Genomic DNA, 72,089 nt, shown 5'->3' with positions numbered 1-72,089 from the left:
CACCGCGAGTCACGCGCTCACTAGCGCTCGGCATTTTCTCGCTCTTTAAGCTTAGTTTTCGCAGTTTTTTTTTTTTTTTTGACGATAGTCTTTCTTGGGCTACTTAAACGCAGAAATTTTGGTCTGTCTGTATGTCTGTATGTCTGTCCGTCTGTCTGTCTGTGACTCGATTCAGCCACCCGGCCAAAGCAAAACAATGCCTGCGCAATAGTCTTATATAGTCACAGCTAAATCTACCCGTCTTGGTTCGGTGTAATGTTCATACTCGTCAACATTGTTGAAGAAGAACAAGACATTACGCAAATATGAGACAACAAATCAATACAGAAGTGATATTTACAGTGTTCCTTTATAAAAATTCAAACATGCTTGACTTTTGCGAAATTAAATACTTCATCAACTGCAGAAAAAGAATTCACTCCGCCGTCGCCTGCTGTCACCCGCGCCACTATAGCTTCTGGCGCCATTTTAAGAAATCAACCGGCGACAGTTACGCAAGGTTCCACTAGATAGTTTCCACGTTCTGCTTGCAACGCACGTGGAGTAGGGAAACGCGGTTCCATAAACGTTGAAGTAGGGTGCCTCGATTAACGCGCGTCTTCGCCGTACGGCAGCGTTCGCATCGCGACACCCGGTTTGGAGCAGTGGAACGCGGGAAATTTTAAATGATTTAAGCAAACATTTGGCGTCTTTACCTTGGGAGGAGCGCGACGCAAGAGGAACAACGAGAGAGGTGAGCGGTAAAGCGAAGGGAGGCATTTACTTCGCAAAAGCCGATAAAGACTATCGTCTTTTGACGTCTTTTGCAACAAAAGGAGCAGATACGCGGCCAATTTTTTTTTTTTTTTTTGCTTTTTGCTAAAGCTTTTGCGTGTGCTGGGGACGCTCGGCGGTTGCCGCGAGACACGCGCTCACCAGCGCTTGGCAATTTGTTGGTAATTTAATCATTCATTGTCAATTTGTTGGTAACATATTGGCAATGTTTAACGCGTTACACGCCACACGCGTTACGCGCTACACATTACGGCCAGCTACAACAGTTCCGCTGTTAAAAAATGCCAGGTATGCAATTTATTTTATTAAATGTTTTTTTTTTTTTTTTTTTTGCAGATTTTCTCTGCGTCCCAGAGGATCATTAGCGCATAGCTATATCGCGGAGTGCCCCCCCCCCCCTTCCCCCATTTCAACCTCAGGGCAGCCCGCATCGGCTCGAAGCGTTTCAGGAATGACCTCCTGAGAAACCCGCAGGATGCGAACCAACACGGATGTACTTTAAATGTTTGCGTTCTCAAAGCCAAAAAAAGAAGAAACGCGACAGCCTCCAAAAGCTTCCCTGCCGGTGCCTCCCTGACTGCTTTTTCGATGCATAAGGCGTATTTACGCAGTCGCCCGCAAATGTGGGCAACAGAGGAAGGTCTGCAGATCACTCGTCGCTGATTTTGCTGCGCTTAAATCTGAATACAAAAGGATCGCCGAGCCGAGAAAACCCCTCACACGCTCCGTACCAAGCAATCCCGCTACCGCCATCCCCCAACATGGCGTCGCGTGCTCGTTTCGTTTTTCTGCAGGTAGATGGCGGCACTTTTGCATAAGGTCTATTGTGTAAAGTTTTTGATCACCTATTTCAGCGAAAAAAAAAAAAAAGCAAGCACGAATAGAGCAGCCCCCCCCCCCCCCCCCCCTCCCTGCCGACGGCCATAGCTACGTCTGTCATTGAAGACAATGGCATATAACCAATGCATGCTGCCGATGATTGCAGAAATATGGCGCCTTATTAAACATTTTGAAAAAAATTAGGTCAACCCAACCAGCCATTGAAATAAAGGTGATAGAGATAGGAGACGAGCGTCTTGGATCACGGAACAAACTGGGGTGGCAGACATCATAGCTGAAATTAAGTGCAAGAAGTGGACTCGGGCTGGGCACGTAATGCAGAGAATTGACAACCGGTGGACCGCCCTACAGGGCAACAGAGCGGCCACCTATCGGCTGGGGATTTATGGGGAAGGCAAAATCGGAGGCAAAGCGAGACAGGAGCGGTTGGAGGTCTATGGGAGGGGCATTCGTCCTGCAGTGGACCTGAGTAGGTGTATCATGATGATGGCGAAGTGATGATGATGATGATGAGTCACACCGTGCAGATTCGTTTTATCAATGGGTCTAACGATCACTCATGGCAAATGTCTTTATGCGATTTATTAATTACTTTTTTACTTGCTAGACTTACATTTCTACATGAATGGACGGGTCTAGCGAGTTGGGCTCTTTGTGATAGATACTGCCCCCTCGTGATGCGACAAACTAATAGCTACAATTTTATTGTCGAACGTAAAAACAAAACATAAACCGCACTTGTTAAGCTCCCCTATTTCTGAATTAGAAGTAGCCAAAATTATGATTCATTTCGCTAGTAAACAGTTTTAAACGTCCCCTCACGCGACACAGTGAATGCTGACAATTACCGAATTCACGGCCCCGAAGGCTCGTTGAACTTCTCGGCACGTTTTAAGCAATGGCGGCCAAAACTCCCTTGTTCCGGGGTAAAACCATATTACTTTGTTCGACAAAAAATATTAACCTGTGACGTAATCGCTCCTGTCAATTGTTTAAACTACGTCAGGACCTTCTAGCCAATTAAAGAGCGTGGCTTTAAGACGTTACGGAGGCAGTATTTTTGTGGAAGAGCAGCTAAAAAATTGGCTCCAATCCACGCTGTGAAGGTGGTTGGACTGCGAAGCTGTAAACGACACCCACAACGATAACCCATGCAGCGTCACTTGAATTCGCACACGTGGCATCCGCTCACTGCTACCATCCATCACGCTCTTCGCCTACCTGTCTCAATCCTCTCTTATTGAATTGAACGGAGGTTTATAGAGCGCAATTCAAATTTCCCGCCTTCGCAGTGCCCGCGCGCCCCCTGGCTGTAACAGCGTGAGCGGGAGTTATGTTCTTTTTTGCTTGCTTTCATGTCGCACGTGCCGGAACCTTACTGCGCAGTTTGAAACGCGCCTTTGTGGCGGCCACTTTTAGCGTCTTTTGAAGATTGAGGAGGAGGGCGACACGCGCGTCTGTGGCGTCAACTCTCTCACTTATTCCCCCTCACTCTTGTTTAATGCGTCGGTACCAAAGAGCGCCCTCCCCTTCCCCAAACGCTGAATCCATACCACCGTCCCTCCTCCTTTTACACGTCTGGGCGTAGCTTAGTCGGCAAGACGACGGGCTCTCGCTCCTCTTCTCTTCGCGGGCCCGGGTTGGATGCCTGGCGGTGCCAGCAGCTTATTGGTGTAGCCGGGGTGGATCCAGTAATTTTCTGCTGACGCGGACCCGAAACTTTTTTTGGCTGGTTACAGGCATACTGCTTCGCAGCAAAAGTACGTTGTCCTGTTTGGTACCTTTCTCGCCCAGTTTTTTGAAGGCGTACCAGTTGCGTTCGTGTTTTTATCGTTACACAGCTCTCAATCACTGCTATAGCTTGCAAGCCCCTGCCGGCATGCATCGCTTTGTGACTGCAATCGTTTTTATTCGTGGAAAAGATTACCTCAAGAGATTTGCTAGGGTTCTCATCTATTCTTTTTTCATTAAAAGACAAATGGAACATGCATGTTTATTAAAGCATATTTGTTCGCAACGACGGGTAGATATTATTAAAGGCTGAATATTTCCCAAACTGCACGTTCTCTTGGGGCCACTCAAGCAAATCATTCGATTTCAAGAAGGCAGCACTTTCGTTGGATACGTGGTTTACAATCGCCCTGCCAGGAGAAAACTAACCCTGTCATTATTAAAAAAAAAAAAAAAACCTCATGTCCTTTTTTTCTATTAAACTTGAGCATGGGAGAAGGTTGAAATCAATCTCCCAGTCCCACTCGGCTGCTTCCGAACACATTCGGTCCTCCGGAAGGCGCCCCTCCAAACGCGGATGGGGCTTATTAGAACAACGGAAGCAATAATCATCGACTGCGACTGAGAAACAGAGCTCGCAGAGAGGTGCCAAACCATTGTGCGGATTTAGTCCCAGGTGCTACCTGCGGAGGTATTCCTCTATTGAATGCCGGCGCTATATGCGCGCTTGTGTGCTCGCTGAAAAGGGGTACGTGTACCCTCCGTTGTATGCAGCTCGCTATTTCCTACCTTGCGTTTGCAGCGGGGCACTGGAACGCTGTCTTGCGCAGCAGGGCGGAAATGAAACGGCTGCGGTGGGTTCACCGAAGCGGCAAGTGTGAATATGGAAAAGCCACATCGGCGGACACGAACACCTCATAATTGCCGCCGCTACATGCGACTCATCAACACTGGGCCGTATAATGATCGCACTGAAGCACAGCGTCTGCGTGCAGTCAGCCAACGCGATACGCGCCATTTGACTCCCAAGCGGGCCTCGTTCGACTGTTGTTCGATCAGCAGGATACAGCCGGACGGGTTGACGGGATCTCGTGCAAGTCCAACCGGCGGTTATTTCCGAGTGGCTCCCTTAACTTCACAGTGGCAAGCTTCGCGCCCGCCGGGCGTTGCGCATCTCCATAGGCGACATGCGTTGCGGCTCCGCCAGCGACGGAGTTTAGCGAGGGTCCCGCCTTAGAGGCTCAGCGCGACGTGCATGCGCATGCATGTGTGTCGACAAGCCATCCTCCAAACAACCTGCACTGTCACATGGTGACAAGAAAGGATGGTGCCTAACCATGAGCGCCACGTGGTAAGTGCGTAAAGCGAGCCGGCAACGCCGGACGTGGTGCACACTGCTCTCGCCCGAGCAGGCCTAGGCGGACGCCGCCGTGTAACTCCGATGTCCCCGCTCACTCGAGCTCCTCGCGGAATCACTGCTGCTCTCGGCTCATCACAACCGACAGGCAAAGCTTGGAACCTTAAGGAATAACCTGCAGCTGTTGCGAATACTTGCTCTACCTTTGGTTCGGAAAAAGTGAATCACAACAGAAAGTGAGAGACGAATCAAACATATAGGATCGCACTTGGCGTGAGTGACCGTAGCTCGTTTACAGCAGTGAGGACAGGGGCTGATGTGAATCGAACTGGCCGCTCTCAAAAACCTCGAACGACAAGCATACGGGAAACCTTCGCCTCGCCTTGCAATAATCAAGCTGTTTATTCGCGCACGAAATATTTTGCAAAAACGTCTTCCGTAAAATCTGCACAACAAGCATCTCCCCAAAGATACGTGATTCAGACTTCCGTGACATAAATATCGCAGGAAAAACTGACGAACGCAACCCTTCTGCCCTCGGGAACGCTAAACTGGTTGTGATGCCAGCCCGTTTTTATGACTTTAAACAAAGCGAACCCAACGGATCGGTACGCAGCTAACCGAAAATCGGGGCGCTGTTTACCGGGGCGTCTTGCGGTATAGTTGTGCCTGGCCTTCCAGTGCAACGTTCGAAGCACTGTTTGCTAGCCTAAACAAAAGATTTCGTGCAAAACCTTCTTATGCAAAAAACGTACACGGGGACGTATTCAACAGGACCGGCCAGTTCGCGGCTCGGAAAACAGACATTTTTTTTTTCCCCTCCCTCGACGTCAGGTTCCCTCGGCTTCACGGCGCCACGCGCGTCGAGGCTCTCGACTGCGACCTTCGGGCCAGTAGATAGATGCGCGGCGCAAGTGGCCGCAAGGCTGCGTGAAGAATAAGCTGAGCAAAAGCAGAGAATAGGGGTGAGGAGGGGTGGGCGAGGCGAAAGAAAATGGGAAACGAGGGGGGAAAGAAAAGCCGGCCTCGCGAAAAAAGCTTGCCGCGGGGAGGCGGAGATTGGACGCAATTAATTGGGCGTCTCTCGAGGCGCGATAACAGCGCTCATCTGGGGCCCCCGCTCGCCAGCCCACCCGCGTCTCTTGGAGGAGCGGACAGCCTCTGCGCGCCAGGGCTTCCGCGGCCCGGTGCGTTGCGGGGGAAACGAACGCGCCGCCTTTCCATTGACCCCGCTGGGCCGGAAGACATCACTCCTACGCTCGGAAATCGGGACGTGCATTATAGTGCGCCATCCACAACCATGTTACGCGCGTACACGGTGCGAACCTCTTCTGTCGACTGCAGCTTCCAAGGGGTGTACCTTTCCATCGACTCGTGTATTCGGTCTTGTCGGCAATTGTTTATGCCCCACCGCGTAACTTCCTTTCGTTTTTCACCACTTTTCTTCGGGATCGATTCACCAAAGCGCACCGCTGGACTCTCCTCGGCAATCGAGACGACACTGATTTGCGGCTCGTATTGCAATCACAAGGATTTTTTTGGATGTAGCTGTTTCGTACACGGCCAGACCCCGCGGCAGCTGCTCTATTATGTAGTGGCAGTGGCAGCGACCAGCCTGTGATGATCGTGTGGCGTCACGGATTCTCGAGCCTTCCTTCAGTGTTTGGACATCTTACCCAAAAGATTAGCGTGTGTTCGACGTAAATGCCTCACGCTTGCAAGTGGCATCGGTCGCGGTGCCATCTATTACCTATTCCGATGCCAGAGTCCTTGCATATCAAGGGCTGCCATGAGCATTCAGAGATCTACGTGGGCTGTCGCGTCGCATCAGTACGTGCCCCTTCGTTTACAGACACGCACAGTGACTTCAAGTTGACAAATGGACGCATCAAGCATGATGGAGGAGCTATACATCGCGCGCGGGTGAATGTTTCCCCCACAAGGCACTTACTGTTCAAGATGCAGCAGGCCACTGTTCCACTCTGTCCACTTTGTGGTTTACAGGAAGGTTATGAAGCACCTCAAATGCGAATGTGCGAGATTTTCGGTGCCCAGAACGTTCCCATGTTGCCCTTCAACCAGCCGCTTTCTGTAAGATTGCAATGGTGTGACGCGTTAGGCCCCGGCTCAAAACACGCATCCCGTGAGACCAGCTCTTGACTTTCCCGCGAAGCACAGGACTGGACCATGCAGGCGAATCGCCATCATCATATTCCTTTTTCCATGATAATTGTCGCATCCATCATGCTTCGGCAGATTGTAAAATGAAGCACTTCCCTTTTGCACCTTACGAGATGCATGCCTCTAATGTTCTTTTCTCCTTTTACTTTTTTTGTTTGGGTATACAATGATCCATTTACGGGTACAATTACAGCATTATGGCACCCTCAACTGTAATTTCTCCAAACCACATTTTGTTCTAAGACTTTCCGTCCTGCTTTCGCGTGAGCTTGCATCCATTTTTAAATTTCCAAAGTAAAGACCCGATATTCCACAGAAAAATTTTGTTCATTGCGCTAATCGTGGGGCCGTGATGCCCGTTACGCGAGTGTATTTGTATGGTTATTTTTAAAATCAAGCAAGGGAATCTAATATGTTTTGAAGAGAGTCCAACCAGTCATTACGGTCGTTAGATCACTACACTGAAAATCAGGTAGCTCAGAGGAAAATATCTAGGGTTCATTTATCGTCGCAGACATTTGCGCCGAGGCCATAATTTACGTCCTGTGCGCTAGCGCTCTCCGAACAGGGGATAATTTGCTTACCTCAAAAGAAATTCGACTTTACAATGCGTGTTTCAACGATAACCACGTGAAAGATCGCGCAGGCACTTGGGAACCAATCAAAACATCCCTCTAAACCGTAGAGTGGCAGGCAGGCTTGAAAGTCTCGTACATGACGTAAAAATATCTAAGATTATTTAGAGAGTGAACGTCATTTTACTCTCGACAGCAGACCTCTCTCAATGACTGCGAGCTATTTTGCTGCACGTACGGACCCCGACAACCTGCAATATTTTTAATACCTATTTTGTCGGCCGATATACGCCTGTGTGAATTGTTAATAAAAATCCAAGGAGGGCTGAAGAGTAATTCGACAAAGGTATAACTAATTTTTTTTGTCAGAATAATCCAAAAACATGATTTGTTGCTACAAAGTCGCACTGACGTTCTCGACAGCTCCTTCACCGCTAAAATGAGAGCAGATCGCCGAAGGCAGCGCCCATCCAAGACTGTCTCCCTCGTATCTCGGCTGGCTGTGAACACGAAATTAATTTTCACTTCCGACTCGCTAATTAACAGCCGACATAACTGATCAGGTATGAACCAACAAAACTTCGGTGAAATGCGCTACCAGTATGGCTTTTCACAGAAGAGGAAACGGCACCGTCGAGGCACACAAAGAGAGGAAAACACCTTGGAATAATGAAAGCCAAAGAGGTCAGCCATGGCAATTCAGACTTTAGACAGGTGACAAAATGGAGTGGAAAACGACAAGCGTGGATTTATATATATAAAAAAAGAACCACGCGCGCACGCACACACACTAACGCACGCACGGGGCAAGTTACGTCACAGTTTCTAACGGTTTACAAGCTGGCTGATTCGGACAAGAAATGTATACACAGAATTTGGCTCCAAAGCTATACGAGTATGCAGCGGTGATTCCTCAGGAACTCAAAAAGTCACTCAAACGGAAACCTCTCGCACACTGGTATACTGACTGATGATACGATGCTGTCGCTGATCCCCACAGCGTGCACCGGCACGCAGCATGACTTTCGAGACCTATCGCATGACACTAACATCAGTTCGTCCGCATAAAACATCGATGGCTTTAACAAGAGTTTGTCCGTTCAAAACCTCTAAAGCACGAGAAGTACGAGATTACGTACTTGATCCTCCTTCGAAAATTGCGCGGAATGCCGAAGGGGAGTTGCAGAGGGCAGCTGCGAAAAACGAGCCGCATTACATGCAGAAGAGCGCGAGACGCTCTCTGTCGTCCGGGCGCAAACAGCGGCGCCTGTGATGCTGAGGACGGAGCTGCTCTACGAACCCTTGGCGTCACGCTGACCGCGGTTCTGTTATTAATATCAAAACAGTAGAGTGAATGAAAAAAAAAAAAAAAGTCAACCGACGCCGACGTCGTCCTGCGGAACCGCAGTAAAAACGACCGGTATTAAAAGCAAAGCAATAGCCACCACATTAAATGGGGCAAGTGCGGTGGCGGAGGGGGGGTGGGGGGGGGGGGGGGTACGAAAGCCGGCGTAAATCTTACTTCCCGTTTCGAGCACTTAGCATCTACTCCACAATGTTGTACTGTCACTGAACCTTCCTCGTGCACCGTGAGAACGCAGTCAAATGTCGTCGTAAATATGCAGCGTTTGCACAGCAATAATTTATGCACAGCACAGGAAAGGGTAAGAAAGTTTGTCTTGTTTTTACTTTGGACGCAGCGGCGTGCAGCGCGTACCTCGCAACATGCGAGAGCGATCTGTGAAACGGCACAGCTCGCCGTCTATGCTTGCACCGTTCGCATGCTCAGGCTGACACCGAATGGTGGTGTGAGGCACGGGTGAGGCGGCTCCTGTACCATATCTGTCCCGTATGTATACGTAGTGTGTCGCACTATGTGTTTTTACAACTCTGGCCATTCACATACGCAATCTGGCACGTGCTGTGCGAAATTGAGAAGTTACTCGTCGAGTCACGGACAAACCAAACTCGCACACAAAAATGTTAACTTGATACGCAAAGAACGTTAAATGGAATCGCGTTCAGTGGACGTGAAATGTTGGCTTGGTGTATTTATTACGGCGAAGTAGGGTCGTCATGCTTATTAAATATATATGAAAACCAGAGAAATATATAACCTGGCAAATCTATGAAATACGTAATTCATGGAATCGGGAATACATGAAATGTATTCCCGACTTAATGAATTGTGAAATGTATGAAATAAAATATTTACATGCAGGTTCCCGCTCATATTTCATTCGTGTTCGGCTGTAACTTGTTGCCCAATACTCAAGCTCCACAGCACGGCTTCAACTTTGAGACAATGTAGTGATCGCTATGCAGTGGCTCAGTAAGTGATCGCCCTTGAATAAATACTTAATAATAACACAGCGAAGGTTCAGTGCAAATAAGGGCCCCAAGAATAAGCGCGAAGGTTATTGAAATAATACTCAAGCACGGTAGCAGCCCTCCAGCGTGAATAATTTAGAGTATTGAAGAGAAGAAATGAATGACTTGATCTGAGGCAAACGGTCAGTAGAGATCCAGGGCACGAGGAAAAATCACGGCAATAGCATCGCGTAAATTATATAGTGCACTCTGAAGGGCATATAGTGCACACTATAGCTGCATACACTTGCCACTAAGGAAATGGAATTCGGGGCGTACGAATATTGGAGGCTTCGATTAAGAACGGAATAGTTTGTCTACTATAAGCTCTAATTCGATCGGATAATTGGATATTGAGTATTTTAGAATAGTCTGTTACGTCCGAATATTCGGTAGTAGTACAACAAGTATTTTGCCCCACACCTAAATTCGGAGTGACTGGGAACGCACATTTTGGACTCCTGATATCTCGGGTTGCATTACCAATAAGCTAAATTACGCGGGACATAGCAACAGTTTAATTCTCTTATCACGACTGAATAGCGGGCATTTCTGCTGATAATTAAGTGACAACATCTTTGCAGAGAAAATCCATGAAAGCTTGCAACGCTGAAACTTGCAACTAAGCCCGACCTGGACGTCCAAACCGATGAAGCCTTCTATTACAGTATAACGTTGACAACTGTCTCTGTAGACAAGTGTGCACAAAGCGGGAACAAACGCCATGCAACAAACAGCGAAAAGCAACGTTGCAGAATAATTGAAACGGAACATTTTACTGATAATGCTATACAAGTGCAGATGGTGAATTGACGTCTTGTTATTAGCCTGCTCTCGCTGCCCCTTCCACCGTTTTGTAATTTTTTAACGATGCCAGACACTTTATAGTTTGTTCGGTACTCAGGGCAGTTTTTCTATACTGTTTTTATTCATCATCATCATCATCATCATCAGCAGCAGCAGCAGCAGCAGCAGCAGCAGCAGCAGCAGCAGCAGCAGCAGTCTATCTACGCCCACTGCAGGGCAAAGGCCTCTCCCATTAATTTCCAATTACCCCGGTCCTGCGCTAACTGCGACCAATTTATCCCCGCAAACTTCTTGATCTCATCCGCCCATCTAACTTTCTGCCGCCCCCTGCAACGCTTGCCTTCTCTAGGGATCCACTCTGTTACCCTTAATGACCATTGACCATTGACTTAATGACTTAATGACTATTTTTTATTGGATTGCCCTAAATGCAATATATCCGTGCAACCGTTGTTCGAGCAGCAACTTCAGGATCTCGCCGGGTGTTTCAAAGCAAATCTTCGGGCAGGTCGAACAGCTACGGAAGTTAAGCGTCACACTAGAGTATATGGAAGGATCAGCGCGGACAAAAGACGGATAGTTCAATCTAAAATAAAGCAGTGGAGGTGACCAAGACGTTGGAGCCAATATATATAGACGTTGGCAGCAGTGGAGTATAGCCAGAAATATATTTCGGGGGCGTTATATATGCCACTGGAAAATTTAAAAAAAATAAAAAGAAAGAGAGACTGCGCTGGTCTCCCGAAAAATATCTAAGTCATTTTTCTGAATGCATAAATTTCGGGGGGTGTTCTGTCACCGAAACATCCCCCTGGCTACGCCCCTGGTTGGCGTCTGGAACGCATGAGTAGTAAGAATGTACCCATAGGAATGATTCAAAGACAGAGAGCTAACCCGATACACGAGTTAAGAAAATCTGATAGGGAGGGGCAGCACAGAATGAACTCGGCGGGCCAAAGAACGGGTTAGTTTAAGGTTACATTTAGTGAGAAGTGCATACTATTATTCATGGTGTTTGGCGAGCCTAATAAAGTCATCATCGTAAATTCGTGCTGTGAGCATATTTTGCTTCAGTGTTTATAAAAAAGGAATCTACGAGTAAAAACAATACACACGAGTCAGAACTATAGTGGTACACATTGCCCTTCAGGAGTGAAGACACACAGATAATACACATGCCGAAAAGAAACTGGGTTTTCTCATAAAGTCACGGGAATTGAATGTACCTCTACGTTTCCACCGCCTTTTCACCACCGATCAGTGTACACACTTATCATGCATGTGCTTCGGTGAAGTCGGATTGCGAAGACGAACAGCGATTTAATCTTGGCTGTACAACACAGAGAGCAATCCTGCGCCGCACAATGAGGAGGCGTTGGATATCCTATCGCTACAGGGCCCTTTGTGGCAAGAACATTTTTATCGTCTCAATAAGCGTGCCGAGGTTACAATAAAGCGCATGGAAAACTATACTGTGAAAAATTGTTTTACTCCCACATGCCTCACGCACGCTCCAGCAGGCCACCACATACCGCAGACTACGAACTCAGTCCCTCCAAACTCCGAGACTACAGCTGGCATTATACACCCCCAACTCTACCATAATGCGTGAACATATGCACCACCTCATCTGCCCCACTCCAACACCTCCAATTCGCATGCCCATCCATCCCGTCGGAGCGCGAGCGCCTACAGCCCAAAATCACCCGCATTACCTCACCCTCGTCATGAGGGGGCCCTGACTATCTCTCCCTAAAGTTCTGCGCCGCGGATCGCACGACCCCGGCGTGATAGCTGCACCCGTGGAAACTGACGCAGGGAACCTTGCGCAGTTTTACAACAAGTAACGTTTCTCCTCTCTCTCCCTCCCGATGATATTTTCAACACTATTCTTTCTCCGTAAGTTGATGTACGCTTTTCCGCCTGCCCAAGCAGCCACAAAAGCGACTGAGGGATTAGCAGGGCGTTGGGTTACGCACGTGCAGAGTGTCACGCAGTATAACTTAGGAATGAAGCCAACCAGACCCGACTATCCAGGATAGCAGACTAAAGATGCAACATTCGGCTGTTGCTTCGTTGCTCTCGCTCAGTTCGCACTGATGCGCCATGGTTTTCCAGTCTCACTTGACCAACTTTTGGTGTTACGTAATTTTTCACCCCCCAATTCGCGACTTGCCATGCCCACCCTACGGTTGGGCTAGTTGCGATCCAATGGATTGTAAACGAAATTCAGAAATGGACATATTTGGCGCCCATTTTAAACTCCTTGCAGGACGCGGCATAATAACTCTCAATGCGGGACGGTTGGTCACCCTAATCAGAATAAGGGGAGAAAACTGGGGTTTTGGAGAAACGAACGTTCAAAAGGGCGGGCATTATCTCATCACCATTTTTTTCGCCTTTCTTAAACCTATGAATTCCCTATTGTACGTGCACTTGTGATTTAATGGAACGTTTAAACTAGTTATACCTAAGACTGGTGGTTTGTACACAAATGCACGAGACTGCAATTTGTGCATAACACCGCGGCAAATTAATAATTTCTTGCGCTGCAAACATAAACCATTTGCGCAGCACTTATAGGGTTGTGCGATGATTAGAGGCCTCGGATGATGAGCCTGTATGAAAGAAGAGGTTGAGCTGGCTCGACTGCACAACGAGGAGTAGCATACGAAATTGCTAGGCAACGCAGTTCGACCATGAAAACTAAGAACGTACACCCTCAAGGGCGTTCATCATTTGTTAAGCCAACAGAGGTTGAAACCAGCTTGCTGATCCCACTTACTCTGTAAACGACCTTCTTTCGAAAGTGTACGGTCACTGTGTTAGTTTATCAAGCTGCTCTAGGCTGACTGTATACACAGTATGTTACACTGTGGAGACACAGTGGGCGTTGCACATGTTTCAACGAAGCTCGATTGCAGCGCTCACAACAGCCTCGTGTTACGAAACGACCGTTTCTGGTAAGGCGAGCGTGGCGGGAATTGGAAAGCTTTGCAGCCACAGCGCATTGTGATGTCTGGCGCCAGGCGCCGATAAGAGTCGAACGGTTTTGTACGCCTATCTGTCCGCGACCGATACGCCGATGAACATCGTGAGAACACACCGCGCAAGATATAGCAGTGGGCTTGCCGGGAGGCTCGGGATTTTGGTCCGGCTCAGGGTCACTGGCCCTGCGTTCCCGGGGCCACCCTGTGACGCAAATACAGTACTTGAGAAAATAGCCAAGTCGGAAAGCACTGATGCCTTAAAAAAAAAAAAAAAGAACACTCAGTTCTTCCAGTAGCAATCTCCCAGTACTTCTCAAGTACTGATGTCGCACACACAAAAAAGCGACGCATATCTTTTGCCTCATTTGATGAAAAGACATAGGAATAAGGGAGACTTACATGAGACTCATGATGGAGAGATACAAAAGATACACGGGGGGGGATGTTTTCTTAGCAGAAGAGTGAAAATTTCTCTACCAGGAAGGGTGCGTGAGACGGGGGACACTATCACGCCAAAATTATTTACAGCCTGTATGGAAGAATTAAACAGGAAGCCCGACTGGGGGAAGCCAGGCAAGCAAGTAAATGGAGTACATTTCAACCTCTTGAAACTTGCGAACAATATTGCCTTGCTTGCTGAGTCCGGAGGACACTTGCAAAGAATGCTTCAAGAGCTGTACTCCGGAAATTCCGTAAATGCAAAGGAATCGGAAGCAAGGTAAAAAAAAAATGCATGCAGCAAGTCTCTCCCTTGGGAAAGGTAACGAAATGGGTGGATGAATACATATAACGATCTTGGACAAACTACCTGTACAAAACCACAAGAAAGAAGACCGGCGCAGAAGTGGTATGGGCTGGCGTAAATGCAGCGAGCTATAATGCGTACTGCCGGTGATGACTTACGGGACAGAAATAAAAGTTAGGTCACGACAGCGAGCGACGGAACTAAAGATGACAGGAGCAAAGGATGACCGGAAACGAGCCTCTTGGATCAGAAGATATCACAGCTCAGATTAAGAAAGAGAAGTGGACTTGGGCCGGCCATGTAGTGAGACGACAACCGGTGGGCTACCGGAATAACAGATTGGCTACCGGGAGACGGGACTAGTATAGGGAAGACCATTACAGGGAAGACCATTAACTCGACGCAGGGACGAAATAAGAAAATTCCGAGGCAAGGAATGTACTCGGGCAGCGCAGGACAGATGCGCTTGGAGGTCTTTAGTGAAGCGAATTCATTCTGCCGAGGGCATAGATAAACTGATGATGGCGATGAGCCTGTTTATCGGCAGCTTCTCCATTATTGAGCTGAGGCTAGAGGCTGCGACCTGCTGATTTTCCTCGGAAGAAAATTCCCAAAAGCTTATATAGTGTGTCATCATAGCCACATAAGCAGCGTGCCAGGTGCAGAAGACCTTCTAAAGTAACCACACGTCATGTACTATTTGTGTCTCATTGAAATGCAAATGAATAAGAAAGCGTCCGAAAGCTTCGTGAGCCACTGGTCCGCTTTTGAAGGACACATTTTTTTTTTAAGTATCCACGGCGCTTTCAAAATGTGGTTTATGAACGCGACCAGTTATTATATTACGTGACTACGAAACATCCGAGCCAGGTATTGGCCATTTACGCGCAAGAAAAAAGTAATGCCCTGTGAAAAGACCGTTGCTCCTTTGCAGCCTGTTCCAAATTACGGGCATCCTTTTCTTTTTTTTTTTTTTTCTTTTTTGCCCAGTCTGTTGTCACAGAGTGTGTCGCTCTTATAAGCCGGCTTGCTTACTGATAGATAAAAAAAAAACTATTTGACAATCGCTTCTAAGCTAATAAAGGAGAGTGTGGTAAATAAAAAGCGCGAAAATCTAAAAATATGAGCAGAGGCCCCGTGCACTGAGCCAATCAGGCCACTATATGCTGCTGACAGCTGCGGCTTTCACAGTGCTTCAAACCAGGAGAAAAGCGAGAAAGGTTTTATTCAGCTGCGTTCTAGGGCCCCTTTGAGCTGCATGTACAGTTCATGGCGGAGCCAATTACCGTGCATACTTTTTTGAAATTTCGTGCACACAAGAAACTTAGACGTAATCTATAGCGCACTGCATGGTTGCACATATGTCCAAAACGATCGTTCAGACGGGTTAACCTTGTAGGGCACAAAAGTGAAAGGGACAGCTTTTACTAAAGGAGGTGGAAAACGAACGTCCCGACTTTTCGTGTATTCGAGATTTCGGCGCGTGCTAAATATCACCGCGCGAGTCTCAATTAATCCTTAGCCTCCAGAAACAATTTTACGGTTTGAGACCTCGTTGCATCAAACATTAAAGCAAAGTCCGCAGCTGCTCCTGGAGGCAGCAGGAAGTGCACTGAGATGCTTGTAAAGAAGCACGCTCCACTTTGACGCGCATGCCAATGTTTCAGGGTAGTGACAATCTACTATTCGCAATTCCCATTGCTTTTATTACGCCCCCCCCCCCCCTATCACGCACATGTAGCACAGCGTAAAATCACAGCGCAGGAAAAAGAGGCATTTTATTCCGTTACACTTGGTAGCGTGTTTGTTTAGAATTCCCGTTTTTAAGGAAGCGAAAATGGGCTATACTATACGAGGGAAAAAAGGTGTTGACCCTTCTAAAGGAGCTAACTTTTTAAATGTTAGCACCTTAAAATTGTGTTAATTTTTGCTGTTTCGTTTGTCTTTGAGTGCCCTATTATGGCACCGCGTTGGCACAACGAGAACTGCAACCGGTCTCAAATAGGTCTACAAGATGCCGCCGTCATCTCAGCAAAAAAAAAAGAAAAAAAAATGAAAAGGAAAAGAAAGAGAAAAAGAACGAAAGCAGCAGGGCTCGAGAGAAGCAGCTGTAACAATTACGGGGGCATGCTCCGCGAATAGTGGCTGTTCCTCCCGCCTCCCGGCCTGCGCGTCTGTCGTGACGTAGTCCCCATCGCCAATCGCAACCGTGTTTATCGCTGCATCGCGGCCATTCTACCGCGCCTCCTTTATCGGGCCTTTTTATCGGACCGGCCGTCCATCATCATTCGCAGGAGCGCCAGGAGGCCCTTTTCACCGGTCGCGTGTTCAGCAGCCGGCGGCCCAAATTCATTCAGCCCCTTGAAGCCTCCACGAGCGGAAACAAGGGCCCGGGACGGCGCCGCTCACTTTGGCACGCAACAGCTGCACGGGGCTGAGCGAATGCGATATTGTACGAAATACTGAATAATTAACGACTCCCTTGGCCCCCCTTATTAGTTTCGCGCCATACCAGAAAAGGCAGACAGGTCTGAAAATCAATGTAAAACCCGCGGCGCCGTTTGTTTTTAATATTCTCTTAACCATAAGACATCTCCACGTGCGCTCAGCAGTGCTGCATTCTGGAAGAAAGCACACGTAAGTACACTTATGCACAACACCAGCGAGGCGGAGGTGCTTACCACACTTGGTGTCTTTGATACCAAGATGGCAACGGCGGTATACGCGTGAGGACTGCAGGTAGCCTTCCGATACGCGCGCTGTCCTGACGGGATCTTCGCTCCGGAGATGAATCCGAGTTTCCTCCCCCGCCTCCTTTTTAAAGCGAAGCTTTCTTAATCTCACTGATGACGGCGTCGTAACCAAAACTAACAGCAGGAAGGCCAACCTTACGCAGTGATATGAAGATGATGAAACAAGAAAAAAAAAAAAAAACGCTTCCGTGGTCGGCGTCAAACCTGGGTCCCTCGCGTTATTACCGACGTATACCTGATAGGGCCATCATTATATTTGAGTCGCTTAGCATTTTCTTGGAGTTCATTTGGCGGGCGTTGGCTTTGGACTTCACCAGTTCGGATTTTGAACGCAGACGATGGTCTAACGTCGACGATGTGTGTGTGTGATAGAGAGGGGGAGGGGGTGCGCCCATCTTTCTTGTGAGGAATTCGTTTGCTGTCGTCTGAGCTTGGACTTTGGCTCTCAGGTGTTTTTTTTTTTTTTTTTCACTTTGATCGTTGACGCTTTGACTTTGATTCCACCGGCTTTGACTTTGGCACTTCGCCATTTGATTTTCGCGCGCAAGAGCGCTTCGCGTTTTAACCGTCGTCGTCGTCGTTAGACGGAGGGGCTATAGCGTCGGCATAGGCTATGTTTTTCCCCCCCACTTGCAGCTGTGTCGTCATCGCCTTTCCAGTTCAGCCGTCGGCACACTTTTGAGCGTCAGGAAGGCGCAATAGGTAAAAGCGGCTTTGCTGCGGAGATTCACAGGCGTAACTCACGGAGCGACAGCGTGACGGGTGGACGTAACCCGACGTGTCACCTGCAGCCCTGTGACTAATTTCCCCCCCCTCTGAAATACTGCAGCGCGGCCAGCTGAGTGCAGAGGACTTTTCAGCCGTGCCCGCACTTCTGTACTTCGCGGTTAGATAGCCCACTGTTTAGAGGCGGTAACACGCGCAAAAGCGATTAGAGGTTGCGCACGGCCGTAGAGCACATCTCTTGTTTTGATCCACGTCATTAGTTAACGCCTCCAACGTCTGGAACCTTCCAGTGCACGCATTCTGACTTCATCCCAGGCTTTCTCTGCAATCCTCCGACCCGCATGAACAACCCGGGTGCCATATAGCCACCTCCCGTCGCCACCAGCATGCTGTAGACGAGGCACTCTTGCCGTGCTTTTCTCTCTTTCTCTATTTTTTTTTTGTGTGTGATAGCGATGTTTTTGGTATGATAGCTATATGCGATAGCTATGCCCGCTAAACGCGTTTGAGCGTGCGTGCGTGTGTGTGGAGGGGTGTGCGTGCGTGCGTTGTATACCCCTGCCACACGGGCACTTTCAATTCGGATTGAAGCGAAGCGCGATTGAAGTTTTCGAGCGCGCTCGACGCACCGCTGCTGCTACACGACACGTTTCAATCCTGATCGAGAAGTTGCACCGGTTGCACTCATGTACGCCAGATGGCGCTAAAAATGTACTTCGCGGCCGGCGCCTGGAAACTTCGCGCGATCGTATAGGTATACGTAACTATGTCAATGTTACTGCACGCTTATTTAGGTCAAGTTATTTGACACAATTTGTGGCGTTAGTTGAAGTTGTCACCTTCTGTGCCATTACTCAGCGGGGACGAGAGTATCGCCGCTTTCGTTCGATCGCGCTTGGGGAACCTGGATTGAGTTCCGAGCGCGATTGGGCTCGATCGCGATTGAATCTGCCGTGCACCAGCGCCCGATCCGGATCGACTGAATCGCGATTGAAAGTGCTCGTGTGACAGGGGTATTACGTCCACATTGCTCCCCCAAAAGGATTTAGGCAATGTGTACTGACAGTTCGAGCTGTAAGGAGATTGTTGTTTTCGTGTTCAGCACTGCACGGACGCCTCTCCTGCAGTGGTTAAACGGTGTACCCTCGCGGCGTAATTTGAACCGCGGAAAGGCCCATGTGGTCTCAACGTGTGGCAGAGACACGAGAGCGAATCTGAGAGCGATGAAGTGTGGCAAGGGCTTGTTGGTAATTGTTATAGAAAAACTGTGCAGTCCTTATTATAAGCCCCGGTTCCACAAAGGCTGCCGCGTAAAGGTATAAAGAGCGCAAAACGCGTACACATGCCGCTATCCGGACGACAGCGTGGAGTGCGTGGGCGTATATTTACGGCTTTGGGCAGGTTTTGCATTTTCCGCGGGGGAGTGCGTGGGGCGGTGCCTGTACGGGCAAGCTGTTGACAACGCCACTTTCAACTTGTTCTATGCGTGTTCCTCGTGCGCCTATGTAGTGTGCGCACTTACTCGATAAATATAGGCCCGCACGTCCGCGTACCTGGCGATGAGGGTGAGTGGGCAGGTGGGTGCAATTCGAATTTGCAAAACAGGCTGTCCTGCCCCGGCCTTGCGTTGTTTGTCTTGCGTCCGCGTACACCAGCGGTTTTTGTTAAAGGGGCCCTAAAACACCGTTTGAGCATGGTGCATGGACACATGCGGTTATTAGATTACGTAACCAAGAAATACCTGAGCTAATGAGTATTAAGACCCCGCGCACATATCAAAGAACACAGAAATTCGCTTACAGGATTTTAGTCCCTTTCTAGCATGCTTGAAACTCCGGGCAACCTCTGCTGCCCGACGTCACAGGAAATGTCGCAGCCATTGGCGGGCTTCGTTTCAGGCTTTATAGGTCAGTTTCCTTACAGCGATAAAAGTATTCGAAACCGCTTTGAAGAACATGTGAACAGAACGAAAGCAGTTGCTTTTAAAAATAGATTAGTTATCTGCTGCGCTGAGCCAGTGCCGGAGATATAGCGTTCTGGGCTGGCCACGAAAGAAGGGGAGAATACCTTCATAGTCAGCCAATTTCCGACAAGCCATTATTGTTATTTCTTTTTAATTGCATTTGTACGGGCTCTCGAGATATGTTGTCCGTTATTTGTTCAATTATAGTCTAAAAATGGCAGCATCTCCACTCCGCGGATGATGGCGAGGGTGCGGAGTACGGGAACTCAAAATGACATCCAAGTTCCGCCTTGAGTGACATCCGATTTGCGCCCCGACCATCATTCGATTTGAGCCGTGAGTTGCACCTTGATTATTCCCTAAATGAAACTGCAACTCACGGCTCACATCGAATTTCGCTCGATTTTCACTTGATGGTGGTGTGCGCACGGATGGACGCGGACGGACATTAGGAGGTCCTAAGGTACTCCGCACCGTTACAGGCGAGAGAGTAAGCCGTTTGACTCTCGGGTACTAACTCACGGTCGTATACCCCAATGGGTAAGACGACTGACACTAACTCTGTCTGGTCTACCAGACACAGGCTCGAATCCTGCCGGTGCCTGTGTGGTTTTTTTGCGATTCTAAATGCTATGCGCACGGACGCGGACGGACATTGTACAGTCCTAAGGTACTCCGCACCTAAAATGTATCGTATCGCCTCGCTGTATTTAGCACATCTGCACAGCTTCTGTCAGGTGAAAACTTCATTAACCTCATCGTTCCCCAATACGAGAACCCGTATATGATTCCTCGGAACACTCGAAAACCAACCAAGTGTAAAGAAAATTTGAAACAGCTGTTACCCACTGCGTACGCTGGCATGTAAACACTCCGACACTACCGAACGTGATTGATTGATTCTAGGGTTTAACGCGCCGACGCAACGAAGGCGATGAGGCGCACCGTAGTGTAGGGCTCCGGGTTAATTTTGACCACCTGGGCATCTTTAACGTGCGCCGAATTCTCGTACACACTGGCGTTTTTACTTTTCGCCTCCATCATAAAAGCGGCCGCCGCGGCCTGGAATCGAACCCGCGTCCTCGCACTCAGCAGCGCAGCGCCTTAGCCCCTGAACCACCGTGGCGGGTGACACTACCGAACGTAAACAATGAAACAAAAAAAAATTGTAGTCAAATCTTGTTAATTTTTGAATACGCTTAATTCAAACTTCCGGTTTATTCGAACTGATGCTCTGGTCCCATCCACGTATGTGTATTTAATGAGCTTACTTTACACGGAAACCTGTTTGATTCGAACAAATTTTCGGTCTCCTTCGGGTTCGAATTACCGAAATTCCACTGTATAAGGTGTACAAATGAGCCCACAACTTCGCTGCAGACGACTATGCAGGGGGTGGGGGGACAGAAAGCTCCGGCAATTTTCTGTCTTTTACCGCGTTCTTACGAACTATTTACAACTCACAACGCGCTACAAGATCGACTTTCACAAAAATGGAAAGAAAGGAGGTTCAGACTGAGGTACACCCTCTACTGATATGTCTTTACTTACATCTCTACTCGGCCACGGTTGTCTGATTGCGCTCCTAACATAGAAAAGCGAGCTCCTGCTCGTCATGAGAGACAATTTATCCCAGCTTTGTTTCCTTTTTCTACATTATCTGTATCCCTCACCTCCCTCTCCGACCTACAGGTACAAAATGACGTGAGAAAAAGTAAGGACAGCGTCAAAAGAGATGAGAACTCCACAAATATGAACATGACCAAACCGATTTTGTTTTGAAAAGGTAAACTTATGGGCTGGCATCATTTGGTGTATTGAGTAGGACGAACCGCCGGCATGTATGCACACAGACCACTTGACGTGCACATTACCTCCCCTGCACCGAAAGTGCACAATTCCTCCGGGGTCCATAATTCTATTTACACGACTCGTTTTGTGCCACTGAAATATACCACGCCTTTCAGAGTAAAACAGACTGGAACCGCCGCAGCAAACAAATGCATGTGTGCAAATGTGTTCCACAGTGAGCTTTTGTTAACGGCGCTGCCATTACCAACGGTTACCTAATGGCCTCGGGCCGTTGCAGCACAAATGTGATTGCCACCTATTGTGCTACACACACTTCAAGTTTTCATGTCCCGAAAAAAAAAAAATCTTTCGAGTTAAGCGGTGTGTCGAGATAATTGAAATGCCGAAATTATCATTGCATATATAGACAGGCCGCACATTCCCAGAGCGTCGCGCATGCAATAACCGTGCTAAAAAAGAAAAAGGCAGTCCACATTCCAGTAAGAAGAGGGTTGAGTGCATGAAATTCGAATAACAAGCAAACAAGCAAGCGAATGAGTCGACATTCCACAGCACGTGACACGCCCATTCTTGGTCGATCCCTATGTGCTATGCCAATCTATGCCCATATATGGGCATAGTAAGGGCTGATCGATCTTGCCAGTTGCGTCGTATTGGTGTGTGCAGTGTGTGAGTATATGAGCACCCATACGCTTGAAGCAGCAACAGCATGTTCTCTTGGTGTTGTGATGCATGATGCATTTTTCTTCCACTTGCTAGGGCTATTACTTATTAGCAGGCCACCATAAAACTATATAAAACCGCGGAATTATGCCTCTTTGCCAGCGAACGGTCCCGCAAAATCCCGCATCTTTCCGGACCTCATTCCCCGGGAGAAATGGGAGGGGGGACATTCCAAACTGGCATGCAGAGCTTTTTTTCGTTTTTTTTCCTGCGAAGAATATATAGTACACAGTTTGGTTGCCGTCTATGACACACCCCCTGACTGTATTGCGATATTTGGCTGTTGAACTGAATTAATGTCTGAAGTGGGGCCAGTTGGTGCATTATGAACTGAAGCAAAACAGCGCGTCCTTCTCCCTCGTCCTTCGTTTTTTCGCGCTGTTTTGCTTCAGTTGGCTGCTGTGTTTGCTTGCTTGAACTCTGGCTTTGAACTGACCGTGCTGCTCTATGCCTGCCCGGAGTTGCTCACTGGCGTCTGTAGCCTTCTGTCCTGTCAATACCCAATTTTACTTTTCACAGGTGCAGCTTTCCCTACTCATCACACATCTTTAAAGACCCATTATTCTCGAGTGTCTGAGCGTTATGAAACCTATTTTAGCCCGAACTTTAGTGAAAGGGACTTCTTGCAAGGAGCTAGATAGTTGTACGAAGTTCCACAGACACGGGGGCTATCAGCCTAAACTATATAAGGGTAGCACCTTTTGACCATGAGCTACCCAGAAGTTACTCAACGTTCTGCGAAACATTCTGAGACGTATCCTTACGGTGGACATTTTGAGAAAAACTGCTGGGGAGGCTCTGTGATAAAAGGCGCGAACACATAAAAATGGGTCGAATACCTCATGGACACATTCGTCATGGCTAAAAGCTTGCTGCGTAATGGAACGTAACTACGGAAGCTTGCAACCAATAAAAAATAACAATAATTAGTTACAAAGCTCAATTGCTACAGGACACCTCAGCAGGCTTTGTTTGTTATGTACACAAGCAGAATTCGAATATCTGTCTGCACATACATCAATCACTTGGGTCTAAAAATGCTAAATGATGCTTTCCTTAGCCTGAAAATTTAGTTGTACAAAAAGAATGTGCACTTGAAATCCGCTCGCCGCAATGCATTACCGAACGAAGGCGAAACCAATCACAAGCCACTTTGCCGGAATAGCACAACGGCAAAATCGGGCACGGAAGCAAGAAGTTCCAGTTCGTAAAAAGACAGGGCGGCGATAAGGAGACCCGTAACAAATGAAGGAAGGAGTAGCTATCAAGGAGGTGACTAACAAAACTGTCCTTGAAACCATGGGGAGAATTTAACCTTATACAAGTCCTGCCTGCTGCGAGTGAAATGGCTCCTTTTTTCTCGTCCAATTATTAACCTTCGCTCTCCGTTGTTTCCTCAACCCATGTAAGGTAATTCGCAACTAATGAAAGCCTCCCAATTCCAAGCCTCCCTATTTCAAGCTTCCCCTGTATACCCATCCAAACTAAGGCGTGTTTTTTTTTTTTGTTGTTGTTAACTTTCGCAGGTGATATTTTGAGCTATCCGGAATGCGCACCGAAAAGCTTTCTCGTGATAACCGGGAGAAATTATACAAGGGGCATGCCATAAGAAACAGTATGAGATTTGAAAAAAAAAAAAAGAACATTCTAATCCACCGAGCTGAAGCTAACGAAGCACTATAACGAATCATTTTGCTGAATATACACCCTTGTGGGAGAACTAAAAAGTGCACGACACCCTTGTTTTGCACTCTTTGGCAAGCGACGCGATAAAGCGGAAACAAATATGCGCGTCTACCCCACACGAACCCAATCTGTGAAATAAAACAAATAATTTCTCGCCACACCATCCACACCTTGCAAGGATGCAACGAATCCTTGCCACATTATCTAAGTTCCGTACACGCTTCTGATTGTCACTGTTGTTCAATATATCACAATACAAGAGCACTCAAAGCCAGTGGTGCAAATGCGGTTGCACGTATTTCAAAATACCAAGACTAAAACACAATGACGCTGAAGGCATATCATGGCGCGTCATAATTGCATCCGCAATCAATATTTCAAGGCTGTACAGTCTCTACAAATTCTTTACGCCACTGTAGCCGCAGTAAAAGTGTTGCAACGGCTAGCACAGGAAACAGAAAACATATTGGCATTCGTGGTGATGATTGTGTTGTTAGTGCCGGGAAAAAAGTGTGTTGTGATATCACCCTTTCTGTTGAACTGGTCCTGTTACGTCTAGTGAGACAAGCATGCGCTAAGCGGTCCAAGACTCGTGCAAAAGCAGCTGGTATTAGAGCCCGTTGCAATCGTACGTGATGTACAGAATGTTCCCGTTTACCTTGAAGCACACACATTTAATCGGTGTATCCTGCAGCCACTCTGAACACCCCCATTTAAAATTGCTTCCATGACTGCGGACATGATAATTTTATATTCACTAAATTCACCTTTCTACCGCTATTCCATCCACTGTCATGCTTATACGGGTAAAAACGTACCCACACCACGACTCCACACAGATACAGTGTACCTCTTTGGTATGGAGGTTCACTGTGCCTTTATAGATGTAATCTGTACAAGTACCACGCGGTACAATCTTTATCTCTTCAGTTGGTCCCAGGCTTGAGAAGATCCCAGAAACAATACTTTGTAGTGGAGTGTTGTCCGATCAAGTCCACGTTACTAAGCGAGCTTTTTCTCCCTTCTTGTTGGACCCGGCAAACATATGTTCACTCGTCCAAATGATCAGGAATTGCGTTTCAGCGAGTTAGCACCAACGGGAGTTTACTGTAAATTCGCACGAGCCATCCTTTACCAAACAACCATGTGGCAACTAGAGCGCGGAAGTATAGGGTTATAAGGAGTCGTGCACACTGAAGAAGAACCTAAGGCTGTTCACAACATGTCGTTCATTATTGGGACTTGACTGTTCGCAAGTGACTGATGAACTTTTAATCAGTGCACTGACCTTGCTGGACAAAAAGCTTGTTCCTTAGACGTCCTGGTTTACGTTTGTGTCCTCGACTCGCGCACTGTCACCTTATCGGTGTGCACTGAGCTGATGGGTTTACCTTTCATGACCCATGCTGTAGCCAATACAAACATTTACTCCCTGCATAGCATTCACGGACAGGTAAGCGTGTTTTTACGTCGAACCCCTTTCGTAGAGTACGCTGAGAACAGACGGTGGTTCTCCTGTGCTAGCGGTGATATAGATAGGGCTCCTCTCAGAAGCCTGTAGCTGTCATAGGTGGCGCTAGCGGGTGCGAAGTCTCCCTCATGCCGCGACCACGTGCGGGCCGGCCACGACCACCCACGCCGCGTGACTGATGCCCGCACCCACTCGGAGGGCGGAAGGCTACCGCTCCCTGGCTTTGCAGCTGAGCTGAGTCGAACCCCCGGGTCCTATTCCCACTGTTGCCAACACTGCCACTGAGCCCCGAGTCCGAACCCCACAGGGGTCGCCCATTAACACTCCTCGAATCGGCGCGAACATTGCCGGACCGTTCTTTCAACAGGCCCGGCCAGCCTGCAGCGCAGCGGCACAGTATTTGCAAACAGCAGCGCGACACGGGCATCGAGCAACGAGCGGACGCAGGCAGGCACGTCACACGCGAGCTGCTGTCACGAGCCGGTACGTTCACCTTCGCCCGGAACACGGTTGTCGACACGGGACGAGGCGTAAACGTTCGGCACACATGTAACACAGCACACGGGATGCACGCGGCGTCGGTGCACAGCGTAAGTGCGAGCAGCAGCAGCAGCAGCAGGCAGTGTGCAGCACCTGCACGCGCCGCGGCGGCCGCATGCAGCAGCAGCAGCAACCACGTACGCAATGCGCGCCGGGGCCGGTCGCGGTGGCGGCCGTTTTCAAAGGTCCGCCGGGGGGGCGGCGAACCCGTGAAAGCGGCCGTCGGCGGGACAGCAGCGAAGAGACACTCACCGGAGCTGGCGGCTGCCGAGGGCCACGAGGCGCTGGTCGGCTGGCCGGGCGACTCTCGCGCCATGATCGCGGCGATGGAGAAGTCGGTGGCGCGCAGTCCGCTGCTGGCCGTCGATGGCGGAGGTTTGACGGCCTCCTCTTGCATCATCACCACGTCCCGCTCAACAGACAACAGCATCGGGCTCAACTCGGGTCCACCGCCTTCAGGCCCACAAGCGCGTCGGGCCCGCTGGCCGCCGCTGGTTGCCGCAATTAATTAGAGCGTGCCGCGGGTGCGTTCGCGCTGGCCGCAACAGAAACGGGCTCTGCCGCCGACAGCCGGCCGAGGGCGCCGCGGCCGCCGCCAGCTGCCGGGACGGCCCGCCTCGCCGCCGGACACGCCCCGCGCAGAGGCGGGCGCGGGGGGCCCAATCGCGAGGCCCGCAGCCAGCGACACCTGGCCGGCTGCGCGCAAAGCGGGGGCCGGCCCCGGCGTGGGGAGGGGCGTCGCCGCGGCTCCCGTCTGACGGCTCATTTTGCGTCTCGGGAAGGCGCTAAACCATCCTTGTCAACGTCCACTCTGACTCAAGAAACATGCGGCCAACGCACGCCGCCCCTATTTACCGCAATATCCGCTCACAATGCCACTCGTTATGCCCAAAGGACGCGCCTGCGAAGGCACAATGGGCGCGGGGCGAATTTTCACCTTGGGACAAGTTGTGTGTGCAGGCAACCTGGGCCGCCGTGACGTGGCCGTGGGCGAGCAAGCAGCGAAACACAGGGCTGGGAAAACATTGTTTTGCCTTCCAAACGACCCATCCCAAAACGTCTTGCCTTGCGTTTGGTGAGTACTTGAGACGCGCACACTCGAAAAAACACCCCAGCCCAGATTCGACTTCTGTTCGCACAACCAATATATCACAAGAGCAGCGTGTGATTGGCCGGCTCGTGTGTGCGGTTGATTTCCCGCGAGAAGCGATACGATAGCCGAGGCGCCGGCTAATCACACTGCTCTTACGATAGCTTACGTGTGAACAGCCTTCTGGAGATGTGTGCTCATTTTTTAGAGGTCAAACCCAAAGGCGTGCGTTGAAGAACGGGGAAAGACTTAAGAGGAATATTCCTTGCATCTGTACTGGATGCTGTTCGAACGTAGAAAGAGGAATGAACTGAGAAAACACCGCACATACTCGACTAACCACGTTACAAATGAAATTTAGCTATTTTACGTCACAAACTTCGCTCACTAGTTGGTAATCTTGCACACATCACGCATTCATGTCACTCATAGTTGCGTATGATCCAACTCTGTGGGCCCATCCTCCTTCGTTTCATGCCCTTTACAAATACACTGCACGTGCTGCGCGGTAGAAAGGCAACCATAGTATATCTGAGCAAGGTTGCACTGACCTGGTAAGAATTATTGTTCGAAATTTGACGGATTTTATTTAATTCGGTAAAATATTCGCCGGAAACAAAATAACTGAATAGGGAGCAAGAGTATACAGTTGACCGAACGTGTTAGGTTCCAACCCCCTCTTTTAAATTCACCCACCGAAAACTTCGTTGGATCCAAAGCAGGCGAGTTTCAGTTGGCCGAATTCAGGAAAGATGCGTGTTTTAGTTTTACGAACGTTTTCCAGGACGTAACACAGTGCTTGAGCGGGCTTAGGAGAAACCGGGGGAATTTTCCCCCTCGTACCAGAGGTTTATCCAGAGTTTCGATATTGGGGGGGGGGGGGGGGGGTGTCGAAGTTCTCCTGGGGGTGGGGGTTTCCGGGATGTTGAGGGGGTGTTCATAAATCCTTGCACAGGGTGCTCATGGTTGTGGAACCTTTTCGAGGGGGGGGGGGGGGGGGGGTGTTATGGGTGTGTGTATAAATCCCTGCTTCGTACAACCTGTTAGCTGTAATGGTCCCGTTCAGAACCTATGAACCTAAAAAGTATAAGTATTCATCTTTAGATTTGATGCTTGGCCACATTTTAACCGCCGATGTATCTTCTCGTTAAATGCATGCGCCAGCACACAAAAAGACACGACACGTTTTACCCGTGGACAAGGTGTCGCTAAATAACTACAAAATTTTTCAACCTACGGCCAGCAGCTTGGAGGCGAGATCTAAATTTCACTCTGTTTCCAGGTAACAGGTGAAGGAAGCTTCAGGTGGACGAAGCTTCATTTAAACCATCCTTTGTTCATATCTGCGAAGTTGCATCCTGCATTGAGAGAGCGAAGTGGTGATGGTGGCCCGAAAAATGGGTCATACCCGCTTAGGGGGTATGAGCCATTTTTTACGTTACGTTATGTTTCCATTGTAAGCAATCATGGATGCAAAATAATAGAGCGAAGTGAAGGGCGCGGATTCTTCACTTTTGTGCTCTTTAAGCTTCCGCTATGCTATTTCATAGCATGGCATGCTGTCTGACATTCCCCGAGACATTTTTAAGTGCTGCGAATTGTGACTTCACGGTGCCGTGATAAGTCCAGCGCATGCCTTGAAGTTTGCGCAGGAAACGAACCACCGCCGCTCGGTGATATATGTTCTGTTGTAGTGAGTTTGGCGCCTCGAGGGGCTGAATTTCCGGCCGAAGAGGCTCTGAAGATCGTTAAGTACCAATGCGCCCAGGGTATCGAAAATTCGCCAGACGCTAAAAGGCCCATGCATGGGCCGAAACTAATGCGTAAGCCCTGTAAAATGGTGCGCGCTTCGTAGCTCGATGCACATAATATTTGCATATATCTAAATACGATAAAATTAAAACGAACCCCGCTATGAACATTTAATATACTAATGTCATTAATTGAATTGGGTGGTTAAGCGACTCCGCTTTAATAAATCAATGTTTCTCCCGCGACTTATTGTTCTGATTGCTTAATCGGTTAAATTCGTACTCGCTATAACCATAGCCAGGCACGCATGCTTGAAAATTATCCTTAGTTCCTCTAAGGATAATTTCTCTTTTCAAGTAATCTACCTTTAGTTGCAAGAGTATACGCTGAAAGCTCACAGAAATCATCTAATAGGGAATGCTGTAAGTTTACGGTGGAAGCAATAAAAAAAAAAGGCGAGAATGTGGCTGATGTTCTTCGTTTTTTTTCTTTTTCGGGTGCCTCAAGATCGTCTAAACGCGCATTGCGCGTGGTTAACTAAATCCGGCGAAAGTAGCCGGCCATGATTCAGACTCCTTGAAATCGAAGCGAGCGTCGGCCAGCAGCGTGATTTTCGTCTCACCTCAACACCATGCGGTCGATACGCGTTCGCTTGTAGGACTTCTGTTGGTGAACTAGCTGGCACAGCCGGCATGGTGGCGTCCTCAACTTCGTTTCCATTAATACGGAACACTGACGAACCCAGTACATATAGGGTGCCAAGGCTTTGCGAAGATTACAAGAAGGCGTATTGTCAACCACTTCATGTGTCGGTTGAATAGCTGCAGTCATGACAGCGCCGTGCTTTCATGTGCGGCATGCACGTGGAAACTCAGAAACCATTCTGCAAGAAGAAAAAAACCAAGGGAAACTTCGCGCTCATGACATGGGCTGTTTATTGCAGTCGACTCTGGATAATTCCAAGTCGCTTAATTGGAATTTTCGGTTTACTGGAAGTGATGTGCTGGTCCCGCCAATTTTACATGCAACCAAATGGGAGAAATTGATCGGTAATTCAAAAGTAAAACCAATTATATCGGTTCACTGGAGGTTATTTCGAATAAAAAGCATCGAGGTGACCGTCATTTGTCGATAAAATACAAAATTTTCTAGTGCTAAAACAGCACCGTGTTTTCTACTGATGTCGCCGCCATCGCCATGGCAGAGACTCGCGCCAGTACGCATTTCTCCGTTTTGAGGTTCTCAACCTTCTCTTGTTGCCCACGAAGCCGTGTGGACAGTGTGGACGTTTAAGACTTCAATTATGGCGGTAAGTCTGAACTTTCATGGCAACCCGTGGTAAGCCGAGCTTACCAACAAAAATCGACATTCTGAACGAAATCAAGGGAAACATGTTGCGGACTAATGCTGCTTTTGTGATTTTTGCCTAATTTGAAGTTAGGTAAATTCGAAGTGTTTGGCGGTCGCCGTGGACTTCGTATTAACGGGAGTTGACTGTAATGGATTTCCTGTATACTCTAAATAGTGCCGCACTGCAGCCCTGGTCATATCAAAGCGAAGGAAATCGAGGCGTCAATAAGCACTAGACGAAAGTCAAATTTATTATTTTTGTGCGGATTATTCTCGCACATAGGCTCCTTCAGAACGTGGAACGCGATGATTTCTCCCTCCAAAGCACCCATCATTTGCACGAAAGCAAGTCACAGTTCAGTGCAATATTTAAAGTTGCGGAAGTCGCAGCGCTGGGACAAATATAGTATCTCCTCTGGAACAACAGCTGCGCTGTTGTCCCAGAGGGGATACTATATTTTGCCCTGATCGCGTGCTGGGCCTCGTCATTCGCCGAATTTGCACATTCAGACACGATGATTGGTCTTTGTGGAGTGCTGTGGTGAAGCCCACTTGCGGCGATCTTTGAGAGTTTGTCTTTGAAACGACCACCAGCCGCCGTTCGAGAAACGTTTAAAACGAAGATGTTGCATTTATTATAAATCCCCGTTAGATCGCTTTATAGCATCAAGAAAGTCGCTTCAAATATATAGAATTTTCAAGCTCCGTGCACCTCCAAACGGATAGATACTTCAATTGCTCAATCACTCATGACTGCTTATCACAATATATTATTACATAGAAATGACAGAGTATAGTAACATAATATAAACGTAGATATAGTATATTTGTAGTATGTCATCGTATTATACTAAATGTAATCGCGGAGGGTGGTACGATACGCCGTAGTAAGTGCTACGCACTTGGTACATTCGACGCTTATGCGCTTTCGGTATTCTTTTTTTTTTCTTTTAAAACTGTGTTTGCCTTACATAATTGTTTTCGCTGCAAGAGAATGTAGGAGTGTCTGCCTTTCATGCTTAATTAGCCATTGTGCACATTTTTAAGCACTGCGGAATATTTGGGCTTCGATCAATAAAAAGCAAGGTTGTCGTGCAGAAAAGTTGCTTCTTTAAATCAACCACACAGCGAATGTCAGTGGTTCTCGAGACCTGCCGCTGCGGCTGAACAGCCGAGTCATGGCGTTGTGCTGCTTATGCCGATTCTCCGCCGCAGCGCGGCTCTCTTTCTTACGTAGGTGAAAAGCGGAGACACATTATTTCGCTGCGCATTCAAGAACCGCGAATGAATTAAATTAATCCACATGTATACTTTCCCCTACAATGCCTCATAAGCCACGTGCAATTTTGGGGCTATATAAAACCACTATTTCAACTCAGAGGACGCCGGAAGCGGGGGAGGGGGGAGGGGGCAGAGCTAAGTATTTTTATGTGCGGGCTCGGCCCCCCTACTTCCTGCCCCATTGACATTTTTGGGCAACTTACGATCTCCAAGTTCCTATAAATATGGTCTCATCCACTACGTGACAGTATCCAATTTTACGCGTTTTGTGAGCGCTATCAAGCACTCACAAAACACGAAAGCAGCAACGTATTGCCGAACCGACACGCTGACGCTGGCCTGCTTCTCGGCAACTTGCGCTGAGGTAAGGGAACTCGGGAGCCATGTGCCCGTCTCCGTGGGCCTGTAGTGCCCGACAGTTTTTGTGCTGGGTTACTACTCGTATTGTAGCGACTCAGCGTCGCGGCGGAGTAGACAACTGCCGGGTGGGGTCATCCTCCCCGTGCAACAACGCACCAGAGGAAGCGTGCAGCGCCAAGTCACCGAATGGGATTGACTCGTGACGCTTTGGCGGGTGGCTTGTTAGGGAGTGGAGGCGGCGAACGAGATACACCTGCTATTGATCGGTGAAGACTGCTACCAAAACTGAAAGGGGACCGGCGAGCTTTGTCCGTCTCGGCAGTATACTCGACAGAGCGGGCAATGTTACCCCCAGAAGCGGCGGCGGCAGACAGCCGAGCATTCTGCGATGGATGACCATGCAGTATACGGGCACGGCCTCCGCGATCGGCTGCCGGCACCGATCGCGGAGGCCATGGTACGGGGAATCAGGTCCGTCAACATAAAAGCCGCGTGAATGACTATAGCTAAGTAAATGTACCCGCCGGCATGCGTGGTTTGGTGGCAAGATATGCGTGGGCAGGGGCATTGAGCCTCAGTGAATGTAGCGGACAGCAAACGATGACGTGTCCCCGTGCCACAGCGCCTACAAATCGTAGTAGTTGCACGGTGTCACTCCTTCCTTCCCTCTATTCCACGTGTTTGTCGAGTCCGCAAGATCGTTGCGTGTATGCTGTAGTTGTGCAATCCTGATGTTCGCGCAAGGCGCGTTAGCCCTTCGAAGGGGACAAGAAACGGTGTGGGTCCAGGCAAAACGCGCGTGGAGGGACTTTAGGAGAACGCATCCAGCGGCACGTGTAAATGTGGCGGCCGGAAGGGTTGGCACGTGGGCCAGGGCCTTGAGCTTTAAAGAATAGAGCAGAGGATGCCACGGAGGGGTGTTCAACACCACATGCAAGGAAAAGTTGTTGCACTGTGTCCCCCCTTCTTCCCCGTGCCTACGAAGCATGGGCATTGTGCGTGTGCTTGTTCTGGGTACGCAGAATTGCAGCGTGTCCACGGTGTGTCCCCTTTTGAGGACGGTGCTGCAGAGAGGAAAACTTTCCCTTTTCCGATTGGGCAGCATTGTTTGCGGACACCTCCTGACGCAGGAAACGACGAAACGACGGGTGCATAAAAAGGCCATGCAGCGACTGGCCGAGTGTGTTTTCAACTTGATTCTCACCCTGACTGGTAAACACGTTATAATTAAGGAAGTACGAAGCTTCACTGTTCTTTTCGCTTAAAAGGCACGACGGCGACCGGCCCTGCTTCCGGACCGGCAGACAGCGCTCGCTATTGTAGGAATTGTCTCAACAATAATTACAAGTTCTGTAGGCCTGCTTAGTCTTGGTCTTTTGGAAATAGAAAACTCGTCACTCATACACGGTACACTACAAACGTACTTGGTCTGTTGGCGCTGTTTGTGAACTAAAGTACTTAGAAGCAGTGCATAACAAAAATATTTTTCACATGATCATAGATAAAAAGTCCATTTTTTCTCTCGGGTGAAACTCGGATTTTAATAGCTTAAAAAATTTGAAGTACACGTGAAGTACATTTTCGTTTGAGCCCCCCACTGATGATATAGTTCCGGCGTCACTGGCCCTTCTCAAGAAATTTTGCCCTTAAAGAGTGTTGCCATTGTTAACATAGTACCACGAGAATGTGGCTTGGTGATTACGCCTAAATTGTAGGGGTGTAAAATTATAGAAGCATTCAAATCGAGCATGAACATTCGGGAAAGAAAAGATAAAAAAAAATCAAATAAATACAGAATATTTTTGTATTCCAGAGCTACGTAAACAATGCAAAAGTGGGCTGAATAAAATGACAAAACTCTTGAACTCTTTTAATAAAGTATTATATTGTTTACAGACAATTGTGTACAGTACCGTGGTCACCAGTTCAAGTGCTGACACTAATGCTTCAATCTGACCTCGACATACTTGCTAATAGGTGTGAAATTTGGCGAATGAATGCAATTTTAACAATACCAAATGTGTAGCACTGGGAACATCAAGTACATTTAGGGAATCCGGTTGGCACATAATAAATTGTCTGTCCTTAAAAAGGGCACATACGTACTATCAGGGTGCTCATTTTAGCGAGCAATCTACATAGGCGAACCCATAATTACGTGGTTAAAAACGCTAACTGAAGGCTCGTTTACTTATGCCATCACTTTGCTATAGCCTGAAGCTCATAAACTTCTATTAACCTGAAAACTCAAAATTCTGGTATCCTAAAACTTCTGTTTTGTAAAACGCTAATGCAAATAAACCCGAACGCATACTGTCTGCTGGATGACGTTCTTGCTTAGAACCGAAAGTTGAGCTAGTTGGTTCTGATTCATATTTAAAGCGCAAACAGACGTACACAAGAAGTAAACAACACGAGCGCTCGTGTTGTTTACTGCTTGTGTACTTAAATATGTTCTTGCCTACATAAGTAAAATGCTGGAATCGGTGCAAGTGTCTATGGTACTCGTTTAATTTTAAGCCTGTATCTTCAAACATCAAGTGTAACAGATGCAACACGCTCACTAAACAGCCTCCACTAAACACCCCGAAAACTCGCCCGTTTATTTGTGCTGCACAAAATCTACTTTTAAATAGTTATCTAGAAGGTGAACTTCTTTCTGGACCGTCTTGAAATATCGCGTTTTGATCGCGTTCCTTAAGTTGGTGTTTCGCATTATAATACTAAGCTGTTTTTAGACTAGATTATTCCCAAATTTCCCATCAACTGGAACTGTTTGCCAGTATACAAATTGCCACCTTTACTGGGGTTCCTGCCTTTATATCTTCAATAGAAAGCCACTTTGATCGCTGGCCCATCGGGTTGTTGCAAAAATATTTCCCCCGCACTTTCTACTTAAATTACTGCTTCCCCTCAGCCTCATACGAATGAGGGTGCCCAAGACTCACGCATTTATGAACGTAACAAAAACGACGTAACAATAGAAAGACAAAACTATCGATAGTAGTATGAAGTACTATCGCTACAATTGATAATCGACTCACACTCGAACTATATATCGGTTGTGAAAAAGGCAGTCGATATTATGCCGCAGCAAATCTCTCGGTGTAATGCTACTGGTAGTTGAATGTTGTCATACTGATAATATGTACTAACAGTAACTCACTGCGGCGAAATTATCGACCTAATACTGTCGATAATTGGACATACCAAAATTCCGGACCATAATTTTGGCAGACCGGGAAGAACTTCATGTGACCTCTTATGCGTGAAGTCTCGTCTTCGTAAGAGTGTCAAAAAAAAAAAAAAAAAAAACATCCGTTTGTTATTGGGGATACATTCCTCACATCTGAACAGCTGAAAAAAAAAATGTTAAAAATTTGTTGACGCCCGATCTCGGTAGCATATTACTTTAGGTCCGCGTTTTGGTAGATTGTCGAAATTTGGCTGCTTTTGGTCTTCTTCCAACTAGTAAGCGTTCTGATCCAATAAATGAAGCGAGAGAGGGAGAGATATACAAAACTTTAGTTTAAAACAACTCATGCCCAGACTGTCGAAATCAGGGTCCTCTGGTGTGCCGGGAAGGAGCTTATACACGGGCGTTGGGGTCCCTCGCATGTACGCGCTGTGCAGGCAGAGGCGGGGCCAGGGGAAGGGGGCGAAGGTCCCGTGAGAGAGAGAGAGAGAGAGAGAGAGGGGGGGGGGGTGGCAGAAGGTGCGGATGCAGAAAGTGGGGTGATCGTCTGGCGCGGTAGCAGAGGGGTTTGGGGGGAGGCTAGTAAGTTATTTTGAGGTCAAGATAGGCGCAGCCTGTATATCTGACAGTGGGGTTGCGTCCCGCCGTGTCATGATGCGGGGAGTGATAACATCTCTGGGAGATAAAGTGAACGCAGGGCCGTAAACACGATATTCAAACGTCTTTCACAGCTTCGCAAGGAAACAACGAAACAGGAATATTGCCACGAATAGAACGCTAACTTCAGGGATAGTCAATGAGTTCACTTCCCACAACTTCACAGTCACCAGAAAGCATCAGGTATGTCTTTCGGTGAAACCGTAAAACACGTGAACGAAATAACAAATGTTTCTATTTTGCTCACAAGCTGGCACATAAGAGTTCCTTCAGGTGAGAAATTTGTTTTCATCGTGTGCATTGAGTCATTTCGCGGTATCTTTCAAAACGCTTTAACCCTATCGAAAGAAGGGGAGCCGATGCTGCTGCCATTCTGTTAAATCTCCGAGGGCCGATATACAGATCGGCTGCGAGAACAGTACGCGGGCGCTGCATGCTGCTGCTTACTAGGGCCAGGATGAACATTTCCAAGACGGCGACTATATTTAGCAATTGTAGAAATACTTACAGCTATATCTATAGCCGACTGTCATAAAATAATTTATAGTACACATTGCTAGGATATGAAAAGTGTTTTACACTGTCGAGAGTTTTGTAGCGTGAGCTACACTGACCGAAGTTTAGCAGTTTCGCGTGGCTCATTGAGAGCCGTGCTGCACAAGCGCGGCACGGGGTGGCCCAGTCCACTTGATGATCATGCGAGGGGTGGCCTTGTGGGCAACCGATGGCTCGTGCGTCGCGGCAACACCAGCGTGCGCCTGCGGAACCAGTTTGGCGCTGGGGCGATTGGTGACGCTGCGCCGGAGCCGCTTGACAAATATACACGTGTCACATAATGCGCATACCGTGTGTGTGTGTGTCACTGAAGCAGCAGTAAGCATGATAGCTAATCCTAGACAGCCAGGGAAGCTAAGAATAACCAGCTGAACCTTATAACTCACGCTTCGTATATCCTGGCATAGCCGAGCTAAGCCACATACTAATTTTTTAACTACCGCTTAAATGGATGGCCACTTTATCGACGATAGTTTTCAAGCACTTCGTAACAAAAGTCGTCCCAAGAAACATTAAACTGGCTTTAATCATTCCGGAACTAAAGCTCATTAAGGGTAGCATTTAACCTCCAATCACTTACTGCAATCTTATGCACGTCGGGCCAGCACACACTTGCACGTTTACGGCGCAGACACCCCACCACAGGGACTATACACTGTACCGCCAAGAAGTGCGGAATAAAACGTTTGCTTCCTACCAGCGCGCAAAAAAGAATATTTTGTATTAGGACGCTCCAGAGTTCGTGCAAAATAAACAAACCAATAAACGAACAATCACAGCGCCCGTTAGTGAGCACTCAGCTGCCGACGTGCATAAGATGGTCGCTACGTGTACTGTGAGCCCGTGTATTCGGCCACAATAAAAAAGCAGAAGTACCAAATCATCTAATAGGAATGCGAATTGGCTAATCTAAAAGTATGTGATCCGGCCATCTTCGGCGTCTCGAATATTCCGCGCCTTACACTAAATTCTTCAACAAACGAAGGGCAATACAAAAGCAAAATGTAAGAAATAGAGAATGTAGACCTCGAAAAGTTTATAACTTCTAGCCTTAGCAACATACGATTTTACCTAATGGTGTAAGAGGTTGCACCTGCTTTACTTATATCAGAATAAACGCAGTTAGGCATACTCTATCAAATTTTCAGAGTTTTAGTTTCATTTACTTCATTTCTAACAGCTCATATTTTTGTACGCATAATAATTCGTTCAGCGAGAATACAACCAAAAAACCAATCAAGGGCTTCCATCGAAGCTTTTTCTGACGTTCAGCACAGTTAGCGCGGAGCGGATATTACGGTAGGTTTCCCGCAAGGCAGCGTTTGAGCAGATCAGTCGGGGACGATTGTATCGCTGGAAAGATGTGAGCTCGATAGCTGGACGTCACCTATATGTGTCGAACGCGAAACGTTCTCGCTTAAAATGAAAATTTTAAAACTTGATCCAGGTTACCTTCATCATTTTCCCCCTCATCTTAACAAAAAATTTCAAGAATTCTTCTTAACTCCGAGCGTCCCATCTTTAGTTTTCCTCAAATTTATTTCTTGCTTCTTCATAGAGTTGTTATTTATACTGAACTTGTAATAATTCATTGAGTTAAAGTAACGCAAATATTAACTCGCCAACCGGAACATGCCAGCCGGCATTGACGCACAGTACAGTAAATTTATGGCTTCGTGCTTTGCCACAAGGCACTTGAATAAGCACTCAGTGCGTCAATTAAGGGACCATATATATGTGGAATAACGATGCCAGAGAGAAATATGCATTCGCTAAAGATCTGCCCGACGTAACATCAATCAATGCAAAACGTCAGGATTGCCTTGCCTATTGTCACAGCACAGACCACGCTCTTCGCGTCAGCTCACACGCCGGGCCCCGCCATTGGCCTAAATGCTAATTTCATCGCAATGATTGGTCGTTGCGGAGTGTTGCGGTGAGGCCGACCCACGGGCGTTTCTTCACCTTCGAGAGAGGCTTGCCCCGCTCTGCCGGCAGCACAGTGCGCGAGAAAAGGCGAAACGAAGACAAATTCGAGAAATTCCCTCTTGCGGCACTCGTGACAGGCAGTTAGAAAATAAATAAGGCAGCCGTTGCTAGCGGCAGGTGGCGGGAGAAGGGAAAACGTGAGGTCACCAAGAATGCTTTCGGGGCTCAAATCAGTTTGCGTGATAACCGTAAAACGACGTCTTGTTCTGTTTTTCTTCCCCTTCTCGATGCAGATCGAATGCACGTCTGGTGTCGGCCACTCCTCGCTCTATTCTTCTTTGAGGAGAAATATTTCGGATTTTCTTATTTTCAGGCCACACAGGACTTTGTCAAATGTTCATGTCTGATTGTTGCTATACAGCGCACCTCCGCTGGAAATTAGTGTCCATTTTACTTCAACAACAACAAAGAAGGGGCTAATAAATGCATTCGCTCCAGCCACACATTCTTCAAAAGGGACACACGGTTACCTCAAATTATCGCGCGCAAATAAGACACGGTAGAATAGGGTGCAAAAAAGCATGCTAATGATTGAATGGCATCTGACTTGCTTACTAGACGGTAATGTATGTATTTTGTTAAGTCACCTAGTGTAGTGGCTAGGAATGTTCGAGATGTCAAAATTAGGTTGAATATTGTTTTCTTGTCACAGTCGCCCTCACATTAAATCATTTAATACTTGCATTTTTAGATGTACAATTTTGACCGAATGTACGGACTCGCAGGGACTATACTTGGAGATTATTATCGAGTGCACAATTGATGACTGAGTGTTCACTGGGCGACAACTGACAGAGATTATTTATAAGCTGAGGGCTGTAAGTACGCAACTACCTTTTCGTTGTCGTAAATAGGCCCAGAAACGTTTCTTGTTGATATGCAGTAATATATGATTAGCTACAAAAAATACGGCGACAGAAGTTTTTTCTCTCACAATCGTTTGGTTTGGAACGATTTTTTAAATTACTAGTGCGTTCGAATGTTTACCTTTTGCAACTCACGGGGAGCCACTACTACAAGGAACAGTTTGCTGCCTTAGTTCCGCATGGGATTATTTTGCATAGGTGTTTTCTTTTAACGCGATCTTCCGTATTTATTTTGTATTGAACTTTGAGCTTCGCGTTTTGGATGACATTTTTTGTTTTGCACATGCAGCGTATAGTACAATTAAAGCAAAATATTTGTGCATACTTTAGGCTTTGCAGATACACCATGTTACCCCGACACTCTAAATGTTCTTTTTTTTTCTTTCGTGACCAACAATGTTGAACTAACTGATCTCGTGCCGTGTACACTCAGCGTTCATTACAAGGAATCCGCATACAGCACCACTGCGATATGCATCGAAATGTATCGCATGTTTCATTTCGCCCACGGTCAGTTTAAAAGGTACGAGATTAGATTACAGCAGGGCACTGCGTTTACCTGACTTATTTTCGGCTTAATTCTGGGGGATTTCATGATGTTGCTGGTGTTGCTGTGAGCCGATAAATAATCAAAATAAAATAAAATAAAGGTGGATGATAATTTTTTTTTTCGGAAAAGCCAGCGTTTTTCTAAGCGTCGGTTTTGTGCTAGCATTGCAATACACTTCGTGTTTTAATTATTCCCTGCCAATATTTAGGAGACCATACTTAATTACAAGAACAGGCAATGCAGCTAGACAACGGCTTTACTGAAAAAACTTACGTGTAGTACGGGGGAGCAGGGATTTTCCCTTTACGACGACATACAGTGTAGTATTTATATGCACTACTTTCAACGTCTGCGTCGGCGATTGAAGCACGCTGCTTTCGGTTCATTACAGGTACCATCTTGACGTCCACACCAGGTACACGAGAATTCAAGCAGATTCACAGCGCAAGGTGGGAAAATGGGCCAGCCCAGGCAAGGATTAGCCAGATGGCACCCGCTCAGTGACCACCAAGCAAGACGGGAAATTGGAAGGGAGAATCCAGCTCTTCACCCGGAAGGAAGGGAGTGCTGCTTTAACCATCTAAAAATAAAAAATAACGTGTTTTTCCAGTCTGCCCAGTGTGGCCGCTAAACCTAAAATATTAACCAGAAAGACCCCTACACACACAGACACACACAAAAACTGTTGGCGCTTGCTTTTGCTCTTACTCCATACCGACCCTTAGCCAACAGAAGCAAAAGCAAGTGTACTGGAGCCGGTCGAAGCTTGCCGTGTAGTTCCTTTTTACCACATCTGAAAATCATACGAAACAAAATTAATAATTTATCCGTCGTCATTTCTAGGTTTTCAGTTCATGGGGCATGTCCCCAAGACACATGCAAGTTATATATACTAGAGCATTAGAAAGAATAATAATATATGGAGCGCCAGTATGATATTCTGACAGGACCGACTTTAATGGTATACTGCGAGCTATACAACGAACTCCTTTGTTAAAAATCAGCAAAGCCATCTGTATAATCCCAAACCTGGCCCTAACATGCTATTAATATACCCCCTATCCAAGTTATACAATAAAAAAAGAAAACGAATTTTTCAAATATCAGAAGGCCCAAAAGGACTTATTTGGCAGGACGACGTATAGTGTATACACCAATAATGCAGTTAAAAAAGTAGATATTTGGGAAACACACCGCACAAAAAGGTTAGGACATGATTTCAGTTTAACTGTTCAATAAAGCAGACTAAACATAAAGAAAAAGTAGGGTCAGCTTATGTAGTTTTAGGCGATCAAAACAAAATAATCGCTACCAAATTACTTTAACTTCCTCCGTACTTAAGTAACTTTGAAGCCGAAGCCTTCGCTATACTAAAAGCACTAAAATAGATAAAAATGAAGATCCGGGCCGGAACTATCAAATAATATCTCAAAGTCTTTCCCAATTGCAGGGGCTAAAATCTGAACAACCTAAATATTTTCATTCAACAAATCAAGAGCGAATTAAACAAAGTCAAGGACACCCATAATGTATTTTAGTTTACACCAAAGGACACGCTGGTGTTCTTCGTAACGGGATAGCCGACGAATTAACGAACCAATCAGCCATTATTGCGAAGAGTTTAGATATCCGCATGACAAGCCAGTTTATTTAAATGCGACGAAAGGAGCGCAGTAAGCATAAATGGAACGAAATATAGAATGAACAGGACAGGGAAATCGCACCTTATCAGTGGTTAAATAACGTAAAATTATACCGCCAACCTTCCTTACAATTACTACACAAGAGAAGCGATATCAGGCCGTGGTAGGATCCCAATTTATTTAAAGATAATTCAAGATTAGCGCTGATATTACCCGCAGTGGTGGACTACCAGCCCAAAACTTCGACCTTTACCTCCCAACGTGCAAAATTACGAAAAAGGAACGCGACGGGCTAAGCAAATTATTTAAAACAAGTTTACCCGAACCCAAACAGAAAATTATCAAAAGCAGAGCATCTATTGACATATTAGAAAAGCTGGTCAAGACTGTTAACGATAATATTGCCTAGCAATAAAATCACCAAACAAAAATGGCATAAAGCCTGAACACGATCTGAGCATAAACGCTAAACAGGTCCATGATACCGACTTTAGATTAGTCGATCGCCATTATCCAAGTTACAACAAAAAACAACACCATAGGAAAAAGATAAGATGTGTAAAAAAAAAAGAAAAAAGAAACTGGTGCACCTTGCACTAAGTCGCACAAGGCTTGAACCGTAGCGAAGCTGTAGTGTTTCTACGTTAGCGCTGAAGCATATGCATCACCACGTTTGAAATTGTTTATTTACATTCCCAGTCGTCGCTTTACACTGTTCTAGTAGTGGTCATCGTCATATACATCGACATCGTCGTGTTCCTCATGCCAAGCATTACATGCGCGGAAGCGCTTGACTACAACTGGTGCGCAGCGGCGGACTGTACGTGCACGACGCACGCGCGGCGTTCCTTCCGTGGAGCAGGTGTTGCGCCAGCTGTGGCGTTGTTGGTTGCTAGGCAACAGAGACCCTCCTCGGGGTTTTGGGCTTTTTTTTTTTTGCTACAGCCACTGAGCGCGCCGGGGACGGGGGGCGGTCTCCGCGATGCTCGCGCTCACAAGAGTTCGACATTTTCTTGGTATTTTTAACGCGTTACGCGTTAGGCGCCACCCATTACGGCCAGCTACAACAGCTCCCCTGTTGAAAAATTATCATTCGAGGAACACATTTTCAAGTTTTATATACACATACTTTTTGTATACATATTTTCTGTCAATTCATTAATGACTTTGTTACATTTACCAATTATGTATTAGTATAGCCCCAACATGGGACTTTTTTTTAAAGCAAAGCTTTCTACCTCTACCCCCCATGGATTCTTTCGCGACCGTTGGTGTCACCAGAAAACTCCAGCGAACAAATAAAAGAATTTACTGCCACCGCCGGGAATCGAACCTGGAACTAATAGACTAACAAAGCGAGAGCCCGTTGTCTTACCGATTCAGCTACGAGCCCAGGCGAAGACGGGTAAGACAGGTAGTGTACTCACCAAGCACATCTACGGGTTTATCCCCTGCGTTCTCGCTGAATGCTACGTGAAAGCGTCACGCGAACACTCACGCCCGTCTAGCGGCCCTGTGCGAACCTTGCTCATGTGGTAAGAGTTACAAAAATTAAAGGAAGCTCACACCAATGCATGGCACCTCACTTCTAGTACGCCAATGTGCTAAAGCCTGTGGCCTCCAGTGTTCACGTAAAAAATCACAGCTCCTTGTCGTCCGCCTTCACGCCAAATCAAGGAATACATTCAAATACTCCTTGACAGCCAGGCCATCACTCCAAGCCCCAGCATCAAGATCCTGTGCCTACTTCTCGAGGCTAACACCAAGAGTGATATGACTCCTAGCAGCGCACCAAAAACAGCAATTATCAAATCATACACATGATCAGGCGAGTTGCCACCAAGAAGCGAGCCTGAAGGAATTCGGAACCTTTCGATTATTTGAAGCTTTCGTCCTCTCGAGAGTCACTTACGTCAACCCGCTGTCTTCTTCTCGGCAAGGAAGACATAGAGATGCTATATAATGATTAGAAAGGCGGTCGAGCAGGCCATTGATCTCATGAGTGCGTCCACACAGAGGCTGCTTAGCACGGGGCTCCACAGCACGGTGGAAGAGCTGATAGAAGGCCATCATTCTAACCAGAATGTCCGACTCAGAACTGCGGTGGTTAACCGCATGCTTTACTAGATTGGCTGGGCAGCCCAGAATGTCAATCCGCTTGACGTACTCCCGGACTCTTCGCGACTAAAACCAGAGATGCTCCCTTTGCTTAGAACTATGAACCCCTCACATGACGAGAGTCACTGAAAAGTACGGGCTCAAGCGCTAAACACCACCCTCGGTGGGGATCATGCAGTTATCTACACAGACGCCTCCAAACATCGAGGGCAGCAATACGCCATCATCGTGGCTACCTCCAGAACCAACCTCCTTGCGTGTACCTCGCTTAGGACCCAAGAAATGACGGCAGAGAAGAGGCAGCCATCACTTGGCGCTCACTCAACCAGGGGTTCGGAGGTATAGTCACCGATTCCCAGCAAGCCTACTGGAATTACCAGTCGGGTTGGGTGTCCTTACCTGCACTGCGCGTGCTAAAAAACCACTCCCCAAACGGTTCCATTCAGCTCATCTGGACACCCCCTCACGCTTCAATGGAGGGCAACAAATACGCCCACCCAAGAAACCTGCTCTTTTACCTCCCGTGCTATGGAGCTGCACGAGGGCAGTCACCCGCTTGTCAGGTTCAGATAGATAACCCAGCATTATCGCCTTCTGAGACAAACCGTACCTTCGCCTTACCCTGACCTTTCCAGAGAACAACAAACTACCCTACGGCTCATACAATTCGGGCTCCTTCCCACAGCCTACGCGTCTTCACCTAATGCACCCGAATCGCAACGACGATGAATGTAAATTTTGCTGCGAAGTAGGAACACCCCACCCCGTAATCGGGGTGTGCGACTTTAGCCCTGAGCACCCTGCTATCTTTCCGTCAACTACCCAACAAGAGCAATGGGAGATGCTGCTGTCCAGGCCCTCTCTACCTACCCAGCTTCAGCAGGTGCACTCTTAATCTGGTTCCATGTAAGTTCCAGTTAAACGGGGCGATCCACATATTTTTATCTGTATCCAAACGAAGAATAACTGGAACGAGAGATATAAGTGGATCTTATCTGGAACTGTCCATTTGTTTTCTTTAGGTTTGTGTTTATTATGTGGAACCGAATAAATAAGGGGATGCGCTGTCGGCCGTTCCAGTTACTGTTCCACTTATGTCCCAGTAAAAATTTTGGACAGTGCTTTTGTATATTTTTTGCTCGTGTCTTGTTCCACATAACTTGTGCGCTGCAGTGAAGTATGCACTGAATCGTGCATTAACTGGAACAATGAACCACATATATATTTGACGCGCTTTGGCGCACAAGCGCACGCACAAGCACTTGCACGCACACGCCCACAGACATAGATACAGACACGAACGCACACCCGCGCACCCACACATACACACACACATGCATGCAGTCACACACGCACACACGCACGCACCACATAAAATTTAATAAACTTCGTCGATATCTATCGAACTGTCTTAGAGCAGTTTACTTATATAAGACGGCTAAGACGTATTTTTAGTGACATTATTTGACAGAAAACAATATGTCCACTGCTATAACAACACCGTACAAAGCATGAAAGGTGCGAGAAAAGGGTATCTTAGCGAAAATAGAAATTTCACGAACCCCTTTCAGGTTGTCTGCGGCGCTCAGACCGCTTTAGTGAATATCGTCTTTTGCTAATTGCAGACGCGCAGTACGTCTGAAATCACCAATGACTTGAATTTCAGAAGGACCAGATGTCCCCAGGTTCTCCTTCTGCGTTTGGGATAGAGCCGTGGTAGTGCTGAAGAATTCATTGGGCTTTTGTGGATACCTCATAAAGAAAAATATATAGTTGTTGAGACTATTGCAAGTTCTGCATTTGGTTCACAAAGCGTCGCAGAAACATTGTTTTTTGCTCAATGCTCAGCCATCAGCTCGCTGTGTTGTAGTACGTGCACAATTTTAAGTGCTTTACAGGAACGTATGAATGGCTACAATCTGCTGTAAAATAGGTACTTAGTCCACTTTATTTATGCCCTGATGCGGTATATACATAGTGTTAACCGACTGTGCCGCATTTTACACTGCACGCAGCAAGTCACGAATGCAGTTATATATGCTTGGATGTTCGTTAGCATTTTTCGTCTCGTGCATGCTATTAAGGGTGACTCACCTGATCCAATTCATATGAGACTCACTAATTCATGACGCAAATTCATGAGACTTACTAATTCAAAAGCACCATGTACCGATACAAGAAGTTTTACAAATTCACAGAAATGACACTAACGACCTGGTTTGCTTCTTCTAGAAATGCAGTAGACCCTCGTTAAGACGAACTTAGTTAAAACGAACACTGATTAAGAACCACAACATTTTTCTCTTGTAACGTCCACAATGCAATACACCTCCGCTTAAGACGAATTTCGGATAATACGCTACATTTTTACGGTCCGTTCGGGTTCGTCTTAACGGGAGTCTGCTGTATATCATTTCTTTGCAGAGATAAAAAAAAACAAGAAACGCATTTTGGTTTATCCAGTCTTCACTGGAAGGTGCTAGCGGTCTCACCATGCGAGAGTTTTATTTCTTTGTTTCAGTAGAGAAGCGACATATATCTAAAATAAGCAAACTAGGCCGTTGTGACTATCGGTATGTATTTGTAAACCTATTCGTATTGGTGCACGATTTTTTTAAGTCCGTTGGTCATGACGTAGTAAGTCCGATAGGACTGCTAACATGTGAGTCCCTTTTAATTTCCACAAGCAAAAACAAGAGCCTCTTTGCAAAGAGCGGTTGACTGGGTGAACGGAACTAAACCTAGATATACCACGTGATACCTGCATTATTTTGTATGTATTAATGCTGAAATGACATTGTAATTCCTAATTATGCTGTGCAGTAACGACAAAAATACGCAGAGTTAACTTGCTGTTGTTGTGTCTTGTCATAGTAATTGAAGTTCATTGAATGACCCGCCTTCTCCAGCTGCTTCCCCAGTTGCTGTTTTCCTGTAGTATTGGTGTTCAGGAGGGAAAAGGGCTCGGAAACGGGCCGATGTATTATTACTTACTAATTAGCTGTAAGTAGCTTTATATAACGTGGGTATCTAAGAGCGTCGCAGTATATTTTATTGACTAAGGAAAGGCTTGTTGTCAAGAAAAGCAGTAAATGAAGCCACGCCCTTTTGCATTCATTGTAAACAGTAACGGAGAAATTGTCATGCAAAGTTAAGCTCGGATATCGCACGCACTCACGGCCCTCCGCGAGAAACAACTTTAGCCAGTACTAACGCGCTAACGCGGCTATTATCTGAGCTTTGTTTCGGCCTCAGCGGGCGTAAACGTCCGCTTAGACGCATACGCCCGTTTTCCGAATCCAATAAAAGCCATCACGTGGGCCGAGTTTGTATGAGTTCTTATGCGGGCGCATCTCCAAAGCCTCCGCGAGAACGGAAGTACGCCGAAGCCATGAGAAAAAGACCGCCACTCCAGTAGCGCATTCAATGCGCATGCGTCAGCAGCAGCACGGCAGAGCTGTTTTTGCGTTGATTCACGGTACAGTGGGGCTGCAACGGGTACGATGACGACGGATGAAAATCGGGACTGCGTCAACACTTTAAACGACAGCAGCGCTCCCATCTTCCAGGATTCCCTCCGCTAATTTTACGGTCTTCCGCATGCAGCGCCACCAGTGGCACTCCCAAGCGGGTTTCTCAATTGCTCGCGCGATGCGCGTGATATTTACTAAAGAAATTCTCGGTCACGCTGGCGAGAACCGTTAGCGCCGTTAGCAGTTTAAACGGTTTAAATTGGGTTGATTGCGGCGTGCAACTGCGAATTTTTTCATATCCCTGGGCTGTATTTCCTGCTCGACGAAGTGGAGTTTTGCCAGGAGGCGCAAAAAAGGTCAGTGCTGCTTATTTATGTGCTGGTAACGGTTGTTGTTCAGTGACATCCTTGTTAACTGCGTCCGATAAACATACCGCGTCTATGCCCGTTGTTCGTGTGTCGTTCATGCTTGTGGTCGCGGCGTGTAACATTTTCTGTTGGAGAAACGTTTGCAGCCGTACACTGTAAAAACTCGCCGTCACTTTAACGGCCATCTCTCTGTTAATTTTGACGAGCTGCCGCCGTCCAAGGGAAAAGACGTCCTTTCTCCCGTCAATAAAGAGGAGAGGGGGAAAACTACGGGACTGCAGCAAAACAAACAAACTGCTTCTGGGCGTAAAGCGCTCCAATTGGCTCCCGCAGTCGTGCAGGACCCTCCGGGAAGACTTTTTTTTTTTTTTTTTTTACCGGGCCATCTTCCGCCGCCTTCGTCTTCCTCCCTCGGTGCTGCGTTGTTTGTCCTGCGATTCTGCGTGTCGTCGCACCATTTTTTGCCTGGTGTGCCACAAGTGACAACATTCTAAGCCAGGAGGCAATGGCACCTGAAGAAGGTGAGTACTGTTCCCTTGCTTTTGTGCCATAAAAGGTGTGGGAGGCGTGTTCTTTAGAGCTCGTTTGTGCGCTCACCGAGTGCGAAGCACATGGGTGAGCAGCGCCTTAGGCCTAGGTCTCTCGGCCCGCTTGAGCTGTAGCTGATGGAGGTACCCTTGCTAGCGCTCTTTATTGGCTTCGAACAAAAAGCAAGAGGATCGCGTTCAATGCTTCTTTTCGCCTTTCAATGGGACAAGATATTGCTAACTTGTGAATAAACGTGCACGAAGTAAAGCGTGCATCGGCTTCCGCTGAAAGCGCACCGGCCGTACGAGTGAGCGAAAGCGTACGAGTGAGCGGAACGTATTTCGGCGCCAACGTATAAGCAAGCACACGTTTTGTGCAGGCGCAGGGCCGGATATTTTAGTGGGATTCACCTATCTGCATCAGGCGCATATCGATTCATTTTGTCTGTGCGGGAATGCGCACCCGCCGTGAGCACGGGCGCCTTCGCGTACACCGGTTAATCCGCTACATTGATTTGCTCAGGAGGGTTTAACTCGTGAAGCGTATACGGCAGTGTCTGCAGAGTTACAGAATTTGAAAAAGTAACTTCGCAGAGATACAGTTTCTGTAAAAAAAGTATCGTAATTAGTTTTCCGTTAATGTAAAAACTAAGTAATAAAGCCCAAACCAAATTATAAAGTTTACTTCCTGTAAGCGCACGAAGGCAAGAAGATAGTCAAAATTACACGTGGTGACTATCTAGACAAAGGGAATCTAAAACGGGACAAACTCAAGCCCAGCACCAAAAATCGTTGTGGATGCCTCATTTTGTTGCATCCGCGTTTTTGTGATGCACCGTTGGTGTTGGGGAATTCATTCTCGCTTTCACGAAATCAGCTAGCTTTTCTCAAGCCGGCAATGAGTGTTTGACCTTGATCGCCGCGAAGCAACAACGCCGCCAGCTACAGAGGCTCGGCAGACAACCCTAATGCTGTCCATATACTGTGCCGCCGCGTGGGACAGCTCGCACGGGCGCCTAGACAATACTCCAGATGTTTTTCAACCATGGGAAGAGAGTGAGCCGGCAGGAATAACGAAGACAACTGTTTCTGGCCCCAACCGCCGTGGGCGCCGGCTTCTTTCGACGTGTCAAGATGGCTGCCCCGCTCTCGGTGGGCCCTCTCCGGAGGTCTTTCTCTACACGAGTAGGCCAGCTTCCTCGTAGGGGGACGCCTAATTGCCATTTTCTTCACTTTCTTGTTTCCGCTCGACTCAAGACGGAAGAAAAACTTTAAAATCATTTTACATACCGACCTTCGATCTCGGTCTTAAGCAACCATAGATCTCAGAGTGGTATCTTCCCTTAAGATAGTCCTCTTAGCTACCTACGGTCCTAAACTGCGAAGGAAGCCGTGTTGAGGAACGGCGAGGGGGATATGGGGAGAAAAAGTCCTAAAAAGTGAAAGCGCGGTCTATACGCCGGTTTTTAACGAGTGCGGCTGTTATTTGGATGATTCTTGGTAAAAAGAAAATAACTGTTTCGGTGTTTTCTGTTACACTTACATCACAAAAAGCAACAGGGTTACAGTTGCAAGTTCCTCTTTTTGAAAAGTAACTAGCTACAGTTTCGAGTCATGGAAAAGAAGTAACGAGATAGCAGTAATTCGGTACTGTCACTGTTACTGCCAAGGACTGGAACAGACTCACGAAATCCGACTGGCTGACAATGACGTTACATACACGCTGTGCCCCTGAAACTCGCAACGACACGGACGCCGTGGGAAATAGGGAAAGAGCGACGCGAGCTTTTCTCTTTTTCGGTATTAGACTTTTTATGAATTTGGTAGTGCGCTATAACAGCTGTAAATGTAATGGTAGCTAAATTAGAAACCACTGATAGTTGATTAGTCGTGGCATGGCGTTTATTTAATGCTTCAACCCTTTCTGTGTCTTGTACAGAGTTTATTAACCTGTGGGCTTGTAAATTTTCAGCACGCAGGTCAAGGCACACTTCGGGGACTGCCGGCAACACCACATCTTGCTGTCATAGGTGGGTATTTGTCATTTATAAATTTACACAAAGCACTCATTTTCAAGAAAAAATTATATGGCTTTATAAGCAAAGGAGAGGCAAGTGCTGGCATAATTTGGCTTGCGATTTCTGTCGGCAGAATCGACATTGCTGAAGGATTTTTTTTTTAAATCTTGCTTTATATTTAATGGAATATAATACCTCTTGAAATGCATTTTTATGGATTCAAATGTCGATAACGTCGCAGCTCAGGCCAGTTTTGGCATAATAACAATTTGAGGTGCTGCGGATGCATTTTACTGAATGGCAGTGGGCTTACCATAACGATATCATAGCTCAAACGAAACCTTTGCATAGCCTCTTCAAACACGATGTTGCGAATGTGACATAATATTCTGTCTATGCAGGTTCGAGCTTGGGATACATTCGTCAGGTCGTGCTTGCAGTCGATGGACATGAATGCATCGCCACTGCTAGCATGGAGAAGGCAACGGGACTACTACTTGGAGCCTTCTTCGTTTTCAATATTCCGTACCCGTCTGGCTGCCCTCTCACCATGGAGTTCTTTCAAAGGTAAATGAACTTGAAGTGATAGTATTTCTGATACAGTTTGCAATTTAAGTGTCAGCAACTAGTTTCCTTAAGATAGCATTCATGAAAATATCTCGTCTGTCTCGCGACGGACAACTTCGCCTCCCTTGGTACCACAATACAGTAAACTGATGATAATTCAAACTCAAAGGGACCCCGATGAATCTGTTTACATTATCAGAGGTTTCAATAATCAGAAGTTATCATAAATATGGTTAGGGGCAACATACAAACTTGTGTTGTAATGAAACATTCACATATATTTAGTAGTAAAGCATTCACGCAGAATAGTTGCTATTCACACCCTGAAAAAAGAATCACGAATGGATTACTGCTTTGCTTTGCATGAGAGTCCAAAACAGTTTTTTTTCTTTCTTTCTCAATCTACACGCGGTTGTTGGCGCGTGCATGTCGTTTTGACACGTGTATGCAGGTAATAGGATTTATTTGTGGCTATTAGTGATATGAGGATGCAAATTTGCAGCTAGAAGCAGCAAATGCAACCGATATTTTCTGCCAAGTACAAGCGAAGAGTGCGAATTAACCGAATTTACGTAATGAAGCTGTTTGAATTAAACGACTTTAAAATTTATTGCAAATAGCGGGCAACCAAAATTTTGAAATTTGTGAGAATTAACCGAAAGTGTGAATTGTCCGAGTTTGAATTATCTTCACTGTACTGTACTTGGTACAGATATCTATTCTAGGCATCATGATAAGTAACCTATTCTTTCCTAGCATTGAGGTGAGGTGCTGTTCAGTGTGAAATGTACATGCACAGGTTTTCTTAATATTTTTTTCAAATTTAAAGTTTTGTTTGCTTTATGCACCGAAGCTAAACCTGGGCTGTGAGGTACACTGTAGTGGTAGACTGCATGTACAAAGCTTCCGATATTTCTTACTGATTATTTTCCAAATTAGTCCCTGACACTTGACCACATGTGCTTTACAGAAAGAATTTCATTTTATAAATTATATCGCATATGCCATCATAAATCCTAAATATGTAGTAGTCAGTTCGTGACCTATAGATTTATCTTATCTCTTTTCAATTCCTTTCCAGGTACTTCGGGCAGATCAACCCATCCAAAGGACGAGGCAAGGGGCTGACCAGTGGCATAGCACCGAGGTTGCTGAGCCTTCTTAAAGCGCTTTAACATAGGTATGTTGAGCCTTTAATTATGACCAGTATATAGGTATGACCAGTAGGTTAAATCAAAACAGTATGCTTACCACGCATGCGTGTCGCAGAGCAGCGAGACGTCGCTGCTGAACGATTTTAAGCAATCACTAAAATGAATATTGTTCTCTCTTTCATTTTTTTCTCAGGTAATGCACCCATGGCTCCTGGTAAACAAGCAGCAGTCTGGAAGTTTGACGTTTTTTAAATCTATGTTCCATCCATGTACCCACTGTACCATTCAATTTATGCATCCATTGTACCATTCTCGAGGAATAAATATACGAACACAGATGCCAGCTTTTGTAGCATCTTTTATTTGATAGTGTCCCCTGTACGTGGCACTCTTACAATTCATTCCCCAATTTTGTATTTAATGATAAGAAGAAAAAAACTGATGCCTGATCAATTTTGACAGCCTATTACTATTTTATATTGACAGAAGTGTACAACAGCCCAAATAACATCTGAAGCCGTCATTATGACGACTCCTTAGTAGTATAGGATGACAACAAAAACGTCAAAATGACGACCAAATGTATAATGAAAAGACTGGTGCTGTCCTTTTGACGACTTCTTGTATATCAGGTTGACAGGTGGTCGTCAAAATGACAGTGAAAGTCTTTTTGACAACTTTCTTGTATATCAGGTTGACAAGTGAGTCGTCAAAATGAAGCCAGCACGTCATTTTGACGACTAATTTGTATTTCAGGATGACAAGTAGGCCGTCAAAATGACCAAAAACGCCGTCATTTGGTATTGACGACCACTCATCAATTTGACGGCCAAAGGCTTGGAAATAGAGCTGCCAGAACTTTTCCGTCATTTTGACCAAATTTTTTTTACAGTGTAATTTACCAAAACTCCCGTGTTCGTGGGTCAGAGTCGGCTGGACATTTCTGACTGCGTACGTCAGAAGTTCCTGGTTTGCGCGTTTCATGAGTGGATGTTCCCTTACTGTGTGGCTTTGCTTAATTGTATATTGACGGTAGCTGTGTATGTCTGCGGTAGCGAATCTTCTCGGGTTAGTCGCTCGCGATAATCGCGCGTGCACACGTGTACAACTTCCAAGCAAGTTTGTCGGAGCGTCCGTCCTTAGATTTATTGGTATTTTTAAAACTTGCGTGGTAATTGCGGCGTTGTGTTAGTCTGATGAGTAGAATGCCATTTACTGTGCTTACCAGACCGGGAGTCTTCGACCTTGCCCGTTGCGCGCAAGGTAGACGCTATTTCGAGTTGTGTTGATGTGCTTTCAAGGCGTCAGCTTACGTTTATCTGTGCAGTGTGTTATGCAGTTCCATGTTTCTTCCAATTCCTTTGACCAATTGAGATGATCTATTTTACATTGCCTGAAGTGTAGAGAAATGGAAGGGACAGTGGTTGTCTTAGCAGTACCGCAGTAACAAACGTTTCTTTTGTAGAGGGGAAGAAATATGTGGAAACACGCAGCGGGTATATAGAAAGTGTGCTGCCGTTTCTATGCTGTTAATGTCAGTGGTAACTTGAGACTTCAGGATAATTATCCAATATCCATAATTAGTGGTTGCTACTTCACGAACCGCGTTATAAATACGCCACTCTTGCATTCTTATGCCGTCAATGTCGGTGGTAACCCTAGAGTCGAAATAATTTCCGACAACGCTCCGGTGATATGTTCTTGCTTCACTATGTGCACCCAACATTAACCCATTTCTGTGCTTCCTTGAACTTAGAAAATATACTGCGAAAGCAGATTGCTACATTCTGTATTCGATCTGTGTAACCTGTCCAGATGCAGACTATGGCTGACTGTGGAGAAATTTGTCTCTACACTGGTAGTTTGCGACAATTGTTTTCCTTTGTCTGAAGAACAGAAATTAAAACGAATTATTTCCATTCCTTACATATACCTGTGAAATCATGGCTGTGGCATTCACTGTGGCTGAAGACATCTTCAGCACGCCGAGGCGTCGTCGTGACAAGTGTGACAGATTGTGAATGCATTGTGGAAGTCATAAAGCCACGAAAGAGTGCCTCTTGAGTGTTGCGTATTATACAGACGTTCACCACTCCGCATGGAGCAATGACAGGTGAGCCTAAAAATGTTCAAATATTTTTATATTTAAAATTGTTTCGCCTGAAAACGTTACCAGGGCTCATGATGCAAAATAAATTTTAGCACAACTAATCAGGCCTTGTACGAGATCTTGTAGTACTCCCTTCTTAGAGGGAAGCGTAAATTTATGCTTCGATATTTTTATACTGTTTTTATTTCTAGGAAATAGGGCGGACCGGGACTTAAAACAATGGAACAAGGAATGCATACTGCCATTTTCCTGGTTCTTGAAGGCGTGTGTTCACCGTTCTTGAAGTCGTGTGTTCACAAAAAGGAAACACGTGAAAGCCGTTGTACGGGATGAAATCATTGCATTCTACAAGTAAGTACGCACTCCCAGTTCTGGAACTTTGATGGTCCCTTTTTAGGTAGTTGCATTATACGTAATGGCTTCGGAACACCATTTCAGTGACAACTTGACCTGTAGGTGAAAACGACAGTAAGAGCTTTTGGGAACACGTTGGCAAAACTTTCCTGGAAAATCACTCCGAGGAGGCCCTGCCAGGAACGCCTGCATCTTAATTTTAGTTGGGTAAGTTGGCATTTTATTTTTGTGGGACTCAATTTATGGTATTGAAGCTGGCATTTTATTTTTGCGGGACTGAATTTGTGGTAGTTTTCTTTGTAGCAAAATCTTACTGTTAAGAATAAATCGTGAACTCCAAATTGGGAAATACCTTCACATTCAGCCTGTTTCGGATGCTGCAACATGTGGACAAAAAGACTATTATTTTGCATTCAAGTTTTGCAAACATTTTGCTTTCACATTGAGAGTTGCTGCTGTGATAATACGGCGCCACGGCCACGCCCAATGCGGTTGCTTTCCAAAATTAGAGAACTGCCATTGACAGTCTGTGCTAATATTTTTTGTACATTGTTAGCAGCATTCCCAGAAAAGAAACCAAGAAATCGCTGATATTTCAATCAATTACTGTGCTATAAAAGGGGTATCCTCAGCAACTCACTCATTTAAAGCCATCGTCTAACAAAATTTTCTTGTTCCTTCCTTAAAGGTACATGACGTGGTCCAGTTATTCTCGACGTCCAGTTATTTTGAGAGAAGAGAATGGCAGCGTAAATATTGTCTGCAAGAAACACGTCATGGATTTTCCGCCTGCATTGTCGCATCAAGATGTGGTCATCCTCCTCGCCGTATATTTCATCTTAATCTCCTGAAACTTATGCGACTTTGGAGAGTTCTTGGGACTTTTGCAGAGAGTTCTTGGCCATTTAACAGTGGCCTGGTGTCATTTAAGTTTAAAGCTCTGTTGAAAGACTTGATGTGGTCACTCTACTTGGGGTTTTAAATTATTGTTAGACGTTTAAGCCTATTCGGAAAGATATGTCGTGGTTCAAACGATTGGTAGATGCAAGCGGCATGTCAACTGCGAAAGTGAAGTCGTGCTTTCCTTTGCAATTTTTCATTATTGGCACAAAGCGCAGGCTGCCTTTGCCGCTGCTCTGTTACTCTGTTAATGTAGCTAATGGCACTGCACTGTAACGTTTTTATTATTCAAGTCAGCTCGAAATTTTTTTCCATGGCAGTGCTGCTGTTGATGGATGCAAACGTGAGAATAATTATTTACACAGACGGTTTGGGGTTTTATTAATCAATTTTTGTCCTGTATCTTAGCTGACACCTAAGCCCTAGAAGAATGCGAAATATACATATTTTTCTTGAAAAAGTTGTTTACTTTGGACAAAGTTGCATTTCTCGCTTGTTAGAGGCAGTGCTTTGGTCACAAGCATACTGTCGTCATGATAGTAGGGTTTGTATAGCACGCAACTGAATTTTACCTCAGATAAATGTTTCGGCTGGAAAAATGCTTCCAAGTTCGCTTGGTAAAATTGGTCACCTGTATGTTTCAACGCTACCTGGCTTGGTTATTTGGGATGTCTGAATTGTTCTTGAGGGAACTAATAACGTCTTTAGAGTTAGGCTGCTTGATAAATTTTAAAATGCGTAACATGCTCCGAGCTATCTGGTTTGTAAAATTTTGTAAGATTCACACTGGGTGCTATGAGCTTTTTCTGGATAAGTTATTTTAAATAGCTACAAATTGTCGGGGAAAGAACGCGGCTTCAGTGAAAGGCTTTTTCAGGGCGCGTATATAGTCGGTTTTGGCTACAGTTAGCTTGATATTACAGTTAGCTTGATATTGATATATGGTGTATGTTTTAGTTGTGCAATAGTGCCACATGCTTCCGGTAATTTTTTCTGCGCAAATGTTAAATTGTTAGTATTGGCTCCGGTGTTCTTTTCCTACACTCTTGCAGGTCTTGTGATAATCCAACCGTGTATGGCTTGTATTTTTGGCTTTTCCGTACACTTTAATAGCAAACTGCATTTTTTGGAACCGGGATGTGTAAACATGGTATGGCAAGCGCTGTGGGTACTTCCGCATTTGCGGTACCTTATTTCATGTCATAAAACAGCATATTTTATGCTCACTGTTGTGTAATGCTTTTTGAGTTACTGCGAGGGTAGATGTACAAGTCTGTTTGTGACGCGGTTGCGCTTAAAGCCATCTGTATTACCCACGTGTTTTTAGCAAAAAAGAATGGTAACTATTAGCAAAAATAGGAAAATGTCACTTAGATCGTTTTGGCCTCTTGATATCGTTTTGGTATTTGATCCTGTACGCTGGTCATTTTCTGCCCAAGTGGAAACAGATATGTCTCCGTATCTCAAATGTACGCAATAATACGAGCGAATAAAATTTCCTTAGTGTTTTTAAAAGCATTGTATCAGTGCTAATAGTTGGTTTGGTGTGTATTTTAATGCGAGTCTTGTTTCTTTTACATGCAGCCAAAACCCAGAACAGGATTCGGCGGATGAAGCCAAAGTCTCTGTGTGCCGCTCCAGGTATCTCAGACCAACTTTTATATAGAACTGTGCTCCGATAGGCAACTGTTGGGAACTGTCAGGGACCACACTGCTGCGGCGGTTTCTGTTTTCCAATTGTTGGTATCACTGTGGGCCATATGTCAAGGCTGCGTTAGAATGGTGCTTGCGGTTTCCTTCTGATACCAATGCATCCGCCAGCCTGGCAAATGACCTCGGTTTATACCAACAGGAAAGCAGATATGTTGGAAAAGTGGAGTCCCATATACAGCTTCTCAACGTCTATCGGAACACCGTTTTATATAAACAGCTGGTCTGAAGGTACCTGGAACGGCGCACCGGATAAATCCATAGTCATTTTACGTGGATCAGTGTTCCAGTAACTTACACTAACAGTTTATTTGGAACAGTGATCCGTATATTTTTATTTGGAACGCCGATCCAGATAATATAGCTGCAAAAATATGTGGTGCACTGTTCCACTTACATTTTCAGGATATGTGGAACACGGTTCCAAATATATAAGTGGAACTTTTTTGCAAAAAAGTTCCAGTTACTAAGTGGATCTTATGTGGATCCAGATTAAGAGTGTGGACAGAACACAGGCCGCGCGGACTGCATATGGGCCCCACCGAAGAAGGAATCACTCCTCAGGGCTGCAGGGCCGTTCAGAAATCTGAACAGAAGTATTTCTTCCTCCTCCTGCTCCTACTTCTCTGCCGCAAATCTCGTCGCCTCCGTCCGCGGCGCAGAGACGGAGAAGTCAGATCGCCTAACACCGGGTTGGAGCTTACTTTAATTTTATAAAAAAAGTTCCCACTCTTGTGCTACACCAATACAAGTCAAGCAAACACCGTTCATGCATCATGCATTTATTTAACCTTCCCAAGAATATCTCTTTGAATGAATTAATGGTGTGTTTAAGTGCATTTCACTTTTCTCTGGTTTTACTATTTGTTGAGCGATGTGAGGGAATTTAGGTGACGTCGCATGGGTAATCGTTATGGGTGGCCTTTACAGCTTTGCTTTCCAACCACATTCACGGGGTGGATTGGCGCGATTTTTTTTGGCCAATCTTGAGCGTGCGTGCGAGAAGGCCCAGTTGAGTCGCGAGACATGGCCTCAAAGATTGCTTACGCGTTTGCCGGGTGAGGCATTCGACGTAATGTCCCACTTGCCAAAAGAGCAGCGGGAGGTATACGAGAAGGTTAAGTCGAGCCTCCTGCGAAAGGGCAGGCTGTCTGCGGAGGCCTTCCACCGGAAATTCTGTGAGGACGAGTGAGCTAAGTGCGAGTCATACTCGGAGTTCGCCTATAAGCTGGGGGCAGGGCCGGCCGGCTGTCAAGACTGTGTACAGGGCAGCTCAGCTAGCCGACGAGTTTGTCGCACGACGGGGTGCGCAGGGGCCGAAGTACGGCCAAAGAGATTTCAGGCTGAGGCCTGACAAGTCTGGGCCAAAAAGCGGAGCTTTCCAAGGAAAGGGTAGCACTCGTAACGGCGAGACCCCGGAGGTCAAAGCTGAAGGGCAAAAAAAAAAAAAAAACGCAGAAGGGGAAACCCAACTTTGAAAAAAAAAAAGCGTTTGAGAACAGCAAACAGTCCGCGTGTTACAACTGTGGCGACACGGCATTTCGCTGCGAGTTGCAAAAACGGCAAACTTGTCTTTCACGTAGTCACCAGAGTGAGGACAGCAGGCAGCTTCTGGAGCCCTACGTGCGCGAGCTCGTAGTCAACAGCAAGCCGTGCCGAGTACTGCGGTACTCCGCGGCGACGGTAGACATTGTCCAACCTTCGTTCGTTGAGTCGGATCAGCTGACGGGACAGAGTGTTTGGATAAAACAGGCAGTAGCCGCGTGGAACTTGCGCCTGCCGATTGCCAGGGTTAGCATCGGAGGTCTGTTTAGTGAACTGATCCCTCGGGCGGCCGTTTCGACACAACTTCTGTCACAATTCCCGTACCTCTTCTCTAACAGGTCCCATCAACTGTTGCGCGAGAAAGGTTTCAATTTTGAAGGTCTTCTGAGAAAACAAGTCGAGCTCGTTGCGAAAGGCGCTACCACGGAGAGTGTTGCCACCTCGGAGAGGGGCCGGGTGACTGAGAGAGATAGTGAAGATGGATTAGCTTAGGCTCCAGAGAGAGGGCAGCACATGTTTAATGAGCGCGACAATGTGTCGGCGTTGTGTTCAGAGTCTTCCTATTCACGGGGGGTCCTGGAAATGGCTACCGACCCGAAAGATCACAGTTCGCGAGATAACGACGTTTCACAGGAGAGCGTAAACTATCCGGCTACCGAGACGAGGTGGCACGAGTCCTTTGTAACAAAAGGGGTTTCTTCGGGTGGGGATTCAGACTCGAGCGACGTTGTGGCAAAGTCTGCATTCGAGAGGCCAAATGGCTTTACGGTGAAGCAGGGAGTAATGACGATGTCGCGACTGAGCGAGTGGATTGCGTCCTGCCACCACCTCGGGTACTCGATGTCGAGCAACGGCCAGTGGAGCTCGTAGAGGCTCCCTTGTCTCGTGTGGCTGAGGCGTCTTCTGATACCGGGCAGTACGGATCTGGTGTAGCCCTGACAGCCGAAAAAAAATAGATACCACCCTTCGGTGTTTGCTTGCTGAGGGTGTTGCAAAAAGGACAAGGGACAACCCGGGAGGTAAAACTTTCGGGCATACGGGCGGGAAGAGTTCCCGTGCGTGCATGCCGAGTGGCAGCGCAGTACGCTTTCGTTGCGCCGGGCCTCCGCGGAACTCGGGCCTCCGATAAAGAATGCTGGCGCCTTGCTCGAGGGGTAGAAATTTGAGCAGATTTCTCCGCGCGCTCAGAATGCGTCTAAGAATCATCAATGTCCTCTCTACCGGTCGCAGCAGCCTTCAGAGAACAGGCGCACCTAAGGCACGATTAAAAAAATCCGGGCCATCTCCACTAACGTGAAACCTGGAGAGGGGCGAAGCATGCAGTGTCGATGCTGAGCGCTTGCCGTCTTAGGGCTTTCCGCCTTGGCGTTTTTGTCCATGGAGATGAAGCCGCTGGGGGTACAGCTCGGGGTACAGGTATACAGCTTTGCTATAAACGTATCGTGTCTGGAGCACGAAGCGTTCTAGCGCGAGACGTTAGAAAACGAGTGTCCCGCTGTATTCTTTTAGTTACGTTCTAGCGCGAGGCGTTGGAAAACAAGGGTCCCGGTGTTTTAGTACCGTGACCACATGAGATGCCGGCAGCCCAAGCCCCTAAGGTGCTTCGCCCCTAAAAGGGGAAAGCTCAGGGCAATGCCGAGAGCTCAAGTCGCAGCTTTCAATGCCATAAGTGGCCTGTAGGCGCCTGACTTTCTCGATTGCTTTTTTTTCCTGATGTAGGTTTCGCTTTACGAGTGCATTTCTTTTTGTGTTGGACATTTCCATTGACTCGAAATGGCAGCCTTTCAAATTGGCGCACTTCGATAAAGTATTGCTGGGATAAAAAATTACTTAGCGTAGTTAGTTAATTGCGTATTTTTGTTGTATCTGAAATCCCGGTAAATCTACATCGTGGATTTGTCTTCGCGCTTTCCGGCGATGCAATTGTGTTTTCGGTGTTGTTCTGTTGTCGCTTGTCTGACCAAGCCGGAGACATTCATGGGGAACAAATTTTCGTCCAGTGACCGACACGGTGAAGCTCTAATAGAACGTTTTCAGCTGAGTCACCTGAGACAGGCACAGTGTCGTTCGGCCCAAGCCTTGAGTAGAGCGTCTGCCAAGCACATGTCTTCAAGAGCATCCCTCCGGACGACGGTTGCTAACCCTTATCTATCGGCATTTCGAACCCCCAGCGGAGAACCTGTTACGATTCAGCGCGCCGCTACCCTGTGCGCGCATCCGCCGCGGTAGCTCAAGTGGCTATGGCGTTGTGCTGGTGAGCACGAGGACGCGGGTTCGATTCCCTGCCGCGGCGGCCGCTTTTCTGATGCAGGCGAAAAGAAAAAATGCCTGTGTGTTCGAGATTTCGGTGCACCTTAAAGATCCCCAGCTGGTAAAAATTAATCCGGAGCCCTCCACTACATCGCGCCTCATTCCCTGTGTAGAGTCGGCGCGTCAAACCCTGCAACCAATCAATACCCTGTGCGCGCGTCCTACAAGTTTGGTGTAGTGCGGGAAAGCTTTGTGTGGTGCAGGAAAGCCCGCCGTCCTCAAACAAGCTACGACAAGCAGGGTCGTGCTGAGACTCGAATCTGCGAGTAGACTCCACTCGGCGAGATCTTATCTCCCCCCTCTCTCGGATTCAACGTGCACCGGCTTTCACGAGCCCGGAAAGGCGTGTTCTTGTGCGTCTGTACTTTGCTCGGGCCGGGGGCAAATCCCTGCGAGGCGGCGGAACTGTTGCCGCTTATATCTATAAATTAAACCCTCTGGGTGGTTCGAATCAGTCGACATTTGGGGGTGAACTGAAAGCGCCGCTCTGCCCGTCGGCTCCATGCTGTTGCTGTATCTTCGCTGTTCATCTCGCAATTCAGTAAATCAGTTATGTTTTGCTCTAGACTTTTTGTCGTCTACACCAAGACTGGTCATTTGCTCGCCGCTCGTCCACCATGCTACTACTGCATAGCGGAGGTGACGTAGCTCGGTAGGAGACGCCTTCGCCAATGTAACACCGCCTACGCTACAGGTTGCCGGTCTAGCTAGCCTAGCTTCGGCCGTAGCACCTCCATGTGGCTTTCTACCCCTAAAACCGCCGCAACGGAACCAAGACGGAACTGTGTACCGTACGGTCAACTGACTGGGGCATTTATGCTTCCGGATAGTCACTGCATGACAGAACAGCCTAAATCGGGTAATTCTGAAAGTTGGGGCTCTTGCGAAGCATTCTAAGAATATTTTTGTGGGTGCTTTGCGTCGGCTACATACAACGGAAAGCTGATTAATTTTTTTTTTTTTTTTTAGGTCCGCTTGCGCCAAGCGGTGCCTCAGGCAGCATGTACACTGCCGGTTCTCGGTGTCCTTACGTCGCCCGGAGACAGTGGCGCACGCACGAGTTGATGTGGAGGGAGAAAAGAAAAACATGAAAGGAGGAAGTAAAATAAACAGCAACAAAACAAAAATATCAAAAGCCAGGGGCCGAAATTATTCCAATAAAACTATCGGGATGATGTCGTGCTCTACACAAGCTACCAATTGTTTTGTAAAGAGAATTTATTATAACCCACATGTCAAGGCGCAGCGACCAATTGTTTTGTTGCTTTTTAACCCAGTGAAACCGCAAAATGGCTCATCGTCATTGCGAGAGCACACATAGCACCCACTTGCTCTTAGTGCACAGCTTGCGACAGTGGCACTGAAATAATTATCAGCAGTCGTTATTTAATGATAGTCATTGTTAGCGCCCAGCCACTGCATACGGCGCGTGTCGGGAGACCGCCGCAAAATAATTCATTCACAGAGTTCGTTCGCTTACAACAAACTAATTTTTTGAGTCCAATTTGCAGTAACACATGTGTTGCTGCACGCGTGAGCGGCCCATTTCGCGGCGAAGGCCCAACGCTGAGTGCGGGCACAGCAAGCATCTCTGTTTCGCCGTGACCTAAGGCATAATATGACTGAGCAAGCTATAAATTTATTGCGCTTAGCACCCATTCATCTTGAACGTCTGCGCCCCATACGAGTAAACTTGTGTCCGATCTGGCTGTGGGCGGCTATCGCGGATCGCTCGTGGAAACATTTAGTGCGTGTCACGTAAGCGGGTTAGACATGATTGTCTCTTTAATGCTGTGCTCTTCTTGGCCAAAACACGACAATATTTCTCAGCCCGAAAATACCCCCAGTACCTACCCCCGGCACTATTCCACTGGACCAAATTTCTGCTGGTGGTACATGATTGCAGAGGATTGACTAACAGCATCGTTTCATGACCCTGATCGGCGTGGACTGCCAACGTAGACGGTGTGACTGCGCTTTGAGGAACACCAGAAGTTCGAAAATGGGAAATATTACTATGAGTAAGAGCATACCGTGTCGCTGCTTTGGCTGCCAGCCTCTTCGACGCATGGCGCGCATACACAAAACCCGCAGAATCTAAGTCTTAACTTTTTAGGGCCGCCAGAGAGTTGGATGCCGCTACCGTTTCTCGCGCGATTTGCGTAACCAAAAGAAGCTAATCACCCCACCGGCATCAGAAAATCCAACCCACGAAAACAAATTCAACTTTTGCGTACTCCCAAATCAAAACTGCATAAGCGCGGCGCGCCGGTCCGAATGTTTTGTCAACCATAGAGTTTCATACTATAGAGAGGAACCTGGCGCTGCGACCGTCCGACGCGATGGACGTGATGGATAGAAGTGGATTAGGATTGGGGCTCGGTGGCTCGTGGTCGTGCAGCCAGTTCCGTTTCCGTCGTGGTCTTGTTTGCTCGCTTTTGCTAGTTTAGGTATAATATGCAGCGCGTTAGGAAAAAGCTTTCGGAAATGCGTCTGCCGTTGAACTCAGTATTGCACGCGCGCTGGCGCCGCACTGAGTGAAAATGTTCTATAACCAAACTTGCCAGTCCGGCGTGCTGTCATCTATTCATTCCCGACAGAACGAGCACGAAAACACAAAGATGGCGGTGAATTTTACTCCGAATTCGGTGTTGCGGTGCCACTCGTGTCGCATAGCGTTTTATTTTTGCAGCTTAGACAAACTGCGTGATGTTTGGGACGGCCAAATGTTTCGTACGAACGCCTATATACCGGCCGGACCGGGGGCCGGTAGGAACACAGCTAGGTGCACGGGTCGCCCATCTGGGAGTCGCGAGCTTGGTGAATGTGCCGGGTTTAGGATAAAATAACTTATTTAGACGTAATTTTTTTTCAGCGCAAAAACATTTGTTAATAATAAAAACTGCCAGAGTTGAGACTTTTCCAAATAGTTTTTGAAGACTTCCTCGTACCGCTACATTTGGCAGCAAATGGCGGACGTGCTCCGCAAACCACCGTGACTTCGCATCTGCTTTTAGGTGCGGAGTACCTTAGGACCGCACAATGCCCGTCCACGGATGTGCGCATAGCATTTACAATCACAAAAAATCAGACCGGCACCGGCAGTGATTCGAGCATTTGTCTGGTAGACCAGACGTACGTAGTTAGGGGCAGTCGTCTTACCCATTGGGCTACGCCCGTCAGTTAGTACCCGGGAGTCAAACGGCTTACTCCCTCGCCTGTAACGGTGCGGGGTACCTTAGGAATAATGTCCGCCCGCGTCCATCCGTGCGCACACCACCATCACGCGAAAATCAAGCGAAGTTAGATTTTGAGCCGTGAGTTGCAGTTTCATTTAGGGAATAATCAAGGTGCAACTCACGGCACCTTGATCGAATCGAATGACGGTCGGGGGGCAAATCGGATGTCACTCCGGGCGCAACTTGGATGTCATTTGGAGTCCCGTACTCCGCACCCCCGCCATCATCCACGGAGTGGAGATGCTGCCATTTTTATCTAAACGCTCCCGTTTAATTTCGTTGAACACAAAGTTTGAGGAACTATTTTTTTTTGTTGTGCACAGAGTAATTTGTAAATAGCGAGCCGCGCAGTAAATGTTTTCTGGTAGAAAAACTCAAAATGCGCAGCCGTATACCAATATAGCCACGTTTCGATCTATACGAAATCCGGTTCCACTACTACCCATCGTTCCCATCGAAGCGTAAGGGCGTCTCAGAGTTCGCGTTGACGATAGCGCCCGATTACTCTCCAGTTATTATTGTGTGAAACCCTATGTCGACAACCACCCGCCTAGCCGCACCGAGTACGTGCACTGGCCGTGACGTCACGGGCGCCGCGTGACGTACCCCGAGAAAGGTCCATTAAGTGGAGTGCCATTTCTACTGGTCCGTACGTGCGAAATAGATTAGACAGTGTAATAATTTTCTATTCTTTATGCTCGTAGTAACCAAATAAAATAAGAAAAAAAAAATTGCGGGCTATCTTCACTAATGTGAAACCTCGGGAGTGGCGAAGCATGCATGTGAATAAGTGTATTCTTGGCGCCTTGGCGTTTTTGCCAACGTAGATGAAACCATTGGGCGGTAGAGGTATACAGCTTTGCTGCAAAAGTATCGTGTCTTTAAGCACGACGCGTTCCAGCGCGAGGCGTAAACGAGCGTCCCGGGGGTTTTTAATACGCGTTACAAAGTGTGTTAGCGCGAGGCGTAAACGAGTGTCTTGTTGTTTTAGTACCGTGACTACGTGAGACGACGGCTACGACGACGACATGAGACGCCAACAGCTCGAGCCCCTAAAGGGCTTCGCCCTAAAAACTTCAGTTATTGGTTTGCTTTTATTTTGGAGTTGCTTATGGCAACTCCAAAATTTTTTATAATTTTTTTATGATAAGATTTTTTTCATTTCATGCCAAACGTCCCAGCCGTGATGTCGACCATCACGGATTTCTTCAGCAAAAATTGTGGCTCATCCTTGCACGGCCCACAATGCTCCCTCAAAGTATTTTTGTCGGATTTTTTTTTCTTTTTGTAGCCGCCATTTTATCTTCAGGGTTTAAAGCAAACTTCGGTCTGCAGAAAATTCATAAAATGATCACTTCTTCTTCAATCGCCACCATTTTTTGTGAACATTATGTTGAGGCCTTGGGCGGCCCTATGCCGCATTTTTAAAAGAATTGCTTTTTTGCTCTCGTTACGCCTTTCAGAAAATACACGATGTTGCGCATTTTCAAGCATTTATAGCAAATACAAACACACTCTCTCAGCCAATGATAAATTTCTTTCTGAATTTCACCATTGTGGACAATTCGCAAAAAAAAACATATTGACACTGAAAAATGGGGAAATGAGCGAGATTCCCGCTAACGCATGCGAAAAAAAAAAAAAGAAAAATCCGTTCAATTCGATGACCCTGCCGCTGTTTGGTTTCTTATGTTCGGCATGCATAAGGGATACCACGCATAACATACACTGATGCTTTAAATGCACGTTTGATGTCCAGCCAGCTCTTGAGTCTACACGTACTTGTAGAATGGGCCCACCACCGCTGGCTCCATGTTGTACTTTTCCCACCAACACGCGAACTATCCCTTTTTCCCGTATTGACGCTGCTAAATACAATTGCGGGGAAAGGTAGTCTTACAGGGAAAGGTAATCTTGCAGCACAAAGCCGCTGCCTCGCGCGTCTTTCATAAAGGCGGGCTCATGCCATGCGTAGAAGACGCTCTGCGGAACAACGTGGAGAAGGGTCGGTGTACAAATTCAATTTTTTTTTCTCTGTTAAAACAAAAACTTTCCCGGTTAAACTATCTGAAATAAACTGCGGTGATTTGTAGTAGTGAATGCCTTGTATTAGATATCTTTACTGCTACCACAGCAATGCACAATTTAGAGGTAAATATTGGCCTGAAAGGAGATTTTTTCACATTTGACAAACGTTTTGTCGCACATTTATCCTTTTTGCAGTGGCAATATATTTTTTATAAATTTTACACAAGGGTGAAATTCAGAAACAAATGATTTATTGGCTGGGAGAGTGTGCTTGTATTTGCTAAAGTGGTTTCAAAATGCGCAACATCGTGTTTGTTCTGAATGGCGTAACGAGAGCAAAAAAAAAAAATAAAAATATTTTAAAAATACTGCATAGGGCAGTCCAGGGCCTCATCATTATGTCCACGAAAAAAATGGTGGCGATTGAAAAAGTGGTTCCTTTTTTTATGAATTTTCCACAGTCCTAACTTTGCTTTAAGCCGCGGAGATTAAAGGGCGGCTGCAAAAAAAAAAAAAATCGACAAAAAAGACTTTGAGGGAGAATTGTGGACCCCACAAGGATGAGGTTCAATTTTTACTGAAGGAATCCGTGATGGTCGACTTTTCGTCTGGAACTTTTGGCATGGAATGACCCTCCTATATAAGCCCACCATGCCTAATTCGTCTGATTTTCCCGCGTGCTTTGCGCAGTTTATTGATGGATATTTAGAAGACCAAGAAAATTGCGCATATATCTATAGCATGCGCCATTTTCTTGGTCTTCTAAATATCCATCAATAAATCAGCTCATACTCGCCTTTTAATGTAATTACTACACGCAAACTTATATACGATGGTTGTTATACAACGTGTATTAACGTGCATAGACAGCGGTTTGTCTATACGACAACTGACATTCTTCCTAAAATTTACCGCGTTTGTTGCCTGTAGTTCCGAATCCTGAACGCACTGACCACAGACCCTTCTTTTATAACCTCTTTTATTGAACTCTGTATCACAATATGTCATCGCACATTCGTCTTTTTTCAGATGAATGCATGTGTAGTTGACCCTCCAATCCGTTCATTTCTTGAGTCCGGAATCCAACAGAACTTCCTTTTTACAACTAAAGAGTGGAGCAATAACAGGCTTGTGAAAATGATCCTTCCAAACCTTCAGTTTCACTCAGCTGTCACCGGGTATCTCACTCCACATGTTTCCTAAATAAAATAGTATATTTTCCACTACAATTCCTTCGCGTATGTGATCTCCACCACTCATGTCATAACTTGAATTCATCTCTTTGAGGGAAATCAAAGTTACCTATATTGATAGATTACCTCGCCGAAAACACGAATATGCCACGTTTACACGTAGCTTTCCTAAAATAAGGTAGAAAATAGCGAAAATGTGAGGACAGGTGTCGCCGCCACTAGCTATACCACGAAACTTACACAGGGAGTAGATAAAATTGCGCGAAAAATATTTTGACAATACGTCTTCACAAGTTTATAAAAACTAAACTGGAAGTTTTTTTGGTGTCATGTTTGAACGGTGAAGAACAAAAATAAAGCTAGAAACAATATGATAGGAGCCCTGCCGATAGATCACGCGGCGACACCAAACGCCAACAAGCCCGTTTTCGTTTCGGCGCAATACCTGGTGCATCCCTCGGCCAAACAATTATGCGATCCTTGCACAGTAGTGTGTGCATAACCACTTATACTATGACCCTCTGCATGCTTTCGCTGCGTTAAGAAGACAGGGGAACGCTTATTTTAACTAAAGTCAGTATTTTCAAGCGTGCGCAACGTCGGCGTACTCAACGCCTTCCCTGGCTGCCGCTGGATGGCGCTACTCGTCCACGCTGGCGGCGGTGCCGCTATGCGAAGCAGCGGGCGGGGCCGCGCACAAGCGGTTGTTTCAACGTCAACGTTCATGCGGCCTAAAAAGGACAATATGCTTTTCTTCAACAAAGCGTCAATACTGATCACAGGTCTCATAAAAAAAAAAAAAAAAACATTTTGCTCAGTGATCCGGAGCAGCAAAGGACGCGGGAATTCGGGAAAGCACGAATGATTTGACCGAAACTGAGGAAGCCGCCTGGTACGTGGTAGTATTGTATTGGGAGCTTCTGTTCCGCATACATCACCGCTGCCTTCTTGCTTCCCGTTTATCGTGAGGCAAGCAGCGGCTGCCGCAGCCTCTGTTTGCGTCATGAAATCACTGCGAGGAAAATCAGGAAGAGAAATACGTTGTTTGATTAGCGATTTCTCAGCAATTAAGGCATTTTTCGACACCGAATCAACGATAAAATGACTATGGGAAGGTCACACTTTCGTTTGAAACCAACTTACTGGCTGCATTAAGTGTCCCTTTAAGGGTCAAACACACGTGCGTAAAGTGGCACGTTTCCGAACGTGTTTTTCCCTCTCCGAAAACTTCAAAACCTGTAGCCTTCATGCATGCTCCACACCGCTGATGGACCGATTTCCAGAGAGGGAGAACGGGTGCGGAAACGCGTCGCTCTCCGCACTATATATGTTTGGTCCTTTAATCCTATAACTAATTACGTGTCAAACGAGGTCTCAGTAACGGCGTACAAAATCTTGTTTCCTCATCTGCAGAAATCAAATTACTTGGTTACAGAGCCATCTGAGTAGCTCAACCAGAGCTCGCCAGTGCCATCTATGACCTGCCTCAAGTTAGCGTTAATAACACGCTCAAATCTGCGCACAATCATGCTACGTTTCATTTGATTCGCATACCCGTTAAGCGTGCATTTCGCCGTTAAAATGGGTGTCTACCTATCTCTACTACAAATTCGCCTTAAGAAAGAAAGCTGAACTTTTTCTTTGTAACAGGTTCTTGCAGTTACAAAAACAAAAAGAAAACAATACCGTCAGCCTATTGTATCTGTCGTGCTTGCCACTCAAAAGCCGCATATCCACCCGTGCTAAAAAAAAAAAAAAAAAAAGAAAACGGGTCTTTCTAATTGTCCCGTGCATGATGACTGAGAATGACGTTCCCGCAAAAATATACATAAGGAGTCCGATTGAACGAATTTAAAGTGTCAATATAACCAATTTTTACTGCATCACACACCGTTCTGTAAATGCGCAACCTCATGCGACGCTCTCACATGATGGGTGCCTTTGACCTATTTATTGCAATTAAATAAATAAAAAATATATTTATTGTAATGAGGCAGTTTGAACGAACAGCTTAAACCACTTCAATGGCAATGTGGCGTGCACACTTGTCCGATCCGTGCCGATCATCTGGTTGCTTAATTACTGGATGCTTAAAAGTAACTGCTATCACTGCCAAGCCCTGAGAACCATATAATTATACTGTACAGGTGTGAAAAAAGGAAGGAAAAGCTGAGGAGCTTGGCTACTTGTTTATTCTCTTGCTGTGTAGCTCTATGCAGACCTAAAGCACACGAGCAAAAAAAATCATGCACCCCTCCATTTACGCCGACGATGGTTGAACGCGAAGCTTTCCCGTGAGGGATTCCTTGGTTTTCGTCTGTGAGTTTGGACTTTGTCTCGCAGTCGGTTTAGACTTTGACTCATTGAGCTTTAATTTTGACTCGCACGCAGTTTCGACTTTTGATCGCAGCAGCCCTGACTATGGCCCTTCGCCATTTGATTTCGCACGAATAAAACTTCGCGTTCAACCATATCGTCGTCTTTAGACTATGGGATGCATGATTTTTCTGTCTAATTTTGCACGTCCATGCACACCCCTGCAAATCCGGACTGCTTCGACCGTGTCGGAGGGGAGCAATCAGATAGGCGCCGGCTTAATAACGCGCAGGGTTCCGGGTTCGATTCCGGCCACGGGAGGCATTTTTTTTTCTTTCACTTCCCCCAGGATCATCCTCCTACTCACAGAAAGTTATCGTTCCCGTAGTGCGTTTTCGACGCGACATGCGCCATCAGCGAGGCCTAGAAAGCTTCGCTTTAAAACACGTGGGTGGGCGTAGTTTTTCAGATTTTGCAAACAATTCATGTGCCCTGATGAAGGAATGATGAGGGGCGTAAAATTCTCCAGCTGTAGCCTCGGACGGTTTAGTTCTGCACGCTATTTTATTACTCGGATAGTTGGCAGATACGTGCTTGGTGCGACGTCGAGAGTATACTCGGCAGTGCCGAGCACCATTTTTGATACAGTGACACACCGACTGGTAGATCTCTGATCCGCGCTAAATGCGATTGCGCGGCCCGCCGTAACAACGTCCTGCGTAATGACAAGCAGCCTGCGAAATTCAATCTCCCTCGTCACCGTCGGCCTGAGGGGCAAAATAAAATGTTTATTGGATTCTTCACTCTTAGCACTTGCCTGAAGGCAACCTGTCGCAGACAGATAGCGATATACAGACAAGTCCCAGCAGTAAAGTTAATGTGTATATTTTCTTCGAAACAGGCTTTCCCAAGCAGCATTATGTACTGCGCAGGATGCGTTTGTGGATGGCGTGAACCGGGCTGTCGAGCCTCGTCGCGCGTCACGTCCCGTTACGTCTCATTACAGGGTGAACGCACCCCTCTCTCTCTCTCTCTCTCTCTCTCTCTCTCTCTCTCTCTCTCTCTCTCTCTCTCTCTCTCTCTCTCTCTCTCTCTCTCTCTCTCTCTCTCTCTCTCTCTCTCTCTCTCTCTCTCTCGCTCTCTCTCGCTCTTGCCCTCTGCGTGTGTCTGACAGCTGAAAGGATCTGTAGAATGCTCTTGCAGCAGCCGAAGGGGGGCTATGTCCGTCTTCGTTGTTTGTTTCTTTGTTTTTATTTCTTACAGCAGTTCATTATGACGCCACCCACAAAGAATTTATTGAAAAAAATCAGTGAATGATTTTTTTTTTAAATGCATTTGCGTTACGCCATTCACTTGGTAGCTTACTGAAAGGAAAATGGCACGAAGCAATAGTTGCTCACCCACAGCGAACCGTCAATTGCGTGAAAATACTTTTGTTCATGTTAGACAATTGCACGCAACACATTATTGATTCATATAGGACTTTGGCTGATGACGAATTCCACTACTGAAGATGAAATTTGGCCCAGTAGGCATACAGTTCCCTTTTTTATTGCAGAATTTTCAGCGCCAAGTTCCAGACGTTAGATATCCTATGAGAATTCCATGAAGTTGTAGCGCCATGAAGTTGTAGTTGTAGCGTAGCGCGCGCCAAACAAGCGCGCCAGCTGTGGTATGCTAATGAGCCGGAGTGAGAGTTTGCACACAGCTGTGGGAGAAAAGAACGGAGGAGGGATGCGGACGGACGCCGCGACGACAACGCAGGAGGGACAAGCCCGAGAGCAAGAGATGCGTCGCATCTAAAAATACGTCACGAGAAAGCTTCGCGTTCAACCATCGTCTTCGTTAGAAGGAGGGGTGCATATTTTTTTAATCCGCGAAGCGTCAAAATGATTTCCCAAGCTGTGTTTTGCCTTCGATGTTTTCGGGGGTTGTTTAATTCAACACAAATGTTTGTAACAATAGCCATTCTTAATCTATAAAACGTTCACTAATTAACATCTTCACTAACTATTTTAGCAATTACGTGAAAAGTACTACTCAAAGGGTGAAGACAACTTGGAAAATCCTTAACTCCGTTCCCCACGAGTCGAGCATTTCTAAGCTAAGAAACGGCTCAAGTTAGCGCGGGACGCCGTATATATGACAAAGGTTCTGAACAAAAATAATGTGCGGTGTGCGACATGTGCTGTATTAGAAGGTTTTGGATTCCCATCTGCCTGCTCAGTATCCTCATTGTGCAGACAAATACTGTACTTTCTGTAGTACGAGTTATAAAAGTAACGAGAGATCTCGGGCGCGAAGACGCGTTGGGTTGAGTGGCGCTGTTCTTCGGGCGAAGTTTTGGCGAACAAAATTCCTTTGCTCCATGGTTATATACAAACAGGTCAGGCGAGCGTGCAAACAATGCAGTGAATATTTTAGGTTGCTCGCAATTGCAGACATTTCTCGATCTGTTTAGGTGTATTTCATAAACAGATTGCGCACAGCACAGTAATGTTCGCAGTCTGTGATTGTCCACGTGCACGCCGAGTTAGGCAAACACTGCATCCAATTCGGCGAGAACGGCACCTGGTAAGGTCTCGTAGCGTATACCAGCGCCAGAAAAGAGAACCAGCCCCTGACGGGTCAATAAGAACTCGAATAATTATTCCTTACTCTTGGCCTTGTCTCTCCCTCCATCTGGTTGCTGTGTGCTTAGGCCGTAGTGCCCCCTCGCGCACGTTCCCAGAACGAGCTGGAGTGGCGTACCGCTTTTTGGCGCCTCTCTGGCAGCGAGGGCCATCCATATACAGCAGGAGGCCCAATAGCGAACAGAATCCTCCT

At 46.7% G+C, this 72,089-nt stretch overlaps 1 protein-coding gene and 1 long non-coding RNA gene across 2 annotated transcripts in view; one reads left to right on the top strand and one right to left on the bottom strand.

Annotated features, from left to right (window-relative positions):
* The window catches only part of LOC144155064 (uncharacterized), a 134,351-nt gene extending 107,743 nt beyond the window's left edge, over window positions 1–26,608 (bottom strand). The window contains exon 1 of the mRNA XM_077686297.1: window positions 26,297–26,608. Coding sequence (XP_077542423.1) covers window positions 26,297–26,474 — 178 coding nt within the window. The 5' untranslated portion in view covers window positions 26,475–26,608. The remainder of the gene's footprint in view (window positions 1–26,296) is intronic.
* Window positions 26,609–46,944: 20,336 nt separating this feature from the next.
* Window positions 46,945–55,047, top strand: LOC144171410 (uncharacterized). The gene is made up of 5 exons (XR_013322956.1): window positions 46,945–47,280; window positions 53,530–53,671; window positions 53,860–54,019; window positions 54,107–54,229; window positions 54,711–55,047. It is a non-coding gene; the product is annotated as an uncharacterized LOC144171410 (long non-coding RNA).
* The last annotated feature ends 17,042 nt before the right edge of the window (window positions 55,048–72,089 follow it).

This window comes from Haemaphysalis longicornis, unplaced genomic scaffold (assembly GCF_048455015.1).
Source record: "Haemaphysalis longicornis isolate Haplotype H1 unplaced genomic scaffold, Haemaphysalis longicornis Haplotype H1 scaffold_1, whole genome shotgun sequence".
In the NCBI taxonomy this organism is placed as follows: Eukaryota; Metazoa; Arthropoda; class Arachnida; order Ixodida; family Ixodidae; genus Haemaphysalis; species Haemaphysalis longicornis.
This window is presented reverse-complemented; position numbering and strand designations above follow the sequence as displayed.